The sequence below is a fragment of the Puccinia triticina genome, chromosome 4A (genome assembly GCF_026914185.1).
Source record: "Puccinia triticina chromosome 4A, complete sequence".
Classification (NCBI taxonomy): Eukaryota; Fungi; Basidiomycota; class Pucciniomycetes; order Pucciniales; family Pucciniaceae; genus Puccinia; species Puccinia triticina.
The window spans coordinates 1,278,276-1,339,223 of NC_070561.1; the positions used below are offsets into that span (position 1 = coordinate 1,278,276).

The 60,948-nt window shown below is 44.2% G+C and overlaps 6 protein-coding genes across 6 annotated transcripts; 4 read left to right on the forward strand and 2 right to left on the reverse strand.

Moving 5' to 3' along the window:
- Window positions 1-10,345: 10,345 nt before the first annotated feature.
- On the reverse strand, window positions 10,346-10,970 carry PtA15_4A133 (uncharacterized protein; the record flags this gene model as incomplete). Its single annotated transcript, XM_053167986.1, has 2 exons — window positions 10,346-10,848; window positions 10,934-10,970. 2 exons carry the CDS (start codon window positions 10,968-10,970, stop codon window positions 10,346-10,348), a joined length of 540 nt encoding a protein of 179 aa, XP_053019240.1.
- Window positions 10,971-10,992: 22 nt separating this feature from the next.
- Window positions 10,993-15,071, forward strand: PtA15_4A134 (uncharacterized protein; the record flags this gene model as incomplete). The annotated part of the gene is made up of 14 exons (XM_053167987.1): window positions 10,993-11,001; window positions 11,079-11,088; window positions 11,158-11,181; window positions 11,271-11,373; window positions 11,460-11,578; window positions 11,659-11,882; window positions 11,969-12,036; window positions 12,132-13,029; window positions 13,115-13,406; window positions 13,486-13,657; window positions 13,720-13,789; window positions 13,883-14,499; window positions 14,584-14,761; window positions 14,913-15,071. 14 exons carry the CDS (start codon window positions 10,993-10,995, stop codon window positions 15,069-15,071), a joined length of 2,943 nt encoding a protein of 980 aa, XP_053019241.1.
- A 1,719-nt stretch (window positions 15,072-16,790) lies between these two features.
- Window positions 16,791-18,969, forward strand: PtA15_4A135 (uncharacterized protein; the record flags this gene model as incomplete). Its single annotated transcript, XM_053167988.1, has 6 exons — window positions 16,791-17,370; window positions 17,456-17,630; window positions 17,709-17,778; window positions 17,882-18,480; window positions 18,581-18,752; window positions 18,850-18,969. 6 exons carry the CDS (start codon window positions 16,791-16,793, stop codon window positions 18,967-18,969), a joined length of 1,716 nt encoding a protein of 571 aa, XP_053019242.1.
- Window positions 18,970-52,209: 33,240 nt separating this feature from the next.
- On the forward strand, window positions 52,210-54,294 carry PtA15_4A136 (uncharacterized protein; the record flags this gene model as incomplete). Its single annotated transcript, XM_053167989.1, has 6 exons — window positions 52,210-52,753; window positions 52,839-53,013; window positions 53,091-53,160; window positions 53,257-53,855; window positions 53,950-54,121; window positions 54,220-54,294. The coding sequence occupies 6 exons, from the start codon at window positions 52,210-52,212 to the stop codon at window positions 54,292-54,294; spliced, it is 1,635 nt and encodes a 544-aa protein (XP_053019243.1).
- Window positions 54,295-55,179: 885 nt separating this feature from the next.
- PtA15_4A137 (uncharacterized protein) lies at window positions 55,180-55,873 on the reverse strand (the record flags this gene model as incomplete). The annotated part of the gene is made up of 3 exons (XM_053167990.1): window positions 55,180-55,204; window positions 55,337-55,452; window positions 55,601-55,873. 3 exons carry the CDS (start codon window positions 55,871-55,873, stop codon window positions 55,180-55,182), a joined length of 414 nt encoding a protein of 137 aa, XP_053019244.1.
- An 879-nt stretch (window positions 55,874-56,752) lies between these two features.
- PtA15_4A138 (uncharacterized protein) lies at window positions 56,753-59,277 on the forward strand (the record flags this gene model as incomplete). Its single annotated transcript, XM_053167991.1, has 11 exons — window positions 56,753-56,815; window positions 56,914-57,021; window positions 57,113-57,195; window positions 57,313-57,511; window positions 57,587-57,672; window positions 57,755-58,001; window positions 58,079-58,523; window positions 58,584-58,767; window positions 58,857-58,963; window positions 59,043-59,148; window positions 59,241-59,277. 11 exons carry the CDS (start codon window positions 56,753-56,755, stop codon window positions 59,275-59,277), a joined length of 1,665 nt encoding a protein of 554 aa, XP_053019245.1.
- Window positions 59,278-60,948: the final 1,671 nt, after the last annotated feature.

The window sequence follows — 60,948 nt, forward strand, 5'->3', positions numbered from 1 at the left end:
CTTTTGTGGGTAGCGTTAGCGTATAATCAAGCTACACTAACATTTAGCATAGCTTTTGTCTTTTCCAACGCCTCCTGGGCATAAAAGTTGGCAGAAATAGCCCAGTTGTTTTCTTTTTGCAGCCCTAGAATAGCGGGGAATTTATTCCGTGACACTACCAGGTGGCAAAAATTCTGTTAGCAATCATCTGTTAGCAGTCAATCCGCTACGCTAACACTAGTTAGTGTAGCAATGTTTTTTCTGTGCTAACACTTTTTTAGCGTCAACGCAGAAACAACAAGCTACACTACATGTCTAGTTTAGCAGCGTAAAGTCCCGCTAACGCTGCAAGTTTTTGCTCTAAAGAAATTGCCGCTACGCTAACGTGTAGCAGCCCACCGTTGATACTATTATGTATTTCTTCTTTATCACTAGGGGGAAACTGTCACACGCTTGAGAGAGTGCCAGACCATCATTTTATCATCCTTCTTGTCTGAAGTCAGTTGAATTCCAACTTGGAAGTAAGCAGCAATTTGTTCTGAAATCATTGCTAAGTTGGGTCACACTTGTGATGGATTGATCTTTAAATCATGCATGTAACCTGATGAAAGCATGTTTACCTGCAATTTATACTAATATAACCTCCAAACGTGCTTCTATTTACCGGATAATCTTCCCCAAAAATATCCAGAATTTACCACCCAGTTTCTCTCTCCCTGTTCAAGAAAGGAGTGACACATTTCTGCCATCATGAATGTGAGCAACTGCTCAGAAGTCAAGCCCTAGTTTTTTACGCTCTATCTTTGGAGCATCATGCATTTCAGAATTTACACACTTCTCTGAATGCATGTTGCTGCTAAAATTTGTGTCGGCTTGTAAAGCCTGCACATACTGTGAACTTCACAAGGTTTCATAGTACATTTCCCTTAAGCCTGTCACTATTGACTGTATGGCTGATAAGAGCATTCACATTTGTTTGCTAAATTCTTGGGTTGAGTGAGCCCAGTTTTGTGGTCAGGTTAGCTGAAAAAGGCTATTTCAAGCGGTCAGGTGCATTTGTTAGGTCAGCTGCAGGCTAGCTGACGTGAGAAATGCCGTAGCCTGAGGTGAAATTTCAGGTTTAGGTTTGCTAATGGTAGCAAGCCCAAACCTGAAATCAGGCCTGGGCTTGTTGACCCGGGATGTAGCCCGGACCAATATGATTTCCAGTTGGGTTAAGTTGCCAAAAATTGGCAATTTAACCTATAAACAAATGCAAATGATTTAAAAGAAAGACCAGAACTAAAAGATGTACTACAATCAAAATAGAAATGTCAATTGGTAACCAGGTACCACCTGCTTTTTTGGCCCAAAACAGATACATGTACCTGTACTTGGTACCCGCAGCTGCAGTACCCTGGTCTTTTTGGTGGGTACCGGCCAAGTTGTTTTTTGTAGGTATGTACCTGCTCACCAAGAGGGATCCCTCTTGGGCCTCAGCAAGCTGGTTTGTGTATACCAGCTTGCCAAGAGGAATTCCTCTTGGCAAGCACTGGTATACACATCTCCATATTGAATGTATTGTATTTGTAGTGGAATGTCATAAGATACAATTACATAATACTCAAACAGTGTGTATCAGGCAAAAATTACAACACATGTATCTCCATATACAATACATGTATCCTAATTTTTGCACCATTGGTACAGTCCATTGAGGGTAGTCACAACCCCCCTGGACAACCGGTCAAGAGGGTCATTGAGCAGAGTTTTAACTCCCTTCAATGGCCAGCTGTACCAGTCATCAAGGGGATTTAACTCTCCTCAATGGCCAGTACAGCTGGTCATGAAGAGGACATCAAGAGGAGAGCCAACTCCCCTTGATGACCTGTACTTTTCAGGGTACTGTCCATTGTTGATGTTTGGCCAAACATCACAATGTACATGTCACACAAGTGAAAGTCCACCTGTTTGCCAACCTTCCAAGAGCAATCCCCTCTTGGAGGGCTGGCATACATATACCAGCTTGCCAAGAGGGATTACTTGCAGTAGGCTGGTATACATAAAACAGCCAGCAAAGGGGGATCTGAGATGTCATTACAGGGATGTTATTTAATTTTGGGCTTTGTGAGGTTCAATTAAACCTCTATTCAATTAAAACCCATGCACTGGAACAGGCTGGATTTACAACTCAGTCTCCTGCTGCACTTATGTGGCTAAAATCTTGGATCTGCTGTCATAGTATTTTGTGGAAGAATCACAGTTGTCCCATCCACAAGTTGTGACAGTAAGCCATGATGTGAGTCAAGCGCCAACTGAGCTTTAAAGTACGATAGTTGAGTTGCACTGGAGTCATGAATTGGTGAAGGCAAAAGTCTGTTTTTTTTTTCATTGTATTAAGTTATAGATGAGATCAGCTTTAGTTGGACACAACATCAACATTGTTAAAAGCCACTAACCGTGTGTCGAATTCATTTCTTGGGAGACCAACAACTGAATGGTCGTAAGAGGAGGAAAGATAAAAGAAATTCAAGAGACTTTAGAAAAGCAGCAAATCGAACGAGAAAAAGAAGAAGAAGAAAGACTACAAGAAATCAGAGAATTTGAAGAAAAACAGAAAAGATCGTACAAACGATTCAACCAACCCACACAATCATCATCCTTGGTAGACGTCAAAATGGCTGGACAACCATCTGCAGAAGACTACTTTTGTCTGAAAGCCAAGATCGATCGACTGTCTCTACTGATTCCTACCCAGGCCCCACAACCTGAAGGAAACAGTGTCCTCAACAGCTTCCACAAGAAGCCCCTCAACCTTCACTACATGCATAACCCAAAGAAGACTTGACTTGAAAAAGGAAAGGCAAATTTCAAGGTCTGGGATCAAGAAATCAATTGAACCCTCAAACACGTGTTCGAAAACACCGATACGTTCACTGCCGCAGAGTCGAACTTCAAGTCGAGGTCCGCCAAAGATCAAGCAGCTATTGCATGTCTTCTGCGTTCCACGATTGAGACATCCCTGCTCGACATTGTGGATGGAACTAACTCTGAAGATATGGAGCTCCGCTCGGTGCTAGGCCGGCGGCAGCGCTGGGAGGGGAATGGTGTCGTGCAGACTGCCCTCACGGATGGTCCGAAAGATGAGTTGTTGGGATTCGAGTTGATAGCTGTTGTGGAGTGGTTTTGAGAGTTCGCCGGGGTTGGATCCTTGGCGGCGGTTTGGTTTTGTTGGAAAGGTGGGTTCTGGATGGTGATCGGACTCTGGGACTCTGACTCTTGGGACTCGGAAAAGATTCTTGAATTGATAACTCCTGACTTGGATCAGAACAGGATGCTATGGCCTCCTATCCTCCAAGTTCGCTGGGAACTTGGATTCCTGGAGGCCTGTCACAAGCATGTCATCATCTCTCCGCGCGCCGTGCGCGCGCACACAACACAGACAAAAGAAAAGAGGAAAGGAAAACACAACACAAAAAAATGAAACAGAAAACAGTCAAGTATGTGAGACATGATAAATAGAAGAGAGAGAGAAGCAAATCATCCAGAAATAAGAACCCTGACAGAGAGAAAAGAGGAGGAAACAGAGCCAGAAGAAACAAGACAAGCAAACCAAACAAAAATAAACCCACAGATACTCTGTGTTAGGACCAAGAAAGAGAAAGATGAAAAAGGAAAAGGGAATTGGAAGTGAAAATGAGGAGAGTGGGGGGAAAGAAAAAAAAAAAAGAGGAAACAGAGAATCTTGAGGGTTGGACCTTGAAGCTTGAGTCTTGATCTTGAGGATCTTGAGGGCTGATCTCGAAATTTGAAGCTGACTACCGTTTTGGCCACCACAACAACCCGTGGACAATTTTCACAAGCCTCAAGAGCCAGTGTGATTGATCCAATCGACAACACAAACTCAACCTCATTAACCAGTTCGCAGAGTTAATGGCTAACAGATCGACTCCAGGAACCGACGTTGATCTAGCAAAGTGGAGCAAAGTTTGGGCTGAAATGAGTCAACTCAAGATATTGTTTGAAGAAATGGGCGGCCTAAGCTTACAAAGCAGCTTCTCAGCGCCGGCGGGGATCAATACAAAAACGTTTGAATTTGTCGTCAGTCAAAAACTTGAGACGGTGTGGAACTCCTACCGTGCCAGGCGGTAGGCAGAGCGTCGAGGGGAAAGGTGCTGTTGAGGCTGCCCTCGTGGTGGTCCGGATGAAGAGCAATGAGGATCAGAAAGTGATAGCGTTGGGGGGGATTTTTGAGAGACAACGGGGATGGAATACCGTCGGCGGTGGTTGGTTTGTTAAGGATCAGATGATGATAAGGGATCAGGATCAGAGATAAAGGATCAAGAATAGTGCTGGGGATACTGCCAGCGGATCAGAAAAGGGTGATGGAATTTCTCTTGGATCAGAGCAAGTCCCATGCCGTCCCATCCTCCAAGTTCGAACTCAAACTTGGACTCTGGGGAGTGACATGTCACAGGACATGTCATCACATCCCTAACTACAAACATCAAACAGGAAAAGAGAAAAAAGAAGAAAGAGAAGAAAACACCACAAAAATCAAAGATAAAGCAACACCAATGAGAATAAGGAAGAAAAGAAACACACAATCAAATAATAAAGAATCTAAAAAAAGAAAACAAAACAAGACAAAAGAAACAAAATAAAACCCACATGACTCATGTGTTAGGACCAAGAAAGGAAAAGAAAGAATCTGGGAGGGATTTAGAATCTTGAGGAAGTGAGAAAGTGAGGGAGGGGATCATCTTGAGGATGAATCTTGAGGATCTTGAGGCTGAAGGGTCTTGAGAGGCTGGATAATTCTTCTCTTGAGGATTTTCTGATGAGTGATCTAAAATCTTGAAATCTTGATCTTGAGGCCCTGTACCAGTTTGACCACCACAACGGCAACGGCAGTTTTGATGAATGATTTCATGACGGTAATCCAAGCGGCAACCAGAAAATCTCAGCAGAAGTCTAGTCCAACCGTTGAAGATCACTATACCCCGATGGACCTGGATGCTATCAATGCTGTACGCACAAATGCCGGTAGATATGCCCCGCCAAACCGTTGATTTCCTCAGCAAACCCCACAACACAGTTGCCAGCCAGGCCCCCAGCAAAATGGATTACCAACGTCTCAACCAAAACCTCAACTGTTGGTCGAGAAAGCGACGGCTTTCCGCGGTGTTCCACTCAATAGCAATCTCACGGGCAAATGGGGGATCCAATGCCACTACTGCAAGCAGAACGGGCATTGGTACAACAACTGCCGCTTGTTTTGGGAAGATGTTGCGTCTGGTGAAATTGGGCCTCCTCCCAATGGACACAATGCCCCAGGTTCAAACTATTTACCTCCGGATCACAATTTTGGCAAACACAACCGCTTGCGCCAATTGGACGTCCCAGAGGTTAGCAACGGCAAAATCTTGTTAGACTCGGGAGCCTCGACCCACGTGAGTGGCTCACTTGACTTGTACATATCACGTGAAGAGCTCGCCATACCTAGGCGAATCCTACTTGCAGTAGCTGACTGCTCAGTTGATGTCAGATTCAAGGGGATGATCTCCATCCCGACGTCAAGGGGATGATCTCCATCCCGACGTCAAAGGGAACGGTGACGATTGAAGACGTGTACTACTGCCCTGGTGTCAACGGTATCATCCTCTCAGTTGGTCGTCTAACGGCAGTAGGATGGAAATTTAATTGTCAAGCTAGATCCGCAACGTTAACTAGTCCAGAAAATGTTACCTTCAACACATTGTATAGGAATTTCTGCTGGTTTTTGTCACACCTAAACCAATCATTGAAATTGAATAAATTCACTCAGTGTCCAACATTTTATCCTTTTTTATGGCATTGGAGATTGGGACATGTTTCCGAGGAGGTGGTTTGGAAATACCTCAAGGATCACTACCCAGATGAAGTACAAGACAAAAAGTGGGAGTCATTCTTCTGTACTCAATGTGCCAAATCAAAAAGTATTGACAAGAAATCCCTGGGCGGCAACTCCTTAATCCCGCGCAACAAACCGCTGGACCTGCTTGTCTCCAATGTGGCTGGACCTTTTCCCCACAACATGTCTGGAAAACGGTACGTGTTAACCATGAGGGACCATGCTTTGACATACATCTGGTGCAACGTGATGACGGAGAGAAGTGAAGTCCTGGCCAAAATCATGTCTTGGCTTGATCACATCAAGAACTCGTTTGGCCGTTTTCCCAAATATATCTGCTGCGACAATGCACCTGAATACACGGCATTGTTGAAGAAACTCCTGATCCCAATTGGAGTAAGATTGGCACCTGTACCTCCGTATAGTCCCGAACAAAACGGAGAAGTGGAGAGAGTCAACCGCACCCTCGGCAATATGGCAAGGACAATGCTGCATAAATTGAAGATGCCTCAACCATGTTGGAGCTATGCATATCAACTTGCTGCGCACATCCACAACCGGATCCCAAACAAGAAGGTCGACTCTTGTCCAGTTACCGCGCTGTACAGAATCCCAACAGACCCCAACAATCTATACCCTTTTGGTGCGCAAGCAATCGTGCATGTGCCTAAAGAGAAACAAGATAATCTGTCTCAACAAGCAATTGAGGGACAACTTATTGGGTATCCGGCTTCAGGAGCTGGTTGGCTCATACACTCAAATCACGACGGACGGATTCTCCACTTGACATCGGTTATATTCCCGGAATTTCAGAACCTACCTGTAAAAAAGAAAGAGCCGAAGAAAGGAGACCTAGATTTGATCCTAAATCAGATTGTGTTGAAACTTGGCAAAGAAGAAACGGAAGTAAACGCTAAAGCTGAACAAGAAGCAATGTTGAATCTTCCGGTGACTCAGGACAGGCAGCTACCCAATACCATCAGAGCAGCGCTAGCAAATCCAGAGGCAACCAAGTGGATTCAAGCAGCAAACTACGAGATCGACAAATTTTTCGAACTCGATGCGTGGGACGTTGTAGAACTGTTTGGTGGTGTGAAACCTTTGGGTTGTCAATGGGTATTTGTCATCAAACCAGGCAAGAGAGAGGGTGACCCAGAGATCTTCCACGCTTGGTACATCGCGAAAGGTTTTAACCAGGTGATGGGCCAAGATTGTAATGAGACATATGCGCCCACAGCTTCCCTAGTCACGCTACGCATGCTAATATCCCTGGCGATGAAGTATCATTACCCGATGGCAACTTTCGACGTCAGCTTGGCATATCTCTATAGCCCGATCAATGAAGAAGTGTACATCCAACCTCCTGTGGAAGTCCGTCCAGACCTCAAAGGGAAGATTTCAAAACTCAAGAAGGCCATGTACTGTACGCGGCAAGCGGCGCGATGCTGGTGGCTGCTCTTCAAGAGTAAAATGGAAGCCCTGGGATTCACAGTTTTGGAACTCGAGCAATCTCTTTACACGTATCGCAGAGGTGAAGATTTCATCATCATTTGGCTACATGTTGATGACGGCCTGGTAGTAGCATCTCGTGACGGGTTGATGACGGAGTTGAAGGATGCAATCACCAGAGAACTGAAGATCAAATGGTCCAACAAGATCTCCGGTCTAGTGGGATTGAACATCAAGATTTCCGGTCGTGTTGTTGAATTAGATCAAGAGAAACTAGCACAACAAATCGTCAACGACTATCCGCGCACAATTTTCACTCAGCGTAGTACCCTTCCAGATGCAAATCTCAAGATAAATGCAGGAGAACCAGTAGACCAAACCCAGTACAGGTCTATCATTGGATCTCTAATGTACCTGGCAGCAGGGACTCGGCCAGATCTATCTTATGGCGTCAATCTGCTAGCTCGGTATTTGCAAGCCCCGTCATAAAATCACTGGAAAGCTCTTGACTTCCTGGTAGGGTACGTTGTGAGAACTCCTTTGGGACAGGTGGCAGTTCTGTGAGGGGGAGATAACAAATATGATATTTGCAGTTAAGCAATATTTATGTTACGGGTGGTTTGAAGGACCTGCCCCTCTATTGTACTACACAAGGATTCCAACAACAAAATTTATTTATTGTTGTGGCAAAACCTTGATAGAGATCACCATGTGTAGTAGTCTCTATCAGACTTAGATCAAACAATACAGATGATGTGCAATGACACAAGCTATTTAAGAACCTGATTATGATCACAGGTGTTGGGTGAGTGGATGTTTGAGATCACACTGTTAAATGAATGAGTGACTGGTTGGTTGGTGGCTGCTATTCACATGCTGAATTCAAATGAGGGGGGAGGAAGGGCTCCTTATATAGTAAAATGTGAGGGATTTTTGCTGGTGGGGAAGTCAGTTGAGGGATTTATGCTGGTGTGACTTCTCCTGTGAGGGATTTTTGCTGCATGGAAGCTTCCGTTGAGGGATTTTAGCTAGTGAGCCTTCTGATAAATGTGTGATCCAACATGTGACTGATGATGTCATGCGACCATACAGGGGTACGTGTGTGCACCTGTAGAAGCTACACCCTAACTATGTACTTGTACCTGATTCTATACTATGTACTACCAAATATAATTCTATAGTATTTGATTATGTTCTGTCACAAACCATTTAACCAAAATAACTTTTGACTGAGTGGAGCTATCCTAGTGGTTCAAGTGAGTGACTAGGGGTTAAATGACCTTCAGAATCTAATTATGCAATAATAAATCTAAGAATATATCTCCTTCTCATGTATTCAACCATCACTTTATGTAATTTGATACTTGAAACAGATTTGGCACACCACAACATCAATGAAACTGGTTTTGAAAGGTAGAGGCGACTCGTTGGACTTGTGGTCGGATGCAAATTGGGGCAGCAAGCATGAAAGGTCGACTTCGGGGTTTGTTATCAAAAATTTGGGAGACTCGGTGGCGTGGGGTGCAAAAAGGCAAACGGTGGTGGCACTCTCAACGTGCGCGGCGGAATATGTGGCGTTGTCTGAGGGGGCTCAACATTTGGCGGGACTTTTGATGGTGCTTGAAGAACTCAATCATACGGTCAAGATGAGGATTTTCTGCAACAATGAAGCAGCGGTATTAATTGCGGGTGATAATGCGTCAAAGAAGAAGACAAGATATCTAATTAGGGCGTTCTATTTCATTAATGATTTTGTACGGGAAAACAACATCAAGATCCAATGGACCAGCACAAAAACACCACAAGCCAACATTTTTACCAAGAAACTTGGACCCAACAAGATGGACGCGGCGTTGGAAAACCTAGGCATGAGGGCGTAAGGTTTGCAATCTTGGGGGGGGATGTTGGGAGCCGGGGGTACCAAGATCGCAAACCAGGGTAATCAATTCAGAGTTACACAACCTTAATCATCTCATTGTCATGCATATATTCATCTCTATAGTCTACTGCGGCTGCGGCCAAGTTGTATGTAGTCTAGCTCGCCGCCCGGTACCGGTTCTACACGCCGGGGGTACTTCCTGGCGAGCAGGTTCGTGGATCCAACAAGGAGCTGTTGATCCGTGGAACCAACGAGGATCAGCTCGGTAAGTGCTTGGTAAGCTCGTCGGTTCCACAGATCATCATTTTCCCCGTGGAACCGACGGGTTTGTCACTTTTCCCCATCGGTTCCACGAAGCACACTCCTGTAACTTGTGGAGACCACGTTGGCTTGTTGCTCACGTTGGTTCCACCACCACAACTTTTTTTTTTCACTTCCAACCAGGACTAGCTCAGGCTGGTCCTGAAGTGTTGAAAGTTCGAGAAAATAAGTAATTGAAAGGAAGAAAAAAAAAAAGTTGAAAAAAAAACTTTGATGGAAAATTGACTCGCAAACGGCTTCCTGAGTGGGTATAATACTTTTGAACGAGGCACACCTTCACCATCTCGAATAGGCTACACAGCGGGCAATCGGATGTCGCACGCAGCCCGCAGCGACACCCGAGCCAAGGGGACCCCCTTTACGCGGGTGTCGCTGCGGGCTGCGTGCGACACCCGATTGCCCGCTGTGCTAGCTGCTTATAAGCAACGCTGCTAGGTTCAACCTGGTATGTAGCTGGGTTCGAATCCCACCAATATCATTTTGTCGGTGCAGGTCTTTTTTCACCAGCTCCGTACCGTGTTCCATGTGGATTTCACGGCGGGCGGAATCGGTATCCTCGGATGCTCATCACGAGGAGCCCCCGTGATCCACTTGGTGGAGAACACGTGAACGTGTGGACCAGCAGCCGCTGGTCCAACCTCGCGCAGGGGCACTACGGGGAATCCACGAGGATTCCTCGAGATATCCTCGTCGAAGGACTCCCCGGGTGTACTCTTTCTTCACCAAGGGTTGGATCGATACCGGGCGTGCTCAGAGCTGATCGGCGGCGTGTCTCTTGTCGTCAGATTCACAATCCATCAGCTTCTTATACGCATCTTCTGGTTCACGAACAAACTGGATTTCGTTCAACTGTGTATTAGACGTTGCACTTCGAGCATTTTTTTTTTTCCCTCAAGCGCGAGTCTCTTCTCGTCAATCTCCAAGAGCCGTTTGGAGATGCAGAGTTCCTCTTTCAGCATCGCATTCAATTTGTTTAGGGCCACCAGTAGCTCCTTGAAAAGCGATGCGAATGCTTCGGCTTGAGATGGTATCTGATGGTCGTTGGAGTTTTCAAATCGGCGCTTCTTGGATGCCTCTTGGTCCAATATAGCGCCAGAGACCAATGAAGCTGGGCGCGCCATCGGGGTGCAGATACCATTAGTGGTGGCGATGATGGCGTTTAGTATGGGGTCTTTCAGATGGACGCGACCAAAAGAGGGACCTGGGGCAGTTAGATCGGTTTGGGGAACTCGGAGTCGCCATTTGGAAGCCTGCTGCTTACCTTTGCTCGCTGGCGGACATGGTGGTGCCGCGGAGATGGCCTCAGCTGCCGAGCTGCGCGGGAGCGCTGCCCATGCGCTGGATGCCCCTTTGACAATTTCCAATCATTCGCCCTTTGACCTTCGGCCAGACTACATATATCGCGACACCCCTAATCTTTCTCAACTTTTTACCTGATTCAAGCGCAGACTTTCGATCGAAGCCAGACATCAGAGAGTGCCGTCGTCACGTCATGTTCGGTGTGGTTCGTCTGTTAACGCTTTCATTCTAAGGACCACCCAGCTGATGCCTTGATGAATCATTTTCTTCGGCTTCTAGGTGCGAAGACGTAAGGGCTCCAGACTGATTACCCAGTCAACAGCTCCACACTGAACTATTTCTATTTCCCTATGACTAGTATTCGGAGCGGCACCCGCCAAAGGTACCTGTTCTTATTATTTTTAGACAAAAAAGAAACCCGATGGAAGGAAGCACAATCCTAACTAGTCTGCTCTGTTATCCGAATTTCAGAAGAGCCGGAATTCGAAAAAGCAGTCGAACTCATAAGCCTCCCAGCTGGTCGGCTGAATTTAATTCGGCCAAAGCATGTCACCAAGGTCGAAAAGGAATGCATGCAAGTGTTCTTTTTTCCTCCAGACACTGTGTTGGTGTCAACGATCAAAGTCGAGTAGTACTAATATGCGAAATCCGACACACTAGTTTCTTGGAAGCCGGTCTGATAATTCGGCGAACTCCAAGACCATTTCATTATCAAGTGGTCATTACGAGGTTGGGCGAAGACGATGAAGAATCGTCAGAAACTGAGGATACGCTAGACGGTGCGTTAGTATCCAATAAAACAACACCCTTCCTCGAGAAAAAAAACTGAATAAGAAGGCGAGAACGTACGATAACCTAGACGATCATGAAAAGGCCTTTTTGTTGGAGGAGGCGCTCGATTTCCGAGTGTACGAGACAGTGGATGAAAGCGATGAAGAAGAAAGACCTACGATGGCGTTTTCCTGGCTTGATCTCACATCCCCCGGCTTATCAGAAAGATTTGAATTCGTCATAAGCAGCCAACATGAAAACTGCTCCGCGCCCGAAATCGAACGGGTTCAAGATGCTATTATGCAATGCATTGTGAGATATCGCCCGCTACCTTTCGGGCATGTGTGCTAAGCAACTGACATCGCTTTCTATCACTGACATTTATTGCTGAATTGTAGTGGGAAGGCGAGAATGGGAAAGATAGTTCGGAAGCACCAGATGAAGATCTACTGGCAATCAGGCAAGGGTGAGCAAAGATCACCTCGATTACTTTTCACTACCTAACTGGGCAAGCGACAAACTAACTTTATCGAAATGATTTCTTTGTCCGGGTGATAAAAGCTTCAATTTGCCTTATCCACAACCAGAGATCACCTACCCAGTACAACCATCGAATCTATTGCGCGCACCCAGTACTCCTCCAAGTGATGAATCGGATGTTGAACATTCTACCGACACCACTCTAGATTATTCTCAAACCTCGCGCGTATTCCGCCCACCCAGTCTTCAAAGCGAGCAGTCAGATGTGGAGAACTCATTAGAAACTCAATCCAACTTGGGAACGAATGTCGAGGAGCAGGATGGTGACGATGATAGCGATTCCTCTGCTGACGAAATAGTCAACCAACTCATGGGCACCACTCTAGCTGATAAACCTAAGGACCCCCCTTCTCGGGCAAATTCACAGCCATCAGCTCCCTCCCCCCAACGGAAGCCAGGCCCGTCATTCGTAACAGATCAAGTTTCTCCAGCAAAGGTACAATCTCCCTCGCCCTCGTCACAGCGCAGTCCTTCCGTCGAAACCACTTCATCCAGACATTCTTCCCGCTCGCAAGAATCGATAGCCGACGAGGACGTTCAGATCGCTCCCCACAATCCGACCAGCCCTAGTGACGAAGCTCTGGCAGATTCATCGTCATTTGACGACGGCCATCGAGACCTTCAAGCAGATCAAGACCCACACAGCATCTCAATGACTGATGATAGAAGCATGACATTTACTGGCGAAACCGTCGTAGCTTGGGAATCGATTTGTAATCTTTATCTATTCAAGGCCGATGAAGCGAGGTTTGACAGGTGGGAGACTGGGGCTCTGGCAGAACTTTATGTATCGGCCCCCGATAATCCCCAATCTGACATATGTTGGCTAACGGTGAAACAACCGGGAGCGAAAGTGAATGATGAACGTGTGGTGATTTCTACCCCCATAGGGAGTGAACAAAATCTCAGTTTCAGTGGCGTCAGTCTTCCCATCCTACATATTTTATTCTTGTCGACATTACGAGACATGTGTTTAGTGGACTCATCACATTGATCTATTTTAGGGCAATATTCTGTTCCACTACAAGTACGGGGAAGCTGACTACCGAACATGGGCATTACGATTCCCGGGCGACGAAGTCTCGCGTGACCAATATACTGCTGCTCAAGAAGCATTCGCTAAGGCTTTATACGATCGAGATAATGGCCTAGGTAGTTACGAGGCCCAAGACCGTGCCACAAAAGAATGGAGTCGTTTGACCTATGGCGTCCCTGTCGATGGAGATTGCTATGAGGAAGACGACGCACAATCTGATGATACCGAAGAAGAAGTCGAAGATAGTGAGGAGGAAGAAGGTATGTAGCTCTGATTGCCATTGTAGAAATTCGTATAACTTTCCCTGAACTATATCTTCCTTGTATCTGGTCTGGGCAGAGTACGCAAGTAGCGATGATGATGATGACGCACAGTTACAAAGATTCCGATCCTTGAATTCCACTAAAAACTCTTGCCATGCTCTCGGGGCGAAAGAAAACTTGTCCTGCGTTATCAGGGGTAATATGATGGGGATATTTCGGAATGAGTCCACAAGCGACAAAAAATTGAAGTATGGTTTTCCTTGAATTACTCTCAGATTCCAAAGCTTATATGTTTCCCGCGCTCCTTTAGATTTATTGCTTCGATCCCCGACCTGACAACGCTCGATGGAACAAGAGCCGTTCACCCAACCAAGATAATGGTGAGTTTGGGATCGGTTAAGTATGCATCTGACGATAATTGTCGACTAATCAATCAACTCTCAATTTCCACATCCGCCCTACCGATACTAAAGCTATATATGCAAGATGACATTGTGATTATCAAAGATAGGAGTATCCCAAATTATTTATTCAAGCTCGACCTAGGAGTTGGCAAAATAGTCGAAGAATGGGAACTCAATGACGACCCGCTGACGGATTTTTTCGCACTAAACAAATTCAGTGCAATGGAGAACGAAAGTACCTTGATAGGGACCTCTCGTAACGAATTCTTCAAGATCGACCCGCGAGTCAATGGCCGTAAGGCCGTGGATAAGCAAACCCAAACTTACAAGACGAATGTAGACTTTTCATGTGGTGTGACTTCCGCCTCTGGATTCATCGCACTCGGATCGGATACGGGAATGATTAGATTATTCGACCCTAACATTGGCAAGAAAGCTAAGACTTTACTGCCTGAAGTGAGGGATGCAATCAAGCATCTTGATGTCACTAACAACGGAAGATATCTCGTCGCTACTTGTGAAAAGTATTTGCTACTCTATGATTGCCAAATGAAGAGCGGTAAATTGGGATTCGAAAAAAGCTTTCCGAAGGCTGAGAAACCCGCAGGGATAAGAATCGAGCTTACCCCGGAACATCGAGGGCGGATTATTCACGAGAAGATTCCATACTGTTTCAATCAAGCAAAGTAGGTAGTTTGTTTTTCCGGCAAATCACAAGCTTGCATATTCACTCTTTTCTTATGGCCATTGCGCAATACGATTTAATCTAGGTTCAATCAAGGCGATGGAGAAGTAGAAAGGAAGATTATTACCGCAATGGGTCCTTATATCATTGAATTCGATCTGAAGTCGATCTTGGATAAGAGCAGAAGGACTCAATATGTCCTCAAAAGGTATCAGGAACGCGTCGTTGCCGATAACTTCCGGTGGGGCGATGCTAAAGAAATTGTCAGTGATTCTCTTTCCGACCATCATCATTTCCAGTGTCCATTGAATTGTTCAAGGAACTTGAAGCTAACGAACCAATTATTATTTTATTTCATCTTCGAAAAACTTATTGCTGGCCGGTTGAAAAATGAATGCTGCATATTTACAATAGGTTGTTACTCTTGAAAGTGATGTGCTCATGGAGAAACACAATAGATTGTTGAAGCCGAGTCGACAATCTATCGTCGGACTGGAGCCTATCCAGCCATCATCTAGTCGAATCCGAACCGGCGGTTCTACCTTGGGCATTGTTCAAGAATGGGAGGGTTGATGAATCAAGGAGCTTTGTTCTTTGGGGCTCGGTCCTTCACATCATCAGATCGAATATACCTTGTTCTCTCCTCCACTTTGCCCTTTATTCATCTGGTTTTCCTCAAAACGCTTTGGATAATGTAATTTTACTTGTCACCCTCTGGTCAAACAACCAAAAAAAAAAAAAACATGAATACTCCAATATCCTCTTCCTCCTTCTTTGCTTCCATTTTCTCTTGAATTTTTCAGTTATTAATGTACCTATCTACGTACTTCAACATACACGAGGGCTGTTCAGTTTCTCATACGGGCTTGACTTTTCAGTACCATATCAATATCTTGTTTTCTCTATTTGTTTCCACCTTTGCTAACAGTTATGACCATCATCATCCATTATCAGTATCATGAAATCCTACATCTGTACGCGCCTTGGATATCAATTACATATGTAGTTAACCAATCATCCAAAATATCTTACATTGTGCTCAACGATTTATCCTTTCCCTTCTCTCCTCTGGCTTTTCTTTTTGGATGGCCCATACTCTCGTGTTTGCTACCAACATTGCAAGTTGAAAACCCGTTCTACTCATTCTTTGCTTTGTGTGCTTGGTCACCCCGGCCTTTAGTTACACCTAGGCCTTCTTCCTATACATTCATTTGATGGCCGGAAAGCTCAATGTTCACGAGGTAGCTCGGGATGCCGTAGTACATATTCATGTCGCTAGTGCGACATCTCTTTATGTTTCTGGCAAGCAAGACGCGTCGAAGTGACTCTATGGCAAAGGATACAGCTATCTTGTACCCGGTCACTTCTGCGTTGAGAAACGTCGCACATAAATCAATAACTCAAGAAATTTGAGGCTAGTCACCGCTTTATTTCAACCTGGTCTTCCAGGGCAAAGCTCAATACAAGCAGGTGGTAAGATTGATACTGTAACAAAGTGCTAAGTTCCTCAGAGCTTTAAAAGAAGCACCATTATTTCGACCAACATTGATGCCAACTCGTGCGTTGGTCAGCCGGCGTCCTCTACCCTAATTTCCAATTTTCCTCAAGTTATCACTTGTTACATAAGGGAATGAGATGCTATACATGTAAATAGTCTCGGCAGACTTATCTGGCTACATTCTCCCACAAAGTTTCGGCCAGCATCCAATGCGCCAACTGGAGTGGACCTCAGGAGTCAGCGCCGTGTGGTTTTTGATGGGGCTCGCAATAGCCATATCGAGCTTGTCTCTCGATTGGTCGCGCTTCGCGCCACCGGGCGTCGTGCTTTCGGGATTGTATAGAAAAGCCAACCCTCAGACGGCTATCGTAGTCTATCGTACGTAGTACGAAGATTCTGACCTGTTCTGACGCGCCCTACAGATCCTTTGACCTTTGAATTCATTTATTTATGTAAATAATACGTTTATTTACCTTTGTTGTCTATTGGTCCCATCACCCAAATAAAGAAGTGTATTGCCTTAGTGATAGATCTCAGGAGAGGCTGATTCTGGAGTCCTTAGCCCATCTACCGTTCATGCTATTGGAGAGTCAGGTCGGAGCCTTTACTTTTCTGCAAGATATCGTTAGCCTTCGCGTTTGTTTCATCGGCCAGCCAACACCTAGATATTCAGAATCTGGTTTCCACTCTTCCCACCAGTCGGCCAGTCCTGAATTCATTGTCACACCAATCCCTCCCATCATCAATACGCTGGTTCCATATAAATAACCTCTTGTTCCATTTTGATCTCCACCATGGGCACTTTCGGACTAAGACCATCCGACTGCAGCTCACCCTCTGAAGTTGACAACGAAAGCAATCAGCCTGATGTGCAAAATCTCTTGGTAGAAAAGGATAACCAGATCACCCAACTACTCAACAGGATCCAACAGCTTGAGATCGAAAAAAACAAAACTGGAGACGCGCGCTATTTTTCTTCGGACAATGACCCTGCAACTTCCTTGGCAGCAGCAACCAATCAAGCTCTAACCTCTTTAAATCAAACCAATCAACTCCAGATTTCACCAGCCGGTCACTCTGAAAGCTCCTTATCTAGATTACATCAGTCTGGAGTGGACTTCGAGAATAACCATGGAAATTCCGTAGCCAACCCGTCGACAATCAGAACGTCTTCGACTAGAAATTCTTTAATCGCGACCATTTCTCGACCTTCCTTGAGCGGAACAAATCACGCGTCCATCGAATACCGATCAGAAACCACCTTGACTAGTTGGAGCTGTGTGACGCGTAGTGAGATGATTCCAGAAAAGTATGGAGAGGAATCTAACAGCCGTTTTCCTCTCATTGAAGAAGTCGAAGAAACTGGGCAAGGAGGTATGAAATTTCCATTTCAATCGATTTCTCCGATACATAAACGACATGCTTTTCTAAATCTTCAACTATCATTTCTCCTTGCCAGACTCCACAAGTGACGATGATGAGGATTATGAGCCTGCAGTGCAGAGCTTCGGGTCCAGGCGAGGCGAGCCCGCCAACGATCACTATGCGATGGGATATAGAGGCGTATCGTGTGTTGTTGGAGGAAATACTGTCAAAACGTTTGACGATGAGGCCAGTGGTAGTGGAAAATTAAAGTAAATGCGCTTTGTTACTGTAGTATTAATTTCGAAAACACGATCTTACTGAGCTTGTCTCTTCCCCTCACTCCTCAGATTATTGGCCACGATGCCTGGCCTGTCTACCCCTGATGGAAAGCGATCTCTGGTCCCATCCAAGGTCATGGTCAGTAATGATAGTTATCAGAGACCAGCTGAATGCTGATTGGATGGACAAGTGCTGACTCACTGATTGACCGTTGAATCGGCTATTCTTTTTGAATATATAGTTGCATAGACAAGACAGCAACTTGATCATGCAAGATAAGTATAGCCGAGACTTGCTGTACAGCTTTGACATGGAGTATGGTAAAGTGGTCGATGAATGGCATATCGGTCCTGAACAACTCGTGGACTTCTGTCCGGGTAAAAAATTCAATCAGATGCTCGCGGAGCCGACCTTCGTAGGGGCCTCGTCAAACTCGCTTTATATAATCGATCCACGATTGCATGGCTACAAGGGAGTTGCATTGAAAACGTACAGTCCCTTTACCAGGACCAACTTCTCCTGTGTTGCGACTACCGAATATGGATGGGTGGCGGTCGGATCCAAAAATGGAGACATCCGATTGTATGACTCGTTGGGCAAGAATGCTAAAACTCACCTTCGTGGTTGTAAGGGCCCAGTTTTGGCGCTCGATGTTTCTAAGGACGGGGCGTATTTGGTCGCTACTTACGAAGCTCACTTGGTGCTCTACGACTGCCACATGGGCTTTAATAGAAGCATTGCTAGTTCTGCGAATGCTTCCGGTATCCGGGTCAATCTTACCCGAGAACATGCGAAGTATCTCCATGATGAGGGTGTTCCGCTCGTCTACAAATCAGCGACGTGAGTGCGTCTCTATCCCCTTGAGCAGATTTGTTCTCTTCATCCAGCTGATCTCATTGTTTCTTCTTAATGATGATGATAATGATGATGTTCTATTCAGGTTCAACTTAGGACCAAATACGACAGAGAAATACATCACCGCCTATGTCGGCCCTTATTTGATCGCATTCAACTTGCGCTCGATACTGGCCAACAAGCCCGAATATGAGATCAAGAGATATCAGGATAACGTAGTTGCCAGTAGTTTTCGATGGAATAATGATAAAGATATTGTCAGTCTTTATTTTAGGGTGGCTACAAGAATCACGCATTATTCTTCTTCTGACTGTTTCTTTTGGCATTTCCATGATGATTCTACGTTGTCTCTAGGTTGTCACGGTGCCAAGTGACGTGTTCGTCCAGGATCGAGCCAAGTTATCTCGACCCCGCCGCCATTCGCTAGATCATTACCGATCAAGGAACATTATAAGAGGTAGACCTTCTGTTTAAGGTAGCTTGCAACAACGTCTGGTTTGTACTGGGGAAAAATCTTTTCAGCTGGTCACTGGCCGGCTTGAGTCTTGTTCTGTTGTCTTTTCTGTCCAGTTATCTTCTAGTTTGATCTTATCAAATTGCCGGGTAAATTTAATACTCATGTAGTTGAGAATGATTTAAATATTGGAAGACTTACTGTAGGATCTACGCCCCCCGTACAGACTAAAATTTCACAGATCTAAACCTTACTGGCTGGTGAAAAGTGATTGAGATTAAGTTCTCACCAGCCAGTAAGGTTTAACCTGGCCTGACAGATCTGGCTTTTTAGCCCACGGGAAGTCATCCATTGACAATAGCCCGGTTCACGTTGGGGTTTGACTAGCAAGAGTTTAATTACAAACATGCGTGTTTAATGTCAGCTCTTGCTGAAAGTCAGACTCCCACGGCCATTTTTCAGCTTTTTAAGCTTACTTTTTGATTGATCAGCAACACCAATTTTAGTTGGCGGCATAAAATCAACGTTGTAACAGCTAAGCTTCGAAAAGCTCAGCGCAGCGGTTTTGTGCACCGCTGCGCTGCGCTGAAGGATAGCGCTCAAACCGCTACCGCTTCCCCTATTCAAATTCCCTAAGAAAAAATTTGTATTTTAGCGAGCTAAAAATAGCGGCCACGTAGCGGCAAACCGCTAAAATCAGCGGTAGCGCAGCGCTTTTCCGCTGATTTTAGCGGTAGCGCAGCGGTCGAAAGGTTCATTTTTGTTTTCATCTCCTGAGGCAACAGTAGCTGTAGTGTTGTTGTTCTTTGGAACACGGGGCCGTCTAGTGGCAGGAGCAGGAGTTTCAGGCACCAGCGAACGACGAGAATCGCCGTGGGTCGATATGAATCCTGGCCGAGTGAGTGGGGTACGAAGACGAGTAGACTCCCGGCGTTCCGATTGAGGCGGAATGTTTCCATTTCCAGTATCAGGGGGGGTAGATGGTTGATTGCTGTCGGAGTCTGGGACTGGGTCCGCACGTATACCAGAATTTAGATGCCAAACCATGATAAGAACGGCGGAGAACGGCGGAGACGGATTCTGGTGACCACGTATTGATCAAGCTCAAGGGCAACCGGTGAGTTGTACATACATCTAGGCTGCAGTGGGCCGCAAGTGCGCAGCTTTTGGCGGCCGGCGCAGAGTTTAGCGGTGTGTGCAGCCTTTAGCGGCCAGGAAGCGCTCACGTAGCGGTATTTGCGCTGCGCTGCGCTATCTTGCAGCTTTAGCGCCTAAATTTCTGCTGCGCTAACGCTGAGGCCTCTGAAAGAAAATCAGCTCACCGCTAAATTTAGCGTTAGCGGAAGCGGTTTCTGGACAGCTTCTGCTAAATGCCGTGGGGGTGTAGCGGTGTGACCGCTGCGCTGCGCTAAATGACCGCTTTTTTTAGCGTAGCGCAGCTGTTACAACGTTGATAAAATGCCCAACGTGAACCGGGCTAATGGAATGAGATATGAATTCCCTCTCAAATTTCAGCTTTTACATTAGAAATATGAGAGGTACAATCTGATGTAACATTTGACTAGCACCAATACTACAAGACAACTCTGCAACACTCAGGCCCCAATTATAAACACTATTTTGAGATAATTTTGAAATGGTTTTGAAATCAAAACCAACTTTGTTTTGATTTATTTTCATTTCAAAAACGGTTCAAAACTCTTCAAACACACCTGGGAGGGGTGTTTGAACTTTCAAAATCCAAACGGACTTACTTCGCGCACTGCAAAAAACACTTCGCGCACTGCACAGTGCGCGGATTCCCAAACACTTCGCGCACTGCGGGTAAAATAAGCAACTTTTTGAAGGTTTTTCTTGACCAATCAATAGACAGGCTTCCCATTGGCCTCTCTGAATTTTTTGGAAGTTTTATGAAGCATTCTTCTATGTTAAAAAAATCTTTAAAACCAAGAAGAAATGTAGGATTTGGGCGCCTAAAAAACAAGGTTCTCATAGCCCCAAAATTCCAAATCATTTATTGAGTAATGGAACATGTAAGAAAACCTACTTCAGAATTTTTTAGCCACTTTTTGCAAGGATACAGGTCTGAAAAATGAGGATAATTTAGATGCAATGAGCTAATATGTGGTGAATTTTCTTATTTTTCAGACCTGTATGCTTGCAAAAAGTGGCTGAAAATTTTCAAAGTAGCTGTTCTTACATGTTTCATTACTCAATAAATTATTTGAAATTTTTGGGCCATGGGAACCTTGTTTTTTAGGCGCCCAAATCCTACATTTCTTCTTGGTTTTAATCATTTTTTTAATATAGAAGAATGCTTCAAAAAACTCCCAAAAAATTCAGAGAGGCCAATGGGAAGCCTTTCTATTGATTGGTCAAGAAAAACCTTCAAAAAGTTGCGTATTTTACCCGCAGTGCGCGAAGTGTTTGGGAATCCGCGCACTGTGCAGTGCGCGAAGTGTTTTTTGCAGTGCGCGAAGTAAGTCCGAATCCAAAATGCAAGGAATCAAAGTTTTGAAATGGAAGTATGCCTGTATGGTTGCTGGGCCACTGGTGCCTCAGACACTCCCCATTCAAATTTCTGTACTTGGTTGGCAGAGGTTGCAAATAGGGGGGTTCACAATAGGCTAAAAATAAAACTTTAGAGCCAATTTTAAGGCCTTTATCAACAAATTTTTAAAAATATGGCAAGATGTATGGGATTGAGGCCCCAATTATAAACACTTTTTTGAAATATTTTTGAAAAGTTTTTGAACTTGCCCAAAAAAGAAATTGAACTTTTTTTTGAAATCTTTTTAATTTCAAAAGTGCTGCAGATGCACTCAAATACACCCAGGAGGTGTTTTGAACCATTTTTGGAAGAAAAAATGTTTTCATTTTTTTTTCATTTTGTTTTCAAATATTTTTCAGTTCATTTTCAAAAACCTTTCAAAAATATCTCAAAAAAGTCTTTATAATTGGGGCCGAGTGTCCCTTGACAGTCAGAAAAAGTTCTTCATTTTTAAAAAAGTTGTTCATAAAGGGCTTGAAATTGGCTCTAAAGTTTTATTTTTATCCTATTGTGAACCCCCCTAATGGGACGTACATGTAACCACCAATTCTGGGACCGGCATGGACGACTCCTCTCGCCAACCTATCCAAGAAGTTCTGGGATATGGTGGTCCAACAAGAGGTCAGACTTGCCTGTCCAAGCAGATGGGCCAATTGGTGATGGCCATGTCCAAGAACTGCTTGGACAGGCCGCTCCAAGGACTCTCCTGGAGCTGTATTCCAGCTTTCCTGGCCGGTGTCACAGACATCTTGCCCCTGCCTAACCCCTTGGGCAGGTTACTTGGTAGGGATGCACTTATGTTTATATGTGCACCCTATTGTTTGAAGCTTGCCCAAGATATTTTTGAAATCAAAATTCTTTCATTTTGATTTCATTTTTGGTTCAAAATTCTTTCATTTTGATTTCATTTTTGGTTCAAAATTCTTTTTGATTGGTTCAAAATAAAACTTGGAAGCCTGTTTATAATTGGGGCCTCAGGAAAGGCATAAGCTTCATTCCTGAGCTCCTCCATTTTTTCAAGACCTGCCATTTGCTGCCCTTTTCTGTTTCTCCACCACTTTTCAACACCTCCATTCCATCCACAAGCTTTCAGATCTGATCCTGGCTGTTTTGCATCCTTTGCCCTTCTTGTTTTGGCATTTGCAGGGGATGTGGCCTTGGTGTGAAGCCCCACACTCTCAGCGGTTTTCACAAGGTGACATGTCACCTATCACATGAATTCCAATAGCCAGGAGCCCAGTTACAGCTCCTCCCTCCACCCTCCTAGCCTGACAGAGAGCCCTAAAAGAATACAAGCAACTAAGAGTTAGATTGCTAGTTATTTTATATATAGTAACTACAATTTAACTCATGAACAAATTGTTGTACCTAAGAGCGGATCTAAGTCCGTGCAGTATTGAGAAAGAAGAATATAAGAGGAAAAGGCTGAAGGATCTAATATGATCCAGGATAATTGGGACAATTTGAGTCAGGTACCTCAATGTTTTCCAATGCACTCACATAGACAGTTGACAGTGTAAGATTCTCCTGCCAGTGCCGGGGTGATTCTTCCTCTGAGGCTGGAGCCAAGTAGTCCTTGGTGTGCATTGTGGTGATTTACATAGGCTAGCGGTGTAGAATGTCCACTCACCACAGCACAAGAGAAAATGCAGTGGGGCGGCTGAGCAAATGCTCAGTCTACATATCCACACAGATGACAAGCATGCATGCTTATGTGTCTCATATGTAGTCTGAGGAAAAAACTTGAATGTACAGCTAAGAAAGCACACGGAAAGTTGGCAAACGGGGGAGCTGCGGGAGCGGGGACAAGGGAACCGGGGTTCAAGCCACACTCCGGATGTGTGGATTAGCGGAACGGTTAGAGTAGGAATTTGGCGGGGCTCACAGATGGACTGAATAGCGCAGACCAGCAGCAGGTGAACTGGGGCAGCAGAAGCGGATGACGTTGGGGTAGACACGCCAGGTAGAGACTGGGGTTGGAGACTAGTCAGAAGGTGCGGGAGAACATGTTTTGGAGAGGTGCTAGGATGGGAAGTGATGCATGCGGAGTTTGGCAAGCACTGGTGATGTTGGCTGGGAGCAGAGTTATGCGGGTGGAGGGAGTGGAGGAGAGGGACCTTTTGGGGGGGCTTTTCTCTCACTTCTTCATCTATCATTCTAGAATACTATTACTACTCATCTTAAAGTATTATTGGAGTTAGAGCTGTTGTAGTCGGAATCCTTAAGGTTCATTGCTCCTCCCCACCCGCCTCTTTTCTCTTGTATACTCCAATTGTGGAGTTTGCCCACCCCTCATCTCAACACTCCCCCTCAAACTCCACACAACTAAATACAACCATGATGAAATAGAAAACAATGAAGTGATTGGTCTAGAGAAAAACACAAACAAAAAAGTTATTTGAAGATTTTATTCATGATTTTGCCATGAAATGTTGCCATGAATGTTTGCCCTGACCGGTTTAGTAAGGAAATCCGCTATGTTGTTGTTTGTGAAAACCTATTCAAGTTTGATGTTGTGTTCTCTGATCATGTCATTCACAAAAAAGAAGTTGCATTTGAGGCTCTTCATCTTGCCTTTTGAAGCATTGTTGTCCAAAATCAATACCGCCGCCCGATTATCACATTTGATGGTGATTTGAGGATTCTTGTCCAACAACTGAATGATTGGAGTCAGAAAAAGTAAGAAGTCTACCAAGGATCCTAGAGAGATGAAATCGGCGGCGCAGGTTGACGTTGCCACGACTTTCTGCCGTCTTGAACCCCCAAGCTATCGGACTATTGTAGAGAGTGATTACAAAGCCTGATGTCAATCACTGAAATTTGCCGCCCCAGTTGGCATCAACCCAAGCCACCATGTTATCCCCAGATGGGTGCAGTCAAAGTTGTTTTGATTTTGTCATGTTGATGTATTGAACAAGGTGCAATAAAGATTTCCAGTGTGTTTTGTTTGTAGAGCAATTAAAAGGAATAGTGCGGACAGGGGGAATCAAACCCGCATCTCCCCGATGCATGCTGGGATGCTCTACCGTTGAGCTATATCCACAGGTGTGAGGTGTACCAACATATACTACCTCTACATTGTTTGGGTTGGAGCTGAACCAAGCCAGATAGTTGACGGCAAAACTGATGTTGGGTCTTGTGCCCAGTGCAAGGTAGTTGATTGATCCTATTAGAGATTGATAAAGAGTTGCTGACACAGGTTAACCCCAAGATGTTGTGAGATTGTCACCTGTCAGAGGAGTATGGGTTGAAATTAGGTTGTTGGATACTTTGGTTTTGTATTTTGATACGAGTTGGTTGACAAGGAGATGTTGACTAAGAAAGATCAATTCGTCCTCATATTCAAGGTGTATGCCTACCAGCTTATCCGGTTTAGAATCCCATTTGACTCGCAGGTTAGATTCCATTTTTTGTTGGAGAAGGTTGATTTTTTCTTGATTCGAACCAAAAACAATGCCGTTATTGATGTGTATCCACACAATGATTACCGAGTCGTTTTTCTTGTATCGGTACAAGCATTCTTCTACTTCATCACACGCAAAACCCCATCCATGTAGAAGGCCTTTGAAGTGCTTACACCAGCATTGGCTGGCTTATTGGGTCCCATATAGGGTTTTCTTCAGTCAGAGTACTTTGCCGGATAGGTGTGGGAAGAGTTCAACTGGAGGATCCACGTAGATTGTTTCTTCAATTGGGCTGTGAACAAAAGCCCTTGTGATGTCAAACAAATTAATGATCCATTTATTCTTGAGCGCAAGGTTGAGTAGAACCTGGAGAGTAGACAGGGATGCAGTAGGTGCAAAAGTTGACCAGACATCCTTTCCTAGGCATTGCTTGAACCCGCGCACAACAAACCTTGCTTTGAGATTCATGATTGACCCATCTGCGTTCCACTTGATATCAAAGACAAATTGAGTGCCAATTGAGTGCTTGCCCTCTTTTTCGAGGATTTCAAAGGTGTTGATATTGAGCAGTTGATCCCATTTGGATATGCATGCCTTTTGCCATTCTGACAATGCCGGCAATTGTAGTGCATTTTTGAGTGATGTTGGGATTTCTGAATCAGATATTGCCTGCAGGTTGTTGATATGGGAGTCTTGTTCTTTGAATATCTCTTTGGTCTGTTCTTGTCCCAGGGTCAGAACTCTAAGAACGGTTTGATTGTTAGCTAATGTGTCAGGTTCAGGGAAGAGAGGTATCCCTTGAAAATCCAGAAAAGTTGCATACTCAGAGTTTATAACCTTCTGAGTAGATGGGTTCCAGAAGAACCAGCCCCTTTCGTCATCCTGATAACCCACGAGATAGCCTGTCCATCCCCTCTGATCAAGTTTTCTGCGCCGTTCTTTTGGAATGTGGATCGTGGCCCGGGCCCCAAAAGGATAAAATGCTGTTGCTTCAGGTTTTCGGCCGGACCAGAGTTCAAGCGGAGTGCCGAGTGTATTTGCACCGTTGATTTGATAATTGATTGAAAAGGAAGCATGCACATCAATAAGCATGTGACCATAGTTTCAAGGGAAGTTCAGAATGAGCCAGAGTAGAGTGGGCGATGTCACTGAGGGTCCAATTGAGCCGTTCTGCTTCGCCGTTTTGTTCAGGGGTGTAAGGAGAAGTGAAAATAATCTGACAACCGACCAAATCAAGGTAATTGGAAAGAGTTTGAACGGTGTATTCTTTGGCGTTATCACATCTGATAAATTTAGGAGCCAAGCTAAAGTGGTTGGCCAGTTTCTTTACAAGGGCAGATATGATTGATGGTACTTTGGATCTTGATTTCATGGGGTAGACAAAAGGAATACGCGGTAGTGTGATCACGTATGGTGAGAAGGAATTGATTGCCAGATATGTCAGGGTCAAAAGGGCCCATGACATCTTTCACAAGGAGGTTGAGTTGGTTTTCACAGGGTATAACTTCAGGGAGGGAATGACGGTGCTGTTAGCTTTTGGTCTGTTTGCAAGTCTTGCATATGAACGGCTGCCAAGATTTCAGGTCAAAGGAAGGGACAAATCATCAAAGAAAATCCTTCACAATCGGGTTGGAAACGTGGCCGAGGCGGCAATGCCAATTGTAGGAAGATGGAGAGATTTTGGAAGATAATTGAGTCAAGAATTTCAAGGTGGAATATTGGTTCAGTAGATTGAAGGAATTTGGAGTGACAATCCAAGATCGATTGTGATAAAAATCTGTTATAGAAGCAAAATCAGAGACTAAAGTGATGTTGTGATTGGGAAGGAAAGATGGACAAAAACCCAAGTCAATAAGCTGGCCAAGGCTAAGCAGCATTCCCGTCATGTCCGGGCTGAACAGGACTTGAGGTATTGTTAGGGTACCATCCCCATTGGTTATCCTCAGGTGACCACTATGGGTTGCCAACATTGTACCGGTAGATGATGCCAGATTCAGTTTCATGGGTGGTTTGAGTGACACTAAAGAAGAGAAAGATTGGAAAGAGTCGCGCACGTGATGGGTCACCCTGGAATCCAAAACCGTGCCATTGCCGGCAGCAACTGTTGCATCCGCACCCATGGCTGAACGAACTGCCACATTTGGTTCAGTGCCAGTGGGTGGGTTGTTTGGGGAAGCGGTGTGGTGCTCCATTCCAAACCATAAGTAGTATTTTATTGCTTTTCTTTACATACATTCATCATTACATTGCCCATTTCCCCATAACCCTTCACAAATACCTCATTATTATTGCATATTCAGATTCTACGCCAAATTTTACCTATAGTCACTCATACATAGTACCCCCTTATCTTCAATGGTTCAGTAGTTATAAAGGATATAAGACTTACAGACAACCTACATTCTTCATTAGTTACAATACTCATTTCATTAGTAACCTACTTGAATCATTACAGTAAATTCCTTTTACATATTTATTCTCACATACTAAACTCTTTACATACATTTCTTATTATGTACTATGCCTATTGTACACCTTACATCATTAGATCTGTGCTTACCTCTTTCAGTAGTGCTCATCATTACAAGTAGTTACTATGTTCTCATCACTCTTCCCCATTAGTACATTCTTTTATTCCCATAACCAGCATTCCCCTTTCAGCATTGCTCATCATTACATACTGTTACTATGTTCACATCACTTTTCCTCATTTGTACAACCTTCATTCTCATAGCCAGAACTCCTCATTGTCTGTGCTCATCCTTCCTTCATATAAGAACTGTCTTTCCCCCCTCACTTGTACCTCATGCAGAATTTATATATAATTTTAGATACAGAAATTATAAGTGCCCATTCTCATCAACCCATTGCCATTGAACCATTGCCCATTGCTTTCCCCCCCTTTCAACCATTACTCCAACTCTCTTACCCTCAGTAGTCAGTAGTTAAGCTCATAGTACTAGCTCCTAAGATCAAGCAGAAATCAGCCACACCTTTTCTTATTTTTCTTAGTGTTACTCTCATCCCCTCAGCATTAGTCAGGAAGGCAGCCTCTTCAGCACCCTTGCATAGCTTACATTAGTACTAGTGTTGCTATCCATTTCCCTTCCAAGCTCTATTCTCCCCTTTGAGTAGTTCCACAAGTGGTGTCCCAACAGTGGCTTTTCTATACTTCAGATATCTTCAGCTCTAGTAACACTCTTACCATCAGCTACATACTACTTTTACCTACACATCCTCATACTCCTTTCTTTATAAATCAACCTCCTGCTTTTAGAATCAACTTCAACCAACAATAACACTATCAGCATCTCCATTATCAACCTTCAACACTCTTCAGGTTTAGATTCAACTTACCTGCTTCAATCATGTCTGCCCAAGGATCTCCCAACACCAATGTTGCTCCCAGTCTTTACCCTCCAGTGGATCCATCCAGTAATGCTGCAGTTCAGGACTCCACCACTTCCAATGCTGGTCAGACTCAGGTTCCTCCTACTGGTCCAAGTTACCAACCTTCTTCTACTTGTCCAGGTCCACAGGCTTCTTCCAATGCTCCAGATCCTCAGGTTTCTTCTACTCCACAAGTCAACTCCAGTTCTTACAGACCTCCATTTGGACCTCAGACTTCTGGTATTCCTAGATACACAGGATATAGAGATACCAATCAGCCTTCAGAAGATTCAGAAGATTTAGAGGCACCTCCACCCCGCTTTCCCAGGTTCCAGAGCCAAAGGGACGACTCAACACACTCCACCAGGTCCAACACTCGCTTTTTAAATAAGGAACCAGCTATGCCTAGGTATCAGGATCCTGTCAGCAGAGGAGTAAAGATCAAACCCATGGACAAGGAGCTCTTCTTTGATGGAACCAACATGCCTGTGGAGAAATTCATTAGAAGGTATGAAAGTGCTGGAAGAGATGATGGTGCTAACTCTAAGGAACTGGCTGGACAAATCATTGCTTTTATCAAAGGGTTGGACCTTAAGGATGAAGTGGAAGACATGTCAGGCCATGAAAACTTGGATTGGGAAACCCTGAAGAAACAGTTACTCACCAGATTTGGAACCTCTCAGCCATTGGTCAGATATACCAGGGAGGATCTCAGGAAACTAGTCTACAAATCAGCTCAGGATGGAGGAATCAGCACCTTGGAAACCTTCAACACATTCAGAAACAAGTTTGAAACCATCACTCACTACTTGGTAAGAATGGGGTACAGTACCAGCCTGGAGGAATTCAGACACCTTCTTTTGGAAACTCTTCACAAGGATCTGGATCAAAGGGTTACTAGAAGCTTGATGAAGGACAATCAAATGCTAGCCTCAAAGGATGGAGGTGATATCTTGCCAGACACTGAAACTCTTCTTACCTACATTCACCAGGAAGTCTACTCAAGATCAGTGGTCAACAGAAGGACTGAATGGAGGGCAGAAGAGAAATTCACTTTGGACAACTCACCTAGGACCTCCAAACCCACACCTGCTACTCAGGGAGCTGCCCCTACTGCTTCTACTTCTCTGGACAAACAAGTGGAACTCCTTACCAAACAACTTGCATCTCTCACTGCTGGCAAAGGACTACCCCCTCACATGGACAAACCTGCTAGGACCTGGCCATTCAAATGCTATTATTGTCATCAGGAAACCCATGGAACCAACAGCTGCTCTCAACTTGCCCAGGACATGTCTAGTGGTGCTGTTATCAAGGATGGCAGAGATTACAGACTTCCAGACAAATCAGTTATTCCCTGGATTCCAAGCAGACCAATCAGAACCCCAGTGGAAGAGTACTCTAAAACTAAGCTCACATCTTCTTTTGGCCAACTAGAGGAGGACCCAGTCTATTATCAAACCCATAGTTATGAAGCAGACCTTGGAAAGAGGACCAGAAACAACTCTAAGGATCAGGATGAAGAGGAATCAGCCAAGTCAGACAAAAGGATCAGGAAGGAGAAACAGGACCTAATGGACATGGATACAGAGGACTTACTTCACGTGACACAGCCCCCTACTCCTAGTGCTTCCAAATCCCCTACTTCAAAAGGCTCCCCTCAGGTCAGATTCCAGGATAAGGACAAGGATTCAACCACTGCGCCTAAGGACAAACCAGTTAAGAAAACCTATTTGGAAAAGACTTTGGCCAAGGAGTACCCAGGAATTGAAGAGGAAGTGGCTAGTAGGATGTTGACTGCAGGAAAGATGGAGTTGGCCTTTGGAGAAATCTTTGCTATATCACCAGGAGTTACTGACTGTATTAGGAAGAAGATAACCAACAGAAGGGTCCCATTGGATGGTGTCAAATCAGCAAACTTCACAGACATGGAGGATGGAGAAGAACCAGCACAGGAGCAACCCACTACTCACTACTCCTGCCCCCTTGGATACATCACCATCACTATTGGAGGAGAGAAACATCAAGCACTCTTGGATACTGGCTCTATGGTCAACATTATTCCTGAAACTCTTGCACATAAACTTGGATTAGTACTCACTGCTAAATCTATGAAGCTCAAAGGAATTGGAGGCCACCTTACTGATATACCTGGAATTGCTGAAGATGTGGAGGTAACCATTGGGAAAGTAGTCAGGACAGTTCATTTCTGGGTAGCCAAAGGACCAGTTCAGATGATTATTGGAAAGCCTTTCTTGATGGATGTCTCAGCTAACATCAACTACAATGGAGCCAGAGGAGAAGCACTTTCAATCATGGATTCAGCTGGTCAGACTTTTTTGGTTCCAATTATACTCCCCAGTAATCAGAAGTGGGAAACCAGCATACCTTCCAATTCTGGACTGGTAATTTTTTTAGATTGAGACCAGGTTTTCAGTTCCCTTCCCTTACAACTGCAACCCTGGAAAACAACCAAAAGCAACAAACTGTAGACACTCATTCAGCAAAATACAAATCAACTCTAAAAAAAATAAAACCAGTAAACCAACCAATGCCATTATCCCTCAATCCCCCATTATCAAGGCCACCACTCTCCAGAGATCCTTACCTCACTCCTTTGAACCCATTTCCTCCACCATTCACTCCTACCTCTAAGATTACTCAAGAAAGGCTGGACCTCATCAACTTTGGACCTCCTGGATGGCTCTCTCCTCAAGAATATCTCCTGCTGGTATGGGTAATTGTGATTAGACAAGGTGCTTTGGCTTTTGTGGAAACAGAAAGAGGCCTTCTTAAACACACCTATGGACAGCCTTATATTATTCCAGTCATTTCCCATGAACCTTGGCAACAGAAACCAATTCCAATTCCTGCACCCATCAAGGACCAGGTTATAGAATTGGTAAGGGAAAGACTCAGCACTGGCCTCTATGAACAATCCTTTTCCAGTTATTCCAGCCCTATATTTTGTGTAAAGAAGCAGGATGGTAAGCTCAGAATTGTACATGACCTTCAGAAACTCAACAAAGTCACCATTAAGGACGCTGGACTACCACCAAAGACAGAGGAACTCATTGAATCATTTACTGAAAGGGCTTGCTATGGACTAGGTGATATTATGGGAGGATATGATGAAAGAGAATTAGCTCCAGAATCCAGACCTTTGACCACCTTTGAAACACCCCTTGGAAGATTTCAACTTACCAGATTACCCCAAGGAGCCACCAATTCAGTTGCAGTTTACCAGGCCCAAATGATGTGGATACTCCAGGATGAACTACCTCAACATATGGGAATCTTTGTGGATGATGGAGGTATAAAAGGACCAACCTCTGACTACAATGAAGAAACTCTAAAGGACAACCCCCAGATTAGAAGATTTATCTATGAATATGCCATTACTCTGGAAAGGATTCTTTTCAGGATTGAAGAAGCTGGACTCACCATCTCTGGGAAGAAATTTGCTTGCTGTGTACCTGCTCTGGATCTGGTTGGCCATGTGGTTTTTAAGGAAGGCAGAAGGATATCCATCAAGAAGCTCAACAAAATTGAAACCTGGCCAACTCCCACCACTCCTTCAGATGTCAGAGGATTCCTAGGTATCTGTGTATATGTTAGAACGTTCATTAAAAATTACTCAACCCTCACTGCTCCACTCAGAAGACTCACCAGGAAGGACTCCTCTTGGGATTGGACTGAAGATTGCCAGGATGCCTTTGAGGACCTTAAAAGGATTGTTGGAACTGATATCACCCTAAAGAAATTGGACTATGGACCTGATGCTGGCTTAATCAAACTCTCAGTGGACTCCAGTGTTATTGCTGCAGGTGCTGTTCTTACTCAACAGGATTCTGATGGATTGGATGGGCCTGTGTTATATGAGTCAGTAGTCTTTTCACCCAGGGAATCAAAGTACTCACAATCCAAATTAGAACTCTGTGGTGTTGCCAAGATCCTCAAGAAACTTCAAACCAAACTGTGGGGCCAACATTTTCAACTCAGAGTGGATGCCCAGTGCCTTATTGGAATGATCAACAACCCTTCACTTCCCAATGCCCCTATGAACAGATGGATTGGATTTATTCAGTTATTCTCCTATGACCTTGTTCACACTCCTGGAAAAACTTTCACCTTACCTGATGGACTTTCAAGAAGACCCCCTGATTCTGATGAAGATGATTGTCCTAGCTTTGATGAAGATGAAACCTGGATCAAACCTCACCCTGGATTTCGAACTAAACATTCTTCTTTTGGCCTGCTTCTGGGGACATCAGCTAAGTTGGGGGAGGGGGTAAGTAACTTGCAGCAAGGAATTTGGAAGCACCTCCAGGAATACCTTTCAACCATGAACAAACCTCCAGGATGCAGCAGCCTGGAATTCAAGCAAATTTTGCACAAATCAGCCAACTTTTTCCTTTCCAATGGAGTCTTGCACAGGATCAACAAACCATTCTCTCAGATAGTAGTCACCTCTCCTTCAGCTCAGAAATCCATCCTCAATTCCCTTCATGAATCCTTAGGCCACAGAGGTATTGCTGAAACCTACAGAAGGATTAAACTCAGATTTTGGTGGCCAGTTCTCAAGAGAGGTGTTACCAAGTGGGTCCAGTCTTGTGAAACTTGCCAGAAGAGGAGTTCAAAATTGCCAATGGAACCCAAGAAACCTACAGGAGCAGCAACCATCTTTGGAAGAGTCAGTTTGGATATACAGTTCACATCAAAGCTGGCAAATGGAAGTACCTGGTAATTGCAAGAGATGACCTTTCTTGATGGGTAGAGGCAGTTGGACTAGAAAAGATTCAGGCAAAGAAAATCTCTCAGTGGTTCTTGGAAAACTGGATCTACAGATATGGAGCCCCTTGGTCAGTCACAGTGGATGGAGGCTCTGAGTTTGGACAGCAATTTCAAAAATCCCTTCTGGAATCTGGAATCAAAATCAAAGTCACCACTCCTTATTATCCTGAAGCAAATGGTATGGTAGAAAGAGCACATCAGGCAATTAAGGATACCTTGGTCAAGCTCTGTGGAAAGGAAGGCAAGAAATGGAGGAATTATTTACCTTTGGTTTTATTTGCAGACAGAATTTCCACCAAAAGATCAACTGGATACTCACCTTATGAACTAGTTCTTGGACAGCCCCCCATCTTACCCATTGACCTAGAATTGGAAACCTTCTTTGGAGTGGATTGGTCAAAGGTAGAATCAACTCAGGATCTTTTATTGGCTAGGACTCAGCAGCTTGAAAACAGGGATACCATCTTGCAGCAAGCACACTAGCAGCTCATGGATTCCAGGAAGAACTCTGTGGACTATTGGAACAAGAAGAAAACATCAAGGCAGCCACTAAAGAAAGGTCAATTAGTAGTAGTGTATAACAAATCTTTGGACTCTCAGTTTGGCAAGCTCTTTGAAAATAAATGGAATGGCCCTTACAGAATCAAGGCTCAAAATCCAGGAGGATCTTACATCTTGGAAGAATTAGATGGCACAGAATTGGCCAGAAGGTTTGCTGCAACTCATGTCAAGGAATACCACTCCAGGTAAAAACAATAAATAAGAAATAATCAATTCATTTCTCTTCTATTTTCTCATTCTCATCCTCTTACACAAATAACATAAAAACAAAATAAAATAAAATCTATAAACAAATCAGAAATAAATCAATAAAAATCAGTTTCAAACACTCTCAAATAAAATAACTAAATATAAAAATCAAAAGGCTCACCTCTTCTTCTTTTATCACTACATCACCTTCTTCCATTTCACTTTCCTCCTTCTCCTTCTCTTTTCCCTTCTCCTTATCTAAAAAAAAAAAAAAAAAAAATCAAAAGACAAACAAAGAAAATTTAAGCATAACCTTAGTAGAATAAAAAAAAAAAAATAGAACTTACCCTCAGCTCTTATCCTCTCCATTTCTGCTTCTACCCTCCAACCATCTTCCTCCTCTTCCACTTGGTCCCTCACCCTTAACAACTCCAGGGCATTCCTTTCTTCAGTTTCCTCTATCATGGCATCTATGATTGAATGGGTATCCATCTATAGAAACAGGAAAAATATCAGTATTATAATCAATCTTCTTTTTTTTCAAATTCTTATTCATATACATACAGAATCCACTCGACATACATGTGTAAAAGCGTCGTGGAACCGGCTATACAATTTAAGGCGTGCGTTTCGTGCGGCAACCGGGTCGTGGAGGTCCTCACGAGCGAAGGCAAGGAGTCCTTGTTGGATATAGTGGCGCAAGGCATCGACTTCTTTGGGCTTAAAAGAGTCTCTCATACCGGCGTTGTACGCATGAACGTTGTCGACGAACGAGTGCGCTCTGCAAATGGAGAATGGGATTTTGTAGGAAGGCCTAATAGCGGCCTCTTCGTCAAGTTGAGATGAAGTTATGGATGTGTTTGACAAATAATCTAATGAGTTATCAAGGTTCTCTTTTGGTGACGAGGGCGTGGAAGTGGCGCTGGAGGAAAACATTACGGATAACAAACGGCGATAACGGGAACTTTTCCGTTGACCAATGACCTAGGCCTTATAGAATTTATTCCTTCCTCACTTCATGACGTCACTATGGACGCATTCACCTTTCAGAATTGGTTGGCGCGGTTATTCTTTCATTTCTTTAATATTGACTCTGGTGTTCGACCCAGTTTAATTAATTCGTGGAACGCTTTCACGTCATTCTTTCCGCCTGCAACCTTTTTCAATCGATTGGCCAGCATCAGGAGTCTAATTGGATAGCTCCTTGGCGCTACCTTAAAGTTATTTCATTATGTATTCATCTTCTTTCAACTCTTATACGATGAAAACCGCGGAAAATTATAATGATGCTTTGAACGGCTCCAACAACCATTTGTCCGGCCACAAAATTAACATTCCCGGTTTCAGGTTTGATCTTTCCGATCTTGCCTTTCATCTGAACTCGGTTCTAGACGATTCTATCGAGCTGTTTAGAAGATATAACCCTTCAAAGTTTCCCAAGGATTTACGCGGCCCCGCGGGTGCCATTCATTAAACGTTTACGGCGACCTATCGGCCGAAAGGAATCTCAATATTAATCTATTCTAGTTTCATCTTCTCGACCCTGCCTTTCAAAAAAGACCGTAATTAGAGAATTTCATCGACGGGTTTTGGAGTTATATGCGAAGGAAGATGGTCTCTTAAACTGCACGGCATTCTTACTACGCGCGCCCGCGGATTTCGCTTGGATCTTTAACCTGCCCTACACAATCGATACTCAACCCTTAAAAATAACCAGTATATACCATTTTAATCTGCATAATTGGCTCTTTCGAATGAACTCGGTCTCGAAGATTTTCATCAAGCCGTTCCGAAGATACAGGTCGACCTTTTCCTTCTTTTTTTCCGACGTTCCGCACGCGCGCCTCCCGCATGGAGCCCCCGCTCAGACAACAGGACCCCTCTTTCGACAGCACATGCGTATGGACCTAGGTTCCATTCCCCATCTGGACAAAAATCAAAGCTTTTTTTTCGATGAAATGGTGAACTCCAAGGTGGCCAGCACTGAACATGAAGAATCAATCATTCCCTGCCATCATGAATTTGGGGGGATTCCTGGAGAGAGGATCCATTCATTCTAAATCATCAATCATTCATGGAACCCCAACTCATTCACTCCTCCATGAAGGAATCCAATAATCAATCATGATTCCCTACCATCCCATAGCAATTACTGGACATCCAACCACCTCAATATTGGAATTTCTTCATCATCTTCACCCTGTATTCTAGGAATTATTCAACCATCAATCCAATCACTCATTCATTCACTATTATAATCAATTTCTTCTAACACATTGCAGCTCAGAAACCACCCAATTGAATCAGTAATATTCTCTGGACAGCTTATCAACTTCCCTGGACTTCAAATTCTCTTCACAGAACTCTACATTATATACTCAGATACTCAGAAATTCAGCCATTCAACCCCAAATCATCCACAACCTTCAGAAACTACAATTATCAACCCCATCATTCATCATCAATCATTGCATTCTTCCATTGGTCTCAGTTAGGCAGGAAAATTATTGTATTCTTCAGAGTGGAAATTAGTCTAATATGTGTCTGTCTCAAGGATATTGCCTTCAGCAGAGTTAGATCTTCTTATACATTCAACCCTCATTGATAATTGGACCTTCTTTTGGATACTGGACTCTTTGGATTGGATACTAGACTATGGATACTCTGGATACATAGGACTATTGGACTTTGGATTGGACTTGGATACCTTGGACTCAGATATTCTGGACTTGGCTTACACTTGGATTCTATTGGCTTTGGACACTGGACTCTGGATTTGGATTGCTACTCAGGACTTTGGATTTCACCTTTTGGAGGAAGAACACTGGACTTTGGACTTTGGACTCTTGGACTCAACATTCTTCAACTCTTTCTGGATCACTCTTCTCTTTGGTGCATTGCCTGGGGACAGACAATAAGTTGGGGGAGGATGTGGTGCTCCATTCCAAACCATAAGTAGTATTTTATTGCTTTTCTTTACATATATTCATCATTACATTGCCCATTTCCCCATAACCCTTCACAAATACCTCATTATTATTGCATATTCAGATTCTACGCCAAATTTTACCTATAGTCACTCATACATAGTACCCCCTTATCTTCAATGGTTCAGTAGTTATAAAGGATATAAGACTTACAGACAACCTACATTCTTCATTAGTTACAATACTCATTTCATTAGTAACCTACTTGAATCATTACAGTAAATTCCTTTTACATATTTATTCTCACATACTAAACTCTTTACACACATTTCTTATTATGTACTATGCCTATTGTACACCTTACATCATTAGATCTGTGCTTACCTCTTTCAGTAGTGCTCATCATTACAAGTAGTTACTATGTTCTCATCACTCTTCCCCATTAGTACATTCTTTTATTCCCATAACCAGCATTCCCCTTTCAGCATTGCTCATCATTACATACTGTTACTATGTTCACATCACTTTTCCTCATTTGTACAACCTTCATTCTCATAGCCAGAACTCCTCATTGTCTGTGCTCATCCTTCCTTCATATAAGAACTGTCTTTCCCCCCTCACTTGTACCTCATGCAGAATTTATATATAATTTTAGATACAGAAATTATAAGTGCCCATTCTCATCAACCCATTGCCATTGAACCATTGCCCATTGCTTTCCCCCCCTTTCAATCATTACTCCAACTCTCTTACCCTCAGTAGTCAGTAGTTAAGCTCATAGTACTAGCTCCTAAGATCAAGCAGAAATCAGCCACACCTTTTCTTATTTTTCTTAGTGTTACTCTCATCCCCTCAGCATTAGTCAGGAAGGCAGCCTCTTCAGCACCCTTGCATAGCTTACATTAGTACTAGTGTTGCTATCCATTTCCCTTCCAAGCTCTATTCTCCCCTTTGAGTAGTTCCACAGCGGCCTGGCAGGCAAAACCGGAAACGGGGCAACCATTGGTGGGGGTGTTGGGAGGTGGAAGGTTGGCATCCCTGCAGAGTGTCAGACAAGATCTCCAATGTCCCAAAACCCCACAATAGTTACAGGGCTTTCCATCAAAAACTGTGGGGTTGCTCGGATTGGTGTTTCCTTTTTGGATGTTGTTGACGGCCGCAGAAATATTGTCAACGGTTGGGTGGCCGGGACGGCCGGCACGTTGTTGAGTCTGGTTGTTTGGTGGTTGTTGTCGGGATTGTGGTGGGAAACTTCCACGCGGAATGGGTCAATAGTTTGATTGATTGGGGAAATTCCATCCTTGTTGGTTTGCGGCGGCCGATCCGGACGGTTGTGGAGCTGGTGGGTTTTGAAAAGTGTGAAATACATAAATATTCTGTTGTTGATCAGAGTCAAAACAGTTGCTTTCCCCGTAAGCCAAAGTGATGATGGTTTGTATATCTCTTACAGTGACGTCTTTCTTGTTGCCAAGCCAGAGTGATATATTCTGGAATAGTTGGGAGCGGGATATGGATGGCGGGGTGGGCAATATGGACTGTAGGATGAGGCTCTCAAAAATTGGCGACAAGCCTGCTCCCACTTTCTTGAGGTCAGCAAAGATGTTGTTGAGTTTTCAACCGGAGAACCCAAAAAAGGGGGGAAGATGGGGCAAGAATATGCTGGACAGTGAGAGGAGAATTTTCTCACTGGATTGGCTCAAGGGCGGAAAAAGAGGGAGAGAACCAATGAGTTGATTACTCTGGACTAGGCTATGTTTATATAGACTATGTACATGGCATCAACTTGTGGGTGAGAATAAAATGTATAAAAAATGATAATGAATAAGAAACTTCTTGACTCATTGTAACATGTCAAAAGGTACATCAATATCCCCAGCAGAGAGTGCGCACACAAGAGGATAAGAAGGATTTGGGAAAGTTTGACAAACTAATCTAGGCAAGGAGCAAAGTCAACAAGGCTAGTACGGTGATCAAACATGACCACTAAATACAAGCAGACCATAATATGTGGACTCATAAGTGTTGGATATCTTTGATCTGATAACATGCACATAGAGGAGGATATAATAGGTGGAGAAGGTGAAGGGGTTTTAGGGATGAGTTGAAAGACATAAATTCAACAGATGTCAAAGACTTTATTGAAAAACCCTTGGAGGTTGGGTGGTTTGGTGGCGGGACCGGAAATACAAAGCTTCAGGAGCTTGTCAACCAGCTTGACCTGGCGGAATCTGACATTTCCTTGAAAGTTGGTCTGGATCGTCTCATAAGCTTCTGTACCCATGGTGACTCAATCAAACAGCGACAAGAGTTTTTTGTGGACCAAGACTTGAATGAAGTAAAGGAGACATGTGTTTTCTTGTGTCAATAGTTTCTTATAGTTCTCGGGATTGTTGAAAAAATTGGGATGACCAAGGGTGAGTAGTATGATTCTGGTGAGTCCTCGTTTCCATTTGTTGAAGTTAAACCCATCGGGCGCCAGTTGTTTAACATCCTGTTTGTAGATGCTCAGTTGTTGCAGAAATCTGCTTCTGGGTGAAATGTCAATCGGGGCGGCCTGTGACATAGGAGGAGAAATTGGTTTGGAGTTCAATAAAATGTTGGATATCATGGACAATGACTCTGATGGGGAGTGTGCTGAGTATGTATTGCAAGGTACGTTGTAAGACTCAAAAGTGGTAATGAAACCCTTTTGCTGAATGGGGAAGGGTATGGTGGAGTTGCAAGCTCTGCCCTTCTGTTATCAGTCAACAAGACCCACCAAGCTCAGCTTGGCAAGTTTTATTAAGTGATAGGTCTGGTCTGTTCCAGATGAAATCTGTTTGACTGGCAACGTGTTAGTGTTTTAATTACTATGTTATAAGGGTTGAATTGTTGTTATAAGGGTTGATTTATTGTTATAAGGGTTTTAGGATTTGAGTGTGGATGAGTGTTGGGTGACTTGTGAGTTCTGGGTGAGGAACTGGGGAGCAGGCCACTGGGGGTGGAGAGAGCTCCTTTTATAGACAAAAGGGGAGCCCCAAAGGGGCTTGTGGGTTAGGGTTTCAGCTAATCTAGACAACAGGGTGAGGGATTTTAGCTGGTGGGAGTAGATACAAATGATGTCATAACCCCTCAGGGGCGCATGAATGGTGTCAGAATATACAACAGAACATTCTAACGCATGCATGAGGTGACAGTAGACTGCATGAGCTGTCATACAGGGGGAATTAGTGTATACACAAGTCTGAGGCTGCAGAAACAGTGTAAATGATGTCATACTATGTATATAAAGGAGTGTATGTAGTTAATATGTCATGAGTGTAGCCTGACAGGGAGATGGATGTTTTTATCCCGTGATATGTATAAGTGTACTACTGTGAAACTTGGGTTGAGGCAGGTGACAGCTGGGTTACTGGGGCTGGCCGTGTGATAGGTGTTTGGTGGGGTCCACAGAGGTGTAACTTCTTATCCAGCGGGGTTGTAATGACCGTTCCAGTGGGGACTAGGGGTGAAATTGGCGGTAGAATCCATTTCTGGGGTCCATTTGATGGTATCTTGAGGCCTAGTATGAGTAATTATGTGGCATAGAAAAAACCTTTTATTTTTCCACTTTTCCGTCTACCACAACGTTGTTCCTTGGCCGGTATTGGGGAGTAGGGATAACGGTTGAGATTTGCAAGCCGAAAGGATTGCTGATAATTTGATTGCCAGTTAGGATTGGAGCCGCTGTTGCTCTTTCTTCTTTGATGTGTCGAGTTATTACTGTGGAAAATATGTATGATACCGCTAAGTTGAAAGGTGAAGGTGGATAATTGGGATCTAGAGGATTCTGTTTTTCTTCAGTTGGGGAGGGAGGTAAGGGTGGGAGTTGGAGAGGTTCTTTGTATGCTTTTGTTTGTTTTGGATGTTTCGCCCGAGTCGGTGGAGGTAATGGTCCAGTTAATTCAGGTTGTTCCCAACGAGTTTTGACCATAAGCCGAGTCTGATGTGCCAAAGTTGCAGTGAATGAGACTAGCTCTTTGGTAGCTTGACAACTCTTAATCTGTTGTAATTGGAATCCTTAAGGTTCATTGCTCCTCCCCGCCCGCCTCTTGTCTCCTGTATACTCCAATTGTGGAGTTTGTCCACCCCTCATCTCAACAAGAGCTATACTTGCGGAGCTTTTGCGTATTGCTACATCACAGAGAGATCTTATCACCCAAACATTCTTATTTGATTACAGATTTTTCTTTGTGTGAGCAGAGTGGCTGAAACCTATGTAGACTAGATGGATCATATCAGGCTCATAGCGGAGCACTGAAGAGGTTCAAACATTGCGGAGTCCCAGCGCCAATAACCATACAAACCTGGACTTACCTAGAAAGGAGGCGGAGCATCATTTTTTTATCAGGCAACACACTTTTATTTTGATAGTGTTGGATTCATTTGGACTGCAGAGTCTTAAAGGTTGCTTACTCTGCTTGGCCTGAGGGGGCTCTGCTTCTCCTCCTGATGTGGCTAAATCGGGAGCAAAGATGTCAGCCAAAGCTTAATCATGCCCCTGAGATGTATGCATATGCATTGTCTTGTGAAGTGGTAACTGACCTTTTTCCTGATTGGGCTGAATTTGCTTTTTTGCGGCGCACACGGCACTTGAATCTTCACAATCTCAGACCCCATTCATCTCTCTTGTTGTGAGAGCTCCTTTTGGGACAGGTGGAAGTTCTTTGAGGGGGAAATAACAAATAAGGCCCTGTTTGGCTGCCATGTTATACATCATAAATGGTTGAATTTATGACGCGCAACCCAATGTTTGCCCCCCGTTGCAACCAAAACTTTGAAACCCCCGGGGGTTGCACGTCATAAATTTGATCATTTATGAAATATAACGCGGCAGCCAAACGGGGCCTAAGATATTGCAGTTAAGTTATACTTATGTCACGGTTGGTTTGAAGTACCTGTCCCTCTGTTGTACTACACAAGAATTCTGACAACAAAACTTATTTATTGTTGTGGAAAAAAATTTGACCAAGAGCACTTTGTGTACACCAGGGGAGATATGTTCCCACTCCCCAGGGAGTGCCTTACCATAACTTTTTTCCATAACTATGCTGGAGGCCTTTGGTAAAGAAATATTGAATAGGTATGAACAAGACTGGAAGTCAGCTTGAAATCAGTTGGAAATCATCCTGAAATAAACCATAACTTGCCAAGGAAAAATCCAGAACTCATCTGGAATTCATCCAGAACTCATCCAAAATATAGGCCTTTCTTGGCTCCATCAACAATGGGAAGTTACGTTATCCGTAACAAAAAGTAACGGATAACGTAACTAAATTGGTGCCGTTATCCTTGCGCTAACGGCAGCATTGTTTTAGTTACGTTATTTTTTGATTTTTTTTCTGTTTTATTAGACCCGTTACGTTATCCCCTGCTATCTGAGGAGGATAACGTGCGGATAACGCGGGTTTTTTGCCTATTTTACGGTTCTTTTACGCCAGACAACGCGGTTAGCGCGTTATTGGCGTTATTTTTTGCGGCATCAAGGCGGAAATTCGCCTCTGTTACGTTATCCAAAATAGCGCAGGAATATTTCACCAGATAACGATAACGTGTTATCTGGTAACAGTGGGAAGTTACGTTACGAAAATCCCGCTGGATAACGTAACGTAAGTAACTTCCCATTGTTGGCTCCATGACCAGTGTGTCCTTTTCATGGGGATGTGAAAGGCGCAGTATGTCATATTGTCCCCCTCATGTACTCGCGTACATCAGGGGGGCAATTGGTGTCTCAACACAAAGTTTTTACTTTTAATGTGGCTGTGAAAGGCCCATCCTGTGATATTTCCACCTCAATGTACGCGCGTACATTATGGTGACTATTAGCAAAGTGCAAAAAAGTTCGCTTGCATGTGCACATGTGAATTTTGAAAAGCAAAAAAAAAACAAAAAATCACACAATCATTTTTGTGAAGAGGCCAGGATATGTGGCCAAACTGGGGTGGCACTGCAATCCAACCTTGACTTACCTCAGACTTTCACCCCAATACAATAGTTTATCACCATTTTTTTAGCCAAATTCAAATTAATTACAGCATTTCCAAGAAAATGGGTTTCACTAATTTTACTGCAACATTGCCACATTCCGAAATTCTAAACCCAATAATTAATACCAAGTTGACTTTTACTTTAATTTTGTACATGAGGGCATATAATTTGAATTACAAGAAACTCATTTTTTTACAGGAATTACATTCAAGAATGGAAATTTTGCTTTCCTATCCTTTGATATCATCAATCAGGAGCAATTGATGAGTTGGACTTGGGTGAAATATCATTTCATCATATTTGTTCCTCTAGTTTTACCTAGAAAACAAAAGAATTCTACACAACATTGTGTTGACTCCCAAATCAATTCTGACTGACTTTTGACTCACTTCTGCATCCACTTCAATTCATTTAGGGATGAGTTACTGATGCACATCAGGCTCACATCCAACCAAAACTCACATCAAATTCAGCTCTGGCACTCCCTGGGGAGTGGGAACATATCTCCCCTGGTGGTAGTAGTCTCCATCAGACCTAGATCATTCAAATGTGTAACCCAAAAAACCTCTTATATAATTTCTACAACAGATGGTTCCAAGGAATCAGTGAAGTTCCAGGATGTTTAGGTGTTGACAAGATTGTGATGTTTCTTCTTGGTTTGGGGGATATACACTTTTTTAAGATCACACTGCTTGTGATACTACTAGTTGAGATCACACAGGTGATGGGGGGTTGAAACTGAAAGTGAGATGTGTGTTCTTTTTGCAATTGCCTGAGTGGCATGCTGAAACTGAGGAGGGAAAACATGCTCCTTAGAGCATCTGCATCGGTGCGGGAGTAAGTCCGGTGTGGAACTACTCTGAGGGAAGAATAGAGCTTGAGAGGGATTTGGTGCTTGAAGGGCTGCCTCTCAGGGGAACAAGAAAAAGAATATAAGAGTATGGACTCTTAAGGAAAGGTATGGCTATGGAGATTCTTGAGGTATGTCTAAGGGTTTACTTTCTACTGATCTAATAGCAAGGTAAAGGTAATGTAAAGTCTGTCCAACCTGATATATTTGGCATAGACTTATCAAGCTTGTCCACTCTGATTTAATGGCATAAGCTAGGCTAGTGAATGGTGACCAGTGATCTGGATTGCTGGGACAGGATCTGATGGGGAACAAAAGGTAGGGCCAAAGAGGGCAGACTATATACAAAATATTATGGGGCTGAGTTGTGGTTGGAAGAAAAGATGAAACAGTGAAAATTCTCAATCAAGGGGCTGGGGCTGAAACTACTATGGAGATGGGAAGTTCTGAGAAGAGGCTGAAATGTGGAGAGACAATGAAACATCAGAAGAAAGGGATTAAATGTCATATGAGTGGCTGCAAAGGGAAGGGCTGAAACCAAAGGAGACAAGGGGTAACCAGGATGGGATCTCTATGGTTATTACATGTGTGGCTAATGCCAAGATGGGGTTGTTATGCTGGATTGGGAAGAGAGAAAAAGATGATGAATATCCAGGATCTTTCCTAATAGTCTGGCTCTGTCTGATGGGTGAATTTCTCCCACTTGTGCCTAGCTGGGTGCTTGAGAAATATTGAGTTGGTGTAGGTGGGTATCCAGAAGGTGGGGAAAAAGGGTGAAGAGAGTATGGGGGGCCTGTTGATGGGTATGAGTTGTCCTGGCCTTGATCCTTAAGGGAGGTGGGTGCTTGAGTATTCCAGAGAGGGTTATATTGAGGGAAAAAGACTTTGATTTTGGTGCCATATTCAGGATTGGCTTACCACACCGGTAGAAGTAGATTAGCTTACTACTGGATTATTGCTAATCTTGGCCGTCAACCACATTGGTGAGTGCCAGTTTGATGTGTAAGTATGGTGTATGCACCTGCAGCTTATGTCAGCTGTGTATGGTGCATACACTTGAGTGGGGAGCAGTGCCCGTATGCATGGGAATATGCATGCAAGGCTTACTCCCAGGATTAGCAAGGAGTAAAGTTACTCCTCCTTAGTCCAAATCGTACTCCAAGGAGGAGTTTAGTCCGACTAAATCGGACCCAATGCGGTTGCCGAGGAGGATTAGCTACGCTAATCTCTCCTTAATCTGCAACCAATGCGGATGCTCTTATATTGACAGCTCTCTTTATGAAACTTAGGGCAGAAAACCCGTAAAAATAAGGGTTTTGGGCCCTAGTACTATAACTGTACTGATTTAAACACTGGTAATTTTAAATTACCAAACTTGTTACGTGGCAAATATGGCCACTACAAGGGTTTCACACTCTGTAACAGAGGAGGGATTAATTATGTAATTAATAATATGTAATTATTAATTACAGGGAATTAATTTAGCGTAAAAAGTAGGTGGTAAGCGCTTAAAATGATTGGCTGCTTGACAGAGGCGGTGGTCTTACGGCAACTACTTATAAGGATAAAGCTTTAAATATTCTAATAAGGGATTTTGATGATTTAAAGGGTTTAATCCAGTGGATTTTACGTGCTGGGGATGGTTTTAAAGGGAAAAGGGGCTACAATAGTAGCAGAGGAGAATATTCACGGTAACTTACAGTTTGTAGGCGGTGAATGGTCTGGGGGATCTTTTCCTGAGGGCCAAATAGGCCTCTATTTATAGAGGGGACCTCAGTGGGCGTAAACACTGAGTCCTTTTCTCCCTATGGGAGTATCCAGGGGTGTAGCCGTGAAAAGGGCTTGGCTGTGGGCAATTTATTTGTATTGTAATAGACTAATTTCCCTGACTCTGTCACATGACATATTTATAACCAATTGTCATGTGAAAGAGCTTCAGTAGAAGTCTACATAATACTTTCACGGGGTATTTTCACACAAGTAATATTACTCATTACTGTACAACAGTTTATTTTTATTTACTTTATTTGTTTTACTAAATTTTTGTATGTAATACTATGTTTTGGGCGCTTTCTGGGGCCAATTCTTATTTATACAATTAGTACATGAAGGAATAGGAATAAGGGGTTACTTTGAGTGGGTGACCCCCCTTAATTTATGATGAGGAATCTGATTCTGCAATAATAATTTAATAATTATTATTATTTACTAAGTTATTGCAGTCTTTTGGATACTTGATGTATCTCTAAGGCTGACATATATAGTAAAATGTGATGGATTTTTTCTTTCTGGTGGGGAAGCCAATTGAGGTATTTATGCTAGGGTGGCCTCTCCTTTGAGGTATTTTTGCTGCTTGGAGTTTTCTATTGAGGACTCCAACCTTCCAAATAAACCATTGAGTTCAAAACTGAACATCAGGTTCCTACTACCGGCACTGTGAAAAAAAAAACTCAAGAAACTGCCCTTTGTGATATTGCATGTCAACTAGCAGCAGTTTCTTGAGTTTTTTTTTTTCACAGTGTGGTTTAGTGTTTTCTTTGAAGACTTTTTTGTGTGAAACTTACTGGCTGGCCCTCCCCGTTCTCTTTGCTCCAAGCTTATGTTGGTTTGCTGGGGTCCTGCTGGCACAACCCCAAGCACATTCATACGCCAAACAATATCAGTAGTAAGTATTGTTGGAGCCTCAACCTGTATTTCTAAAATCCTTTGGTGTTTTCTCTCCTTTTCTCCTTTTCTCCTGCCACTGACACTTGAGCACTTGTACCGTACAACTAGGATCAGATGCCAAGACTTGCAAGGATGTCCATATCCCGCTATCCAATATGTCACCAATGGTTCATCCAAAAGATTTGGTGCTTGGCCGATTATATATCAGTGGCATGCCACTTAACCAGGCTATGCACCGGGCCAAGGTTATGGAGTGGGACTTTTAAGACCAATATATCTTCTAGTATATTTGAATTCCTTTGTGACTAGGTGAGATATTTGAAAAAAAAACCCTGGCGGGTACCGCTGGTACCCGCCAGGTGGGACTGGGTGCCGCTGGTACCCGCCAGGTGGGACTGGGTGCCGCTGGTATCCGCCAGGTGGGGCAGGGTGCCTGATTTTTGCAAAAAACACACGGGTACCAGTGGTGCAACCCGTACCCAGGTCCATTTTGATATTCTCTACTCATCATAAACTCTCACATCTTTCACATATGTACCTGTAATTAAACAACTTCATCTGGAACTAGACCAGACCTATCACTTGATTAAAAATTGCCAAGCTTACCTTGGTGGGTCTTGTTATCTGTTAGCAGAAGGGCAGAGCTTGCACCTCCATCATCCCCCTCACCATTCAGCAAAAGGGTTTCACAACCATTTTTGAGTCTTACACCGTGATAGCCGTACAAGCCCCGGTTCTACAATCTGTGCCTTTTGCTCAAGCCTCTTCAACAGTGAAGGGGATTTTGAGTTCAACCCCTTGCACTTGGGCCCCGCAAAAGAAATAGAGGCCTTCCTGCATCATGCAGGCTGTGTCGGAGTTGGCAAGCTGGCCTTCAAACACCAAAATGTCCATTGCTGTTGGGGTTGGGGCCAATTATATCACACCTGCTCTATTGATATCCATGTCAGTCTTGATGGCAAATTTGGAGATTCCCGCTGTGGTCCTCAAAAAAAAAGTCCATGTTTACTCATAGAAGGCCTCAAGATACAATCGATTGGACACTAGAAATGGACTCTATGGCCAGAATAACCCTGATTACCCACTAGAAGCATCACTGTAGCCCCACTACATACTTGGAAAACCTCCCATCTTACCCACCTTGAACTAGAAACATCCTTTGGCATAATATTATTAGACAGGACCAAAGTTCAAAGTACTCAAGACCTCCTTCTGGCTAGGAATCTCTAACTGGAAAATAGGGACTTCACTTTTCAATTGGCTCATCAGAAATTATTGGACACAAGGAAGAAATCTGTGGATTACTGGAACAGAAAGAAAACAGAAAGAAAACCACTGCAGGAATGAGAATGAGTATTGGGGGCCAGTTGGCCGTGCAGGTGAATCTCAACTGAATCTTGCAGGCCTCCAAAAAAGTTGAGATTCTGGCAAGATCCAGAATCTCAAGGTCTGAGATTCAAACCCAATCCCAAAGACCTGTTTGGTTGGCAAAAAATCTCAGAAAAATCTGAGATCCAGGATCTTGCATCCCCACAAGCTGAGATTCACCTATATTGGTGAATATCACATGAGATTCAGGATATCATCTGCCTCGGACTTAAAAGAAAAGACAAAAAAGTCTTTGCCTTTTGGCCACCTCTGCCTGCAAAACCATATGTAACAACCCCTCCAAGGATGCCACCATAAGACACACCCCCTTGATGACCAGTTCAACTGGTCACTCTGGCACCCTCTGAAGGGCTGGTCTGACTGGTCATTCCTTGCATGAGATAAGAGGTCAAAGCATTCATCAAGAGTATGTATACCCTCTGGACAACCAGTTAAACTGGTCATCCAGAGTTTCAATGAACAGTCCAACCAGTCATCCAGAGGTATGTCCTCTGGATGAGATGTCTGTTTGGACCAATCATCAACAGTATCTATACCCCTCTGACTGGTTCAACGTTCCTACCAATCGTCCAGAGGAGCATAAATCCTCCTCTGCTCCTCTGAATGATTGGTCAAACCAGAAAAGTATAAATCCTCTCAATGACCGGTTTGCCTGGTCATCAAGAGGTATACATGCCCAGCCAGTGGAGTTGTTGGAAGCGCCTCCCATACAGCATATTTCCTGCGCTTGTGATGGATTAAAAAGCTTTGATCAAGTCTTGCTTCAATTCATTTTCCTATTTGAGAGGCCCTGAGGAGTTGCACTCGGTGTTATCCGGGTTATGATTAGGCTAGGAATCAACTAAGCAATTGTAGTCCAAGTTGTCTGAGTGACCGTCACCAGAATTTTAGTTGGGATTTTCCAAAATGTTGATTGATGTTCAAACAGAATAGCAGATGAGAGAAAGCTCAAACTGGCCATAAAAATATCCATCCTCTCAATGAATGGTCCTCCAGGTCATCAAGAGCTATACATCCTTCCTGTGACCGGTTCAACCAGTCATCCAGAGGAGTGTACATCTTCTTTGATGGCCAGTTCTCCCAGTGATCCAGAGAAACATACCCCTCTTGATGTCCTGCTCAACTGGTATTGAGATGGTTAGTCACTCTCTGGATGACCGGTTCAAAATATCATCCAGAGGAAGGGTGTACTTCCTCTGGATGAATGATTGAACCGTTTTTTGAGGGGATTTTTACTCATTTCCTCTTTTTGGGATGAGGGTCCACCAACAGGTGGCTTGGATGGGGTGTGCGACCAGCCAAGATTCTTGGAAGCCAAACGGTCCCAATCCTTGTGAGGATCTGGATCTCAATGTCATAGTTCCATATACCCTGACATGTTTGGCTGCCGGCTAACTTGACACAAGTCCCCCCTGGGGGGAGGCTCGCTGTGGCTGGATGCAAAGTGGCCCCTCCCACAGGGAGGGACTTTGGCACAAAGGCAAAAATTTGGCTGAGAAAGAAATCACAAATGGCTGGAGGAAAAATACTTAGCATCATCCAGCCTCCCCCTCAGCTTCTGTGGACCTGCCCCAAAGCCAAATTACACTTCTTGTTCTCAGCTTTGAAATGGCACTGGTCTCATCTCCCCAATCCTTATCATTTTTGCTGTACTAATGTTTTAAAAAAAGAAAAAAAAGAAATGTAGACTAAGGAATTAAAAACATCATGCCTTGTGTAGATTTGATTCAAAAGCCTGCAAATATTGGCAGATCCTACACCTGTATCCACTCAATTGTTGCAGATAGGATATTCAATTGTGCATATTATCAGAAAATCCAAAATTGGATCTTCAGAGCAATTGAATATCCTCCAGGATTCCTTCAATCAGTTTTGCAGTTTATGCCTCAAAAGATTGGTTGAGGGTGCCCATCAGTACTGCCAAAAAAACCAGTTTTTCTTGTACATACTTGGTGAATTTTAAAATTTGTTGTTGTGTTTTTAGGATTGAAAATCCTTCCTTTGTCTGCCAGCCTGCAGACATTATTCATAAGCCTCTCCTACAGAGAGCCCTCCGGGCGGGGTTCCCCTTCCCCTCCGTTCAAGAGGCTTATTCAAGCTAGGGCTGCCAGGGTGTCTTTGGCTGAGATCTGAATCTGCCCATGGGTAGATTCAGATTCCGCAAATTTGAGATTTGCCCCCCCACGCGTCCAAACAGGCCCTTAGTATACAACAAATCTTTGGATTCCCAATATGGTAAAATCTTTGAAAATGAATGGAATATTGGGCCTTACAGAATCACAACCCAAAATCCTGGAGGCTCTTAGGGCCCAATTATAAACTAGTTTTGGGATAATTTTGGGATTGTTTTCAAATAAGTTTGAAATAAATAAAAAAAGTTATCTTGGTGGTGCAGATACAGAGGCCAAAACTGTTTCCAACCTGTTTGAAACAAAACGTAAATTATAAACCCTGCTGGATGAATTTCCAGGGCGACTGAGTGTGAGCCTCACACTACCAAAGGTTGCTCCATCAACAGTTGGCCGTCTTGCATACGCCAAGACAATGGCAGCGACGGCAGCAGCATTTCCACAAACTTGGGGGGACAGCCTGGGTTGGGAAAACTGGCCGCCAATGTCTGCCAACTCTCCCAAGTCAATAGATACCCGTGAATCAGCCTTGAAGGCTGATTCTTGTGCGCAACATCCTGGTTCAACTGCGAGAGCCTGGCGAGCTACATATAAGATCCCGGGCATCAATAGATGTGCTTTCATCCTGGCTATCCATCCATGGTGTCTGTTTTGTAACTACCCGCAAATCAGCCTTGATGGCTGTAGCAACACTGGGTCGCTACGCTAACCATAGCGGTTAGCGTAGCGTAGTGCAGCGCAAATGCGCTATTTTTTAGCGTAGCGTTAGCGCAATTGCACGCATATGCGCTAACGCTACGCGCACGCGGTGCGCAGCTATTTTAGCTGATAGCGTAGCGTTAGCGCAGATGCGCGCAATTGCGCTAACGCTACACATGCAGGGCGCAAAAGAGCGCGCGCTACGCTGCGCTACAGCGCCTTTAGCGGGAAAAAAGGGCTTTTTTTCCGCTAAAAGCGCTGTAGCGCAGCGTAGCGTAGCGTAGCGACTGTAGCGGCGCGCTAACGCTAACAAAGAATTAGCGCCGCTGAAAATTAGCGCAGCGTAGCGGCGCTAACAGCGCGCTAACGCGATGCAAAATAGATGGGTGCTTTTTGCCGCTACGCTAACACGTAGCGCTGAAATAGCGTAGCGACCCAGTGTTGGCTGTAGCTTGCGCAAGTACATATGCTGTGGCCTTTGGGGGGGGGGGGGGGAGGGGAAGTACTGGTCAGGTGTATCACGAGCATCTGCATGCTGAGCTGTAATAACATTTGAAACAGTATTGGTAAACCAGTTTCCCCCAAACCACCTCCCCAAGGTGGTTTGGGTTGTTTTGAGATTTTCAATTCTGAAAAAGTTAGCAAAAAGATATTTCAAACTTATTTGAAACCAATCCCAAAATTATTTTATAATTGGGCCCTTATTCACTGGAGGAATTGGATGGCACTGCACTGGCCAGAAGCCATGGTGCAAGTCATGCCCAAGGACAACTGAATCAAATTAAAACTTACACCTATTATTTCAATTTTCTCCATCTTCACTATCCTCTCTCAAACCTGCCAGCCTTATATTATCTCCATTCAGTAGCATAATTCTAATCAAATTCACTTCTTTAAAACTCTCAGATAAAACAGTAAAAATATCCAAGCTTATTAAAGACACAGTTTTCACACAATTGAAAATAAGCCAAATCAAAGTTAAGTAGATGCATGATGTCATACCAAAACCTAGAAAGGATCTGTTGAGTATTGAAGGTGTGGTGATGCAAACAAGGCCGCTCCCCGCCACATCTTGGAATCGGCTCACGCGAGAAAAGTGCACTGCAAGGCCCTCCCTCCGAGCCAAATGCTGCACGCCCGCATGGAGGCTGGGACTTGTGTTGAGGTCGGCGGTCTTTGTCCGGCTCCATTTCTTGCAGCAGAGATAGCCACGCGACGCCGCTTCTGACAGAAAGAACGGAGTGTCCGCGGTCTTGCATATACCAACACAAACAAATTTGGCCCACTTGCCTAAACACCTACACCCTCCTACACCAAAAACAATTATCTGAAACAAACAAACAGTGGTGTCACTTGACACTAACCATGCAAATAAGTTATAACCCATCTGGATATGTACTTCCTTTGGCCGGAATTGCTTCTACAATTGATTGGGTGCCTTCGGCCAACCTGCCTTGCTTCGCAGGGAACCTCGCGGCCCGAAGAAATGGGGAAGACTGAGCAATTATATAGATATTTATATTTTGATTGTTTTGATATGTCTTGCTGAGAGCAATTTGGCTGTGGGATCTGCCTGGATTTACACTCATTCCACCACCGGCCCTCAGCAGTAGGCACCAGTAGCAGCCCATTACCATACAAATCAATCAGCATCATAATACACACTGCTTCCAGGCATATTTTTGTTTCATTTTGATATCCATCATGAGGACTTTCGGACCAGGACCACGCGACTTCAACTCGGCCTCTGAGATTTGCGACGAAAGCATCAAGGCTGCTATGGAAAATCTATTGGCGGAAAAAGATATTAGGATAGCTGAACTACTAGCCAGAATCAATCAACTTGAGATCCAAGTCAATAAAACTTCAACCACCCCCAATGTTTCTCCTTCCAATGACGCTGGAATCTCTTTGGCTGCAGCAGTGAATCAAACTGCAACCTCTTTAAATCAACCGAATCAACTCCAGAGCTTGCCACCCGATGACGCGGAAAGCTCCTTATCTGGATCATATCAGTTCCAGGTCGATTTAGAGAACAAACGTGAAATTCCCGCAGTAAATCCTTCTTCAATAGCGACCTTATCTGGACCTTCCTTAAGCGCAACGAATCAGACTTCCATAGATCTCCCTGGAATCTCGCTCACCAGTTGGAGCTGTGTGACGCGTAGCGACATGCTGCCAGAAAATTGCGGGGAGGAATCCGATAGCCATTTGGATTACATTGAAGAAATCGAAGAAACTTATGAAAGTGTGCAGTCTCCATTTCAATGAATTTATCCTGTAGATAATCGACACTTTTCCTAACTTCTTTGGAGACTATTACTTCTACCCAGGCCCCACAAGTGACGATGAGGATGATTATGAGCCCGAAGTGCACAGTTTCGGAACCAGAAGGGGAGAGCCAGAGAATGATCACTATGCAGTGGGCTATAGAGGTGTATCGTGTGTTGTAGGAGGAAATATTGTCAAAACATTTGACGATGAGGCCAGTTGTAGTGGAAAGTTAAAGTAAACATTTCTTTGATTTTCTTCTTATTTCGAAAACATAATCCCACTCAGCTTATCTCTTGCCCCTCGGCCTTCAGGTTATTGGCCACGATTCCTGGCCTCTCGACTCCTGATGGAAAGCGGGCTCTTTTCCCATCCAAACTCATGGTGAGTAATAGCAGCTATCGGGGAGCAGCGGAATGTTGATTGGATGCACAAGTTCTGACGCACTGATTGATCGTTGAAACAATCTTGAGTATATAGTTGCATAGGCAAGACTCTAACATGATCGTGCAAGATAAGTACAACCCGAACTCGCTGTACAACGTTGATATGGAGTATGGTAAAGTGGTCGATGAGTGGAAAATTAGTCCTGAGAAACTCGTGGACTTCTGCCCGGGTCAAAAATTCAATCAAATGCTCCCGGATTCGATCTTCGTAGGGGTCTCGCCCAACTATCTTTGTACTATCGATCCACGATTACCTGACTACAAAGGAGTCGCAGGGAAAAGGTACAGCCCCTCTACCCGGACTGACTTCTCCTGTGTTGTGACTACCGAATTTGGATGGATCGCTGCCGGATCCAAGAATGGGGACATCAGATTGTATGACTCGTCGAACAACATTGCTAAAACTCACCTTCGTGGATGCAATGGCTCAGTTTTGGCGCTCGATGTCTCTAAAGATGGAGCGTATTTGGTCGCTACTTACGCGAAGCACTTGGTGCTTTACGACTGCCACATGGGCTTTAGTAGCAGCATTGCTAATTCTGTGAATGCTTCCGGTATCATGGTCAATCTTGACCCGGGAAAGTTAAAGCATCTTCAAAATGAAGGTGTTCTGCTCGTCTACAAACCAGCGAAGTACGTTTGTCCATGTGCTCTTCAGTACACGTATTCCTTTAAATCGAGCTCATATATCAGGTTTTCTTCTTCTTGATGAGGACATTCTATCCAGGTTCAATTTAGGCCCCAAAGCGACTGAACAAGTTATTGTCACCTCGATTGGCCCTTACCTGATAGTATTCAACTTACACTCAATATTGGCCGGCAAACCTACATTTGATGTCAGGAGATATCAAGAAAACGTGGTTACCGATAATTTTCGATGGGATAATGACAAAGATATCGTGAGTCTTTTGGTTTGAACACAAGAATTATTATTCCGTCTGTTTCCTTTGACATTTCTTTGCCTTACTTTCCAAACTTACTTCAACAACGTATCCAGGTTGTCACGATGCCAAGCGATGTGTTCGTCCAGAAACGAGCCAAATTGTCCCGACCCAATCGCCATTCCATGTAGATGCTTACACATCAAGAGGCAGCCCTTTTATTTGGGTAGCTTGCAAAGACAACCATGGATTACCCAAAAAGATCAAATTACTTTGGACTTGTGAATTGTATCTATGGCACAGAGACATGACTATCGCATATCTTGATTTGAATGCTTTTCTATTCCTTCTCTTGTTCATGTCCGTGTGTATGGCTTCAAGAAGGGGGGTTATGTTTTCATACTTTTCTCTCATATATTTATGTACAACTAGTGTTAAGATCCCAAGTTTACCTGGGGGACAATTGTCTCTTATTCTGTCGTCTTTTCTATCAGGTTATCTTCTAGGTTGATCTCCCAACACCGTTAACTGACATCTACAGCTCTAGTTCAGAATGACTCAAAGTGAAATGACCGACATCGGGATTATTGATATGAAATTTAAGCTTTGCGTCCAATCAAACCTGAAACTTGAACCATTCTCTGATCAGAATGAAACTGGACTAGATAGCATGGCTGTTGCAATAGGCCGCAAGGCAAGTAGCTTTCCCCTACCTTTTCTCTTGCCAGGCGGTAAAAAAGAAGGCACCTTCTGGGATTACGCAACCTCAAGAAGACTATCTTTCTATTCCCATTCAGTGCGGAATGAAAGATTAGAAGGACATCACTACCACAAGTGATCTTGAAGACAATGTTAAATTCGCATAGAGGTGACGAAGATTCTGGGGAGCCCCTCAGGAACAATCGTGGCGACAGGGATGTACCACTCAATGAGCTTCAGACATAGCGTTTGATAGTTACCTATCTGATTAAAAGGCGTGTGATAATGTGCAGAGATGATGTTATATTTCTTGATGAATAATGGAGAGGTAGAATGACTACACGGTGCTAGTACTACTATTACGAGCAGCAATTCATTCAAGGCCAGGCGCCGGACTTTTTCCTGTTCCAATCAAACCAAGAAGAAACAAAAATGAATGAGAAAAAGATAATTATGAGTCATTGAAGATAGATTGTTGATTGAGTCAATCAATCGAGCGATCGGGATACGAATATGTAGTAGATTGAGACTTACATTTGATAACGTGCAATGGCAAATGGGGTGAAGAATCCGACGAAGAAGAAGGTGACCACTTTGAAGGCAACGCCGGCTTTAGAGGTTTCAGGGCCTCGGAATTTGAATGGCAAAGTCTTTTGGGCGTGATCCAGGCACGGCACATCAGGACGGATGGGGCGAGGGCGAGAGGACGGGTGGGTTGGGGAAACCAGATTGGATTAGCACACCGTTCAGCTTTGAGATTCTCTGATTACTGGGACGTTATGTGAAGAGGGAGCTTACGTTTCCGACGGAGTTTTCGATGTGGATCGATTTGATTTGTTGTTGATGCAACCGATTCAAGGCGGTGGGGAACTGGTTAGAGCGACCAACGACCTGATTATAATTTCTTCCGGACTGATTTTTCATCAGGGTAGAAAGGTTCTTGGTGAGCATCTTGGGTGGTTGGTGTCTGTAAGTTTGTCCAGGTGTCGATTGACTTTCTAGGCGGTGATGGTCTGCTTCCTGCGAACCCGCCGTCGTTGGCTTTCCGGGGATGCTCGAGACATGTGACATCTCCCTACTTGCCACTTGTCACAGCCTGAACAACCACAGTCGACAGTCTCAAAAATACTCTGGTCAAGGGAAGATCAAAGGCCCCCGGTTGATGATTCTACCACTGAATCAGCTCTCGACTGAAGGCCATCATCAATCACCGTACACCTCCTGATCTCCATCCAATTCACGTTGGACGGCTTGAAGACGTAATCGATAGCAGGGAACTGAACGATGGACCGCCATCGTGAAATTTTCGCGTAACACCTTGACTCATTTTGTCTCCTGCCTGGTTCAGGTTGGCCGAAGAATTCTGTGGATATGTCTCAACAGTAAGAGGACATGAGTGTATCAGATGCCATACAACTGATAATATGAGAAACATGCCGCAGATTAAACCCAGCACGAGCTACCCAAGTTACCCCCCAGCCCCCGGCCTGTTCTTGGGGGGTAACAGTCAATCATTAGCAACGTTTTTTTTGCGGATATCAAAGTACTGCCCAATCACGACATACGGTTGACTCTGGTTGCACGATACTTATGTATTTATTACTGAGATCGTTAGTGAAACAAGAAGATATGGTGGACTCGCCGGAGGCTCGGAGCCGGCATCGGGCAGTCGGAGATGACAAGACATGACCGGGTTGGTGAACGATGACGTCATGATCTCAAAGAAAATGTAAAAAGAACTCATACGACACAAAAAAATATGAAACGGTCAACAAGGTCAACTTTTCTGAAGTGTTTCGTGTCGAGATATGCCTGACAGGCGGAAACCGAAAGTTGCCCTTAAACACTCCTCCCCCCATCTGAGTCGATTCCGACCATCCCAGAGCAATCATCCAATATTATCACCCCTATCACGACACCATCCACCACCCTTTTTACTTCCAAACCAAAATGTCGAACACTTGCCCGACTCTAGCTACCTTCAAGCTCCCCGAAATCCCCAATGAACCCAATGTAAGGTCTCGTTTCAGTGACTCACCGACCCTTGGGCCTTAAGCGCTACAACCAAGTCTCATGCCACTAACTCCCCCGCGATCTAAATATCCACATAGCAACATTATGAGCCTGGCAGCCCATCCAGGACTGCCTTGGATGCAGCTATCAAAGAGATGCGAGCGGGCATGCCATATTCCGTCGGACCCGTCATCGATGGTGTCGAGGTAAGCCCATCCAAACCCTTCTCTACTCTTTAGGAGAGAAAATGCGCATTGACACGGTCACTAGAACTGACCATTTTTGGTTCATATTTAGTTACACAATGGCCCTACTGCAGCTCAAGTGCTTCCACACGATCACAAAACCGTGCTTTGCAACTTCCACACCGCTTCACCTGAGTCAGTTAAGCCGCACATGAGATCAAATAAAGCACGCGTCCGTTGACCGTCTTTTTCTTGCCCCCCCCCCCCCCCCCAAATAATAATCATAATAATCATAATCATAAAACTGTTCAGGCTGATCACCAAGTCAATCGAAGGATGCTTGAAAGCCAAAGCACAATGGGAAGCCTTGCCATTTAACGACAGGTCTGCAATCTTCTTGAAGGCGGCCGACCTGCTATCATCCCCCAGATGGAGGTACAAAATCATGGCTGCTACCATGCTTGGTCAAGGAAAAAACGCTTGGCAAGCAGAGATCGACGCTGCTGCTGAGGTAAGAAAATTCACAGCTTTCTACGCACGCCCTTACCACGCAATGCGCTGATTGAGCAATTCAACCTATGCCCAGATGTGCGACTTCTTCAGGTTTGGCGTCAAATACGCCGAAGAAATGTATGCTCAGCAACCACCAAAGAACTCGGTCGGTGTTTGGAAGTAAGTTGCCTCTTATAGTTTCCTGCACACTTTCAATGTTGAAAGCTGACCCTGGACTTCCTTGTTTTTGGCTCTTTTCTAGCCGTGTCGAGTACAGACCCCTAGAAGGTTTTGTGTATGCGATCTCTCCTTTCAACTTTACTGCCATCGGCGGTAACTTGGCTGCAGCACCTGCCCTCCTCGGAAATGTAGCTATCTGGAAGCCTTCTCCAATGGCTGTTTACGCCAACTATCTCACTTACAAGCTGTTAGAAGAGGCCGGACTGCCCAAAGGTGTTATCCAATTCATACCGGTTGCGGGCGCTGATGTGGAAACAGCCTGCAAACAGGTACTTGCGTCCTATCACCCTTCTAAATGACTTGAACTCACATGATTGCTAACGAGTTTAGCTTTTAATTCTGATAGATTTTTGGTCATCCAGAATTCGCCTCGTTGCATTTCACTGGCTCTACTGCAGTCTTCCGCAAATTATGGTCTGACATCGCCCAAGGAGTCTCGACTGCCGCTCTGCGATCATACCCTCGAGTAGTCGGTGAGACTGGCGGGAAAAACTTCCATCTTGTCCATTCCACCGCACCGGTCCGACCAACCGTGCTGCAGTCAATCCGTGCCGCCTTTGAATACAGCGGTCAGAAATGCAGCGCTTTGTCTCGTCTTTATGTCCCGGAAAGCATCTGGCCCGAGTTTTCCCGCATCCTCAAAGAGGAGGTCGCCAAACTCAAAGTTGGAAGCCCCGAGGAGTGGAGCACATTTGTAGGACCTGTGATCTCACAAGGCTCTTTTGATAAAATCACTGGTTTGATCCAAAGCGCCAGAAACGCCGGCGACGAAATTCTCATTGGCGGCAGAGGTATTTAGTTTTGACTTTAATCACGAGATTGACTTCGCTTTGCTGATGCAAAGTGAGCAGCCGATGCCTCGAAGGGATACTTCATCGACCCCACGGTCATCCTGACCCGCAATCCTCGATCGATCACCATGACTGAGGAGCTGTTTGGTCCGGTCATTACCACATACGTTTATCCCGATGCAGAGTTTGAGCAGACCTGTGATTTGATAGACTCAAGCTCAGCCTACGCACTGACTGGTTCTATGTAAGTCACAAAAAACAAACCGCCTTGATGGTGGTTTGAGAAGGTTTCCCGATCATGAGAGCTGCTAATGTCTTTCCTGTGCACTCTAGTTTCGCTGCCGATCGTCATGCTGTAGTTATGGCATCGAACAAGCTCAGACGAGCTGCTGGTAACTTCTACATCAACTCGAAGTGCACTGGAGCTGTTGTCGGTCAACGTGAGGAGCCTTGTCATTTCCTCGAAGTCTCTCACTTTGATTTAATTTATGGCTTATCCTCACGCTCGATGATTTGCAGAGCCATTCGGAGGATCCAGAGCCAGTGGTACCAACGACAAAGCTGGGAGCATCAACTTGCTCTACCGATTTGTCAATGCTCGCAGTATCAAAGAGGAATTCTTGCCGTAAGCTCGATGATTATTTGTCTTGTATATTGGTAGTCAACTAATCACCGTCTGTCAATTTCAATCTCGAATTATTTGGGGGCATCTGGTAGCATTGATGAAGCCCACTATCCCTCCAACTTGGTCTAAACAAGCCGCAAATGGTGTAAAAAGACATGAGCCCTGCAAGGATTATATTTGTCATCTTCCAAATCACATCGTTTTGTCCCACTAAGCAATTCATATATCCGTCAAAACACTCACTGAAAATTTCTACTGAAAATTTCTTGAACACCCCAGTCATCCCGCGTGGATCCAATCACTGTCTACGCCTCCCATACCCTGCCTTTGTAACATGCCATCAGGGGAGTTCAGATTTGAAATTTTCCAGCAATGCAACAATTTCAAATTAGCAGAATTTCAAATCAGTAGAGCAGTTAAGGTTTTCACGACTCCCAGCCAATTTGGCAGGAGAGTTAAGCAATTTCTGAAATGAGCAAGCAGTGCAGCATAAGCAAACCAGCAGTGTTCATCCTCAAATGTGTGCCATCCTAGTTCATCTAGCAAACTTTGTTACTTTTTGCTGATAGAATCTCTTTAAACAGGGGTTCAATGACATGCACGAACCAAACATACCATCCTGGATTGATCCATCCAGGTGGGGCAGTTCCGTGGTTGTAGGTTTTCTTGAGGGATATACATTGCTTGAATGTGCCAAAATGGGGTATATTGTATGCCAGCTTAACTCTGAAAATCTACAAGTGTAAGAGATAGTATGTAAATTTAGTTTCTGCGACAGGGATTAGTGGATTTGCATGCCCTGTAATGGGCAATGCAAGCTCTCAGGGTGTGAAAGTGGCCCTGCAGCGCCACCAAACACATTTTTGTGGTGTGTGCATTACATGACACCAGCTTACATTGGGTGGTTTTGCGCACACCCAATGTAAATTTAGTTTTGCACGTGGGCCGCTCTAATTTTACGTCAGTGTTGCCCAAAGCATGTAAAAAATAGAATGTAAAATTGTTCCACACCTTTTTTGATCTCCTGGACCATATTGTTTCTGCTTTTTCCAAATTCCTCCCTTTTTTGATCTGTTGACCATCTTTGTTGTTTGCTTTTTTGGACCAGGAACCAAACACTAATCCCATCATGTTGTTGGGGATCTGCAGATCCAAGCAAACAACAAGAAATCTGCTTCAATTATGAAGCAGCACCAGCAACGGTGGGCCGCTACGCTAAACTATCCGTAGCGTGTGCTATCCGCTAGTTTAGTGTTGCGTAGTTCCTGACACATTGCCGTTAGTTGTAGCGCCCGCTACGGGACGCTACGCTACGCTAACGGGCGCTAACAGCGCTATCAGCTTTTTTAGCGGTTGAATAGCACTGCTAGCGCTGATAGCGGCGATAGAGGCCCTGTAGTTTCAAGGGGTGCCTGTTAGCGGTAGCGGGCAATCACTGCCCGCTAACGGAAAACCCTGTCATTTGTAGTTTAGATCCGCTACGCTGCGCTGAACTACGGACTAAATGTAGCGTAGCGGCCCACCGTTGGCACCAGGAGCTCTGTCAGCAAACAGCTAAGCATGATGTGGTTCAGAAAGAAAGGAAAACTTGCAAGAAAATTAGATGTCAAAAAACAATCAGCTCACACACATGCAGCCTGCAAGACAAAACCCATGATTATCAAGTACAAGGTATATATATATATATATATATTTTGAAAAAATGTCTCCAGTGGACTAGGGATGGCAAAAGGTATCTGTTCCCGGGTACCCAGCACTCGTTGGCAGACCCGCAGACAGGTAGTGGGTGCCGGTGCGGGT